This window comes from Lolium rigidum, chromosome 2 (genome assembly GCF_022539505.1).
Source record: "Lolium rigidum isolate FL_2022 chromosome 2, APGP_CSIRO_Lrig_0.1, whole genome shotgun sequence".
In the NCBI taxonomy this organism is placed as follows: domain Eukaryota; kingdom Viridiplantae; phylum Streptophyta; class Magnoliopsida; order Poales; family Poaceae; genus Lolium; species Lolium rigidum.
In genome coordinates this window covers 267,645,371-267,717,016 of record NC_061509.1, presented here as the reverse complement: position 1 = coordinate 267,717,016, position 71,646 = coordinate 267,645,371, and the positions used below count along the sequence as shown (strand labels likewise).

General features: G+C 43.2%; 4 protein-coding genes across 5 annotated transcripts; 1 reads left to right on the top strand and 3 right to left on the bottom strand.

Annotated features, from left to right (window-relative positions):
- The first annotated feature begins 30,180 nt into the window (after nucleotides 1-30,180).
- Nucleotides 30,181-36,630, top strand: LOC124693405 (putative disease resistance protein RGA3). The gene is made up of 3 exons (XM_047226881.1): nucleotides 30,181-30,493; nucleotides 32,191-33,318; nucleotides 34,187-36,630. The coding sequence occupies exons 1-3, from the start codon at nucleotides 30,209-30,211 to the stop codon at nucleotides 36,509-36,511; spliced, it is 3,738 nt and encodes a 1,245-aa protein (XP_047082837.1). The 5' UTR covers nucleotides 30,181-30,208; the 3' UTR covers nucleotides 36,512-36,630.
- Nucleotides 36,631-48,240: 11,610 nt separating this feature from the next.
- Nucleotides 48,241-51,298, bottom strand: LOC124688742 (F-box/FBD/LRR-repeat protein At5g56420-like). Of its 2 annotated transcripts, XM_047222380.1 has the most exons (5): nucleotides 50,998-51,298; nucleotides 50,025-50,889; nucleotides 49,544-49,696; nucleotides 49,274-49,460; nucleotides 48,241-48,515 (listed from the first exon to the last, which is right to left on the bottom strand). In XM_047222380.1, exons 2-5 carry the CDS (start codon nucleotides 50,865-50,867, stop codon nucleotides 48,430-48,432), a joined length of 1,269 nt encoding a protein of 422 aa, XP_047078336.1. In that variant the 5' UTR covers nucleotides 50,868-50,889; nucleotides 50,998-51,298; the 3' UTR covers nucleotides 48,241-48,429. The 2 variants fall into 2 exon arrangements, with proteins under 2 accessions (XP_047078336.1, XP_047078335.1); XM_047222379.1 differs by having other exon boundaries at nucleotides 50,025-51,298.
- Nucleotides 51,299-53,979: 2,681 nt separating this feature from the next.
- On the bottom strand, nucleotides 53,980-64,327 carry LOC124693404 (N-alpha-acetyltransferase 35, NatC auxiliary subunit-like). The gene is made up of 16 exons (XM_047226880.1): nucleotides 64,192-64,327; nucleotides 63,318-63,385; nucleotides 62,618-62,776; nucleotides 62,368-62,535; nucleotides 61,283-61,436; nucleotides 60,703-60,782; nucleotides 58,916-59,188; nucleotides 58,663-58,806; nucleotides 57,352-57,486; nucleotides 57,113-57,211; nucleotides 56,349-56,405; nucleotides 56,059-56,263; nucleotides 54,949-55,067; nucleotides 54,775-54,843; nucleotides 54,592-54,690; nucleotides 53,980-54,507 (listed from the first exon to the last, which is right to left on the bottom strand). The coding sequence occupies exons 1-16, from the start codon at nucleotides 64,310-64,312 to the stop codon at nucleotides 54,268-54,270; spliced, it is 2,190 nt and encodes a 729-aa protein (XP_047082836.1). The 5' UTR covers nucleotides 64,313-64,327; the 3' UTR covers nucleotides 53,980-54,267.
- Nucleotides 64,328-68,098: 3,771 nt separating this feature from the next.
- LOC124688741 lies at nucleotides 68,099-70,558 on the bottom strand. Its single transcript, XM_047222378.1, has 5 exons — nucleotides 69,721-70,558; nucleotides 69,540-69,628; nucleotides 69,339-69,450; nucleotides 68,491-68,543; nucleotides 68,099-68,354 (listed from the first exon to the last, which is right to left on the bottom strand). Exons 1-5 carry the CDS (start codon nucleotides 70,556-70,558, stop codon nucleotides 68,139-68,141), a joined length of 1,308 nt encoding a protein of 435 aa, XP_047078334.1. The 3' UTR covers nucleotides 68,099-68,138.
- Nucleotides 70,559-71,646: the final 1,088 nt, after the last annotated feature.

Below are 71,646 nucleotides of genomic sequence, written 5' to 3'. Positions count from 1 at the left end.
CTTTTCGGCTTCAGATGCCTTACGAGACTATTCCATCATCACAAGCGTTTGTCTCTTCGCATACTGAAGTTGCTGCCGAAGTTCATCCAATTCTTGCGACAAAGAATCTTCGACGGAGTTCGATGATCGGCAAGATTTTTCCTCGAGCAAGAAGGAGAAGGCAAAACATCGGGAGGAGCAGGAGACGGAATATAGTTATCAAACACCAACTGAAATTTAGCAAAAAAGTCGACATCAATCAACAAGCAAGATAGAGTTTTCATTGATCGTTCAGCATATTTACAAGGCATTACATGTTGAGCTAGTGGGATAGGTGTCGCCAAGCAGCTACTTCGGCGACATCATCAAAAGCAAAAGAAAAATGAAAGAAGAAGCTTTCGACTAGACCTCCGGCCTCGATGAGCTAGGAGTCGACGCTGGCTTGATCCCGAGATAGGCCAGGATTTTCTTCGCGTTGGGCTTAGCCGCCTTGATCAACGAACGCCATTTCGTTTGTTCGATCTGTTCGGTGGCGCCAACTCTCGTCCAGTCAACAGTTTGTTGGCTGTCCGCAACCAAGGCGATAGTGCTCTCAACAGCAACCTTCATGTTTTCCTGACGCATCTTCAGTCCAAGATCTTCTGACGAGTCAAATTCCTTGGCAAGGGCAAGGAAAGTCTTGGGCTCCTCTTTCCTGGGGAAGAAGTAGGGGAACAACTTCGAGAAACCCGCGTCAGCATGATCCATGCCTTCGCGAACTTCAGTTCCATGAAATTCCAGGAAAGAGAGTGCGTCCAGAAGAGGATCATCATCGGGATCTTCAAGCTCAAACTCTTGGTTTGTTTTAGCTGCCGAGGAAAATATATATTGGTTGACAGCAAGAAGGAAAAGTTAATCCTAGAAAAAGAAAAGATAGAAGGGTACGAAAAATTACCGACAAAGCGCCGGTTCTGTCCGATCAAACGCTTGGTGATCGCCTTTTCACGAGAAGCTTGGGAGGCTTTGTGGTCATTTAAAGCAGTTTCGGCATCAGCTAGCCTCTTTTCCAGCTCTTCGACACCAGCAGCCTTGGCTATGGCTTCCTTAGCCTCTGCTTTAGCTTGGCTGGCGTCAAGTTCAGCCTTCTTGCGAGCCATTTCACTCTGCTTCAGTTTCTGAGCAAGAGTCTCGACAAGCTTGTTGGCCTCAGCAAGTTTCTCTGCCATAATAATCAAGAAGCTGTCAAAAATACAAACAAAGCAGGAGCAGGAAGTCGTAAGGCAGGAGTCATAGAAAAAGTAGTACCTTCAGTCTTGCTAGCATATTCACGGTACCCAACAAATTGGGCACCAATGCGAAGAAGTTCTTTGACCATAGGCTGTCAAAGAAAGAAAAAGAAAGCAAATATGTCGATATGGGAAAAATACGAAGACATGCAAAAGGAAACAAGAGGAAATATAGACAGTGCTAAGCAGATTAAGAACTTACGTCATCCAAGAAAGAATTGGAGGAGCTACCCAATTCGAGGGTAGGCTCCACAACTGATTCTACCCTTGTCCTTTTTGGCGAAGGAACAAGAGGGCTAGAAGGTGGAGTGGGAGCGCCAACATTCAGTTGAGGAGGCGAGGATTTCTCTCCTTCAGCTGGCGTTTCCGAAACAACTAAAGTACGTGACGAACTCGTTCGAGCAGCCACGTCAAGAGTTGGTGGTTGTTCCTCATCATCACTACGAACAAAAAAGGACAACATAAAAAGCAAGACAGACAAAAAACTTCGAGTACAAGGATAAGAGGAAGTAAAGCCAACTTACGAGCTGATGAGGGATTCAAGGTATGGATCATAAGCCGCCTTCTGACGTGAAGGATCAACTTCTTCGGCTTTGGAGGTGCCGGAATCTTCGACACTATCCCTTTTCCTTTTGTGCCTTGGAGACACGGCAGAAGGAGGAGATTGTGCCGACATAGTGCCTTCGGAGGCAGCTTCCTTTTCGGATGAACCCGCAGATTTTCGAGAATCTACGGGCTCATTTATAAATGAGAGGGCATCTTGGTTGTCGTCGGTGATGATAGCCCTTTCATAAACTTCTCCATCCTCAGGAAGAGGAGGAAGGGAAGCCAAAGTAGGATGGTTCTGCAGAAAAATTTCGACAAGAAAAATTATAAAGATATCAATAAAATGTGACACAGGAAAAACTCAGAGCAAGACAAAAATTCGAGAAGATAAAATACCTGAGGGAGAGGATTGGCGGCACTGTATGGTTCCACGCGGCAAGAGGAGGGAATCGGATACTTCTTGCTCAGCGAGGAAATTCTTCGAATAAGCTTCTCCAAGTCCTTCACAGAAAGATCCTTGGAGAGCCTATTGGCGTCATTTGCACCAGCGTATGTCCAAAGGGGATTTTTGCGCGCCTGAAGAGGCTGCACTCTAATCCTAAGGAAGTAGGCGGTGATTTGGACACCAGACAGCTCCTTGCCTCGAGTATTTTGAAGTTGATGAATGCGGGACATAAGAGCTTCTGTCGCCATTTTTTCTTCTTCAGAAGCTTCAGCATCCCAAGAGCGGCGGCGCAGAATTTTGGCACTTCCATCAAAAGGGATTATGTTGTGCTCAACAGAATTGGCACTTTCTTCGTGTATGTAGAGCCACCTTTTGCGCCACCCTTGGACAGAGTCAGGGAATTTGACGTCGAAATATTCGACATCAGTACGGACGCAGATAACAACGCCACCTATGTTGTAAGTAGCGTTGTGGGAGCCGTTGCGGCGAAGACAGAAGATGCGCTTCCACAGAGCCCAGTTAGGAGGGACTCCGAGGAAGCATTCGCAGAGGGTGATGAAAATGGCGACATGGAGAATAGAATTGGGAGTCAGCTGGTGTAGCTGAATCCCGTAGACAAAGAGAAGGCCACGAAGGAAATCATGGATTGGGGTGGAAAGACCGCGGATGAGATGGTCGACGAAACTAACCCGGTACTCCATCGGCGGAGAAGGATAACTCTCTTCACTGGGAAAGCGGATGGCGCCTTCCTCCTTCGTCAGGCCCAGCCTTTTCAGCATATTGATGTCTTGGTTGGAGATTTTGGATCTCTCCCACTCGACGCCTTCAACGGCCATCTTGGACTCTGGAGTACTGTGGCGAGTGAGTCGTCCGCGTGGTGGCATCAACAGCACCGGAGGAGCGAAGCTTGTGCGCAGGTGAAGCTCAGAGGAAACTTGGGCGCAACAGAAAGTTTTGACAAAGGGGAACAGAGGTGCGGCGCAAGCGAATGTGCGAACGGAGGTGGAAGAAAGGTTTATATAGGAATTTGGCAGAGCAATACACCGTTGGATGAGGAAATCGTGCGGTGAAAAAAGATCCTGCAGATGAAGGGTAAAAAAGTAATTTTACTAGGATGGAACGAAACAGGCGTTACAGTACGTGCGCCAGGAAAAGCGGAGGACGTGTGTCCCCCACTTGCACGACGTGTCAACGTGGTGGAGACATTGGACCCACAAGGCAGAAAAATTGCGACTATTAACAGCAATGACATAACTACGCTTAAGGGAGAAAATTTCGACAAGAAAAGTAAAAGAAGATTGGCGACAGGAGAAGTTATTGAATACTTCGGGAGCCTCTGATCAAATACAAGTTTTTGCCCAAATGCTTGGGGGCTACTTTGAAAGAAATAAATTTCGAGGGTGACAATATAGAAATTGCGGGAGCCTATGATCAAACGCAAGCATTTGTTCATAGCCTCGGGGGCTACTCCCATCGAGAGCGCTGTTCGCGCACCCGAGAGATAAAAGAAGAAAATATCGAGAAAGAATGATAAAATAGCGACAAGGTACACTAGAATGTTGAGCCTACAACCAAGCACAAGTCCTTGGCTGTAGCCTCGGGGGCTACTCCCATCGGGAACGCTGTTCGCGTGCCCGATGAAAATTATCAAAAATAAAAAAAAAAGAGAAAGAAAGAAAGAAAAAGAATGAAGACGAAGTATATTTCGAGTTATAAAGATAACTCTACATATACTCCCATCGGGAGAGCAATATAAGTCAGAAATTGACTCGATGAAATGTGCTATTCCAACAGCCGAATAAGCACTCGACAATACATTCTCAGAACGCCAAAAGTTGCGACTAAATTCTGAATGCCGCAAAACACTGCGAAGGTAAGACCCCAGATCCGTTCTGTGCGGCGTGGCATCGCCAAAGACTGCGCTCTGCTACTTTTTTCCACATCAACAGATGTGAAGAAATATCCCAGCAGACGCGCTGTGGACTCGATAAAATTGACTGGGACTCGACAGAATGGTAAGACCTTAAGCGGCACTTGTCGAAGTTTACACCAGTATCACCGAGGTCATGTCCAGGGACGTGATCTTGAAGTAGGTTTTTGCGGATTGCCACTAGAGCAGTTAACTAGTACCTGATCCGTCAGATGAACTAGCCCCAATTACCGTTATCCCTGTACAATATAGAAAATCATGTAAAGAAGTATGGACAAGTTAAAGTTGTCGAGTAAAAATAAACAGGGGAGATTTTCCCTGACTCTACGATTCAAGCAAAATCTCGGGGCTATCGACATAGGCATCCCCAATGGGTCACGCCAATGATAGTACCCGGGGTTTATCGAAGGCCCAATACCCGAAGAATAAGAAGACTCGGAAGCCCAAAGATGCTGTTAAGGATAGCTAGAGTTGTAATGAGAAGTGTTGTATGTGATCTTGCGGGACGAGTTAGAAACCTTCCCGGACTCTGTAACTTGTACAATACGAATCCCTCGGCTCCGCCTCATATATAAGGGGGAGTCGAGGGACGAAAAAGATCATCGAATCATTGTTGAGCAAACCCTAGTTTTATTTCGTCGAGTATTATTCGGCTGATAACCTTCGAGATCTACTTGCCCTCTACATTACACGAAACCCTAGTCTACTATTCGTAGGCATTGACAAGTTAATACCTTGTCACCCACACCATAGGCTGGCGCGGCCAGGGCCCAGGCCACGTCGCCTGGTGGTGTGGCCACCTCGTGGCCCCACTTCCTTTCCCCTCAGGTGTTCTGGAAGCTTCGTCCAAAAATAGGACCCTGGGCGTTGATTTCGTCCAATTCCGAGAATATTTCCTTACTAGGATTTCTGAAACCAAAAACGAGCAGAAAACAAGAATCGGCTCTTCGGCATCTCGTTAATAGGTTAGTGCCTGGAAAATGCATAATAATGACATATAATGTGTATAAAACATGTGAGTATCATCATAAAAGTAGCATGGAACATAAGAAATTATAGATACGTTTGAGACGTATCAAGCATCCCCAAGCTTAGTTCCTACTCGTCCCGAGTAGGTAAACGATAACAAAGATAATTTCTTAAGTGACAATGCTACCAACATAATCTTGATCATACTATTGTAAGCACATGTAATGAATGCAGCGATCAAAACAATGGTAATGACATGAGTAAACAACCGAATCATAAAGCAAAGACTTTTCATGAATAGTACTTAAAGACAAGCATCAATAAGTCTTGCATAAGAGTTAACTCATAAAGCAATAATTCAAAGTAGAGGTATTGAAGCAACACAAAGGAAGATGAAGTTTCAGCGGTTTCTTTCAACTTGTAACATGTATATCTCATGGATATTGTCAATGTAAAGTAATATAACAAGTGCAATATGCAAGTATGTAGGAATCAATGCACAGTTCACACAAGTGTTTGCTTCTTGAGATGGAGAGAAATAGGTGAACTGACTCAACATAAAAGTGAAAGAAAGGTCCTTCAAAGAGGAAAGCATCGATTGCTATATTTGTGCTAGAGCTTTTATTTTGAAAACAAGAAACAATTTTGTCAACGGTAGTAATAAAGCATATGAGTTATGTAAATTATATCCTACAAGTTGCAAGTCTCATGCATAGTATACTAATAGTGCCCGCACCTTGTCCTAATTAGCTTGGACTACCGGATCATCGCAGTACATATGTTTTAACCAAGTGTCACAATGGGGTACCTCTATGCCGCCTGTACAAAGGTCTTGAAGGAGATATGCCCAAGAGGCAATAATAAAAGTGGTTATTATATATCTTTATGTTTATGATAAATGTTTATATATCATGCTATAATTGTATTAACCGAAACATTAGTACATGTGTGATATGTAGACAACAAAGAGTCCCTAGTATGCCTCTTAACTAGCTTGTTGATTAATGGATGATTAGTTTCATAATCATGAACATTGGATGTTATTAATAACAAGGTTATATCATTTTATGAATGATGTAATGGACACACCCAATTAAGCATAGCATAAGATCACGTCATTAAGTTATTTGCTATAAGCTTTCGATACATAGTTACCTAGTCCTTATGACCATGAGATCATGTAAATCACTTATGCCGGAAAGGTACTTTGATTACACCAAACGCCATCTGCGTAAATGGGTGGTTATAAAGGTGGGATTAAGTATCCGGAAAGTATGAGTTGAGGCATATGGATCAACGAGTGGGATTTGTCCATCCCGATGACGGATAGATATACTCCGGGCCCTCTCGGTGGAATGTCGTCTAATGTCTTGCAAGCATATGAATAAGTTCATAAGAGACCACATACCACGGTACGAGTAAAGAGTACTTGTCGGGAGACGAGGTTGAACAAGGTATAGAGTGATACCGATGATCAAACCTCGGACAAGTAAAATATCGCGTGACAAAGGGAATTGGTATCGTATGTGAATGGTTCATTCGATCACTAAAGTCATCGTTGAATATGTGGGAGCCATTATGGATCTCCGGATCCCGCTATTGGTTATTGGTCGGAGTGAGTACTCAACCATGTCCACATAGTTCACGAACCGTAGGGTGACACACTTAAAGTTGGATGTTGAAATGGTAGTACTTGAATATGGAATGGAGTTCGAATATTTGTTCGGAGTCCCGGATGAGATCCCGGACATCACGAGGAGTTCCGGAATGGTCCGGAGAATAAGATTCATATATAGGATGTCATTTTATGTGAATTAAAATGTCGCGAAAGGTTCTATGGAAGGTTCTAGAAGGTTCTAGAAAAGTCCGGAAGAAACCACCAAGGAAGGTGGAGTCCACATGGGACTCCACCTCCATGGCCGGCCAACCCTAGGTGGGGAGGAGTCCCAAGTGGACTCCCCTTAGGGGGCCGGCCCCCCCCCATATGGGAGGTGGAACTCCCACCTCTAGTGGGAGTCCTAGCTTGGCTAGGTTTCCCCTCCATATGGAAGGTTTTTGGATCGGGTCTTATTCGAAGACTTGGAGACTAACTCTTGGGGTTCCACCTATATAATGAGGGGCATAGGGGAGGGGGCCGGCCACCACAAAGCCACAAGTTGGCCGCACCCCCTTGAGGCCGGCCACCCCTCCCAAACCCTAGCCGCCCCCTCTCCTCCATATCTCCCGCGTAGCTTTAGCGAAGCTCCGCCGGAGTTCTCCACCGCCACCGACACCACGCCGTCGTGCTTGTCGGATTCAAGAGGAGCTACTACTTCCGCTGCCCGCTGGAACGGGGAGGTGGACGTCGTCTTCATCAACAACCGAACGTGTGACCGAGTACGGAGGTGCTGCCCGTTCGTGGCGCCGAAGCGATCGTGATCAAGATCTTCTACGCGCTTTTGCAAGCGGCAAGTGAACGTCTACCGCAGCAACAAGAGCCTCATCTTGTAGGCTTTGGAATCTCTTCAAGGGTGAGACTCGATACCCCCTCGTTGCTACCGTCTTCTAGATTGCATCTTGGCTTGGATTGCGTGTTCGCGGTAGGAAATTTTTTGTTTTCTTTGCAACGTTATCCTACAGTGGTATCAGAGCCGTGTCTATGCATAGATGGTTGCACGAGTAGAACACAATGGTTTTGTGGGCGTTGATGCTCTTGTTGTCTTTAGTTTGAGTACTTTGCATCTTTGTGGCATAGTGGGATGAAGCGGCTCGGACTAACTTTACATGACCGCGTTCATGAGACTTGTTCCTCGTTCGACATGCAACTTGTATTGCATAAGAGGCTTTGCGGGTGTCTGTCTCTCCTACTATAGTGAAGATTCAATTTACTCTTCTATTGACAACACTAGTATCATCGTTGTGGTTCATGTTCGTAGGTAGATTAGATCTCTCTCGAAAACCCTAAACCACGTAAAATATGCAAACCAAATTAGAGACGTCTAACTTGTTTTTGCAGGGGTTTGGTGATGTGATATGGCCATAATATGATGATGAATATGTATGAGATGATCATTATTGTATTGTGGCAACCGGCAGGAGCCTTATGGTTGTCTTTAAATTTCATGTTGAGTAGTATTTCAAAGTAGTTGTAATAGTTGCTACATGAGGTGAACAACCATGAAGACGGCGCCATGGACCTTGACGCTACGCCGACGATGATGGAGATCATGCCCGTTGATGATGGAGATCATGTCCGTGCTTTGGAGATGAAGATCGAAGGCGCAAAGACTAAAGGGCCATATCATATCACATATGAATTGCATGTGATGTTAATCCTTTATGCATCTTATTTTGCTTAGATCGCGATGGTAGCATTATAAGATGATCCCTCACATTAATATCAAGATAATAAAGTGTTCTCCCCTAGTATGCATCGTTGCCAAAGTTCGTCGTTTCGAAGCATCTCGTGATGATCGGATGTGATAGATTCAACGTTCATATACAACGGGTGTAAGCCATGTTGCACACGCGGAATACTTGGGTTTGCTTGACGAGCCTAGCATGTACGAGACATGGCCTCGGGACAACGGAAACCGAAAGGTTGAACACGAGTCATATGGATGATATGATCAACATGTTGATGTTCACCATTGAAGCTACATCATCTCACTTGATGATCGGTTTTGGTGTAGTGGATGTGGATTGTGTACCACTTAACAACTATGAGGGATGTTGTATTAAGTGGGAGTTCATTAGTAATTAGATTAAAACATGAACTAATTATCATAAACATAGTCTGAGTAGTATTTTGAATTAATTTGTAGTATTGGCATCCGTTTTTCTACCAAGCGCTAGTCTTGTTATTGAGATAGAAATACTGTTAAAATCTGACAAGAAACTTTACGGATTGGTACCGTATTGTTAAAGAATCAAGAAATGATTAAGTCCTATTGTAAACTTTTAGTAAACCTCACATTGTTGATTCAAAGAGCTATGGTTTCAATTAGTACCTAAAGATATCTTGTCTCCGTGAAACTTGAAGTTCAAATCTGTTTGAAAAGTAAGGAGCTGAAAATAGTTTTCAGAAATAAGCAAGGTATGAGATATATGTGATATCTAAGACCTTATTGCAAGATGATAGAATATAATTTGGTGAGACTACATAAACTCATAAGCTTTATGGGAATGTACGAAGGTTGAAGACGCCAGGCGTCCCAATCCTCCAAACTATTGGAGCACTAATGATATTCGCATATCCATGAAGTTATCATCCTTAGTATGCACCGTTGCTAAGACTCGTCGTTTCGAAGCATCACGTGATGATCGGGTGTTATAGATTCTATGTGTGCATACAACGGGTGCAAGCTAGATTTGCACATACGAATACTAAGGTTAAACTTTATGAGCCTAGCATGTACAGACATGGTCTCAGAAAGTTGTCATGAATTGATGGATAAAATTATGAGTGAAATTGTTCATCGTATTACAAAGTTACTAATAGTGAAATCTAGAACACTTGTCATATGATGATCAACTTCAAAATAAGAACCTCAAGGTTATTGGTATTAGACCAACAAACCTAGAAGTTATTGATGTTGAAGTGTTTTTCTGAATAATGAGGAAAGCTAAAAGAGAAACTGCAAAAGATATTTTGGCAGAAAGAAAGAAAAGACTAGAAAGTCTAGCTCAGGTGTATATAAATGATATACATGTTATGGTTGTATTCTTAGTTAGGTCACACTATGAAATTCTTGGGTATTAGTACTATATTGGTTGGTATGAAGTGTCATACAAAACAACGCAATACAAGAATACAATGGCCTAAGTGACTGATAAGGAATATGATAGGAATGCACGTCTGGAACAAAATAAAGTGTTATTATGTTCATCGTTGGCATTCTATCTAGCCCTTAGAATTTATAATAAAGAACTTAATAATTGTTATTTTGCTCTGGTCAAATGAAAACAATGAGTTGTTCAAATTATGACATTACTCCATGTATGATGGATAAGTTATTATAAATCTTAATGGTGAAACACACATACATAACACTGACGCTAAAATGCCATAAGGCAAATGATTTGAATTCCACTTATTTGTGGAACCGCCATTTAGGTCATGTTAGAAAGGAACGCATGAAGGAACTCCATGCAAATGGATTTTTGGAGTCATTTGATTTTTGAATCATTTGGCGCTTGCAAATCTTTTCTAAAGAGAATGATTAAAATACCGTTCATAGGCCAAGAGATTAACGGGCAACTAACTTAGTGGAAAAATACATGATGATGTATGTGGTTCACTGGGCATAGTTGTGTGCGGGAGATTCTTCTACTTCATGAAAACTTTCAACAATGAATTGAGTATATATATGTGGATATATTCAATAAGGAAGAAGTTTGAAACATTTGAATGGATTCAAATAAATTTCAGCATGAAGTGGAAATCATCGTAATAGAAAAATATCTATGATTGGATCATGGTGGAAATATTTGAATTACGAGTTTTAGCGAACATCTAAGAGAGTTATGAAATTGTTCTACAACTCACATTTCTTGGAGTATCATAATGATGATATAGTATTCAAGATATGTATCCAAACCTTGTTGGATTAATGATGAGATAAAAATATTATGACGCCATTATATTTTTGTGGATTATGCTTTAGTGACTACCGCTTTTACACTAAATAGAGCATCATCATGATCCGTTGAAATGACACCATACGAGTTATGGCATAGGTAAGAAACCTGATAGTCTTTTCTTAAATTTTGGTATGCATAGCATAAGTAAATAAGTTTACAACCAAAATCGGATGAATGTCTTTGTTGGTTATCCCAGAGATTTGATTGGGAATTCTTCCCACGAAACAAAGACAAAAGTGTTTGTCAATGTTTGTTATTTCCGAGAAATTGTTTCTAGTAAAGTATTTGAGTGGGAGGACAATATAATTTGATAAGGTTTATGAACCTGAGCATAATGATCAGAGTAGCGCAGCATCAGAATTGGTTTCAGAAGCGGCCACAACGATCATGGCTCCCATGACTACAAAGTGTTTTAGTCATGAAAATCGAAGTACATATTGAACCTTGTAGGTATGGTTTACTTTGTGATCAAATAAATGATTTGTGGACAAAGGATTGATTTTGAACAATGATAAACCAACTACAAACAAAGAAGTTATGATGGGCCCTGACTCCGTTAAAATGGCCATGCGCCATGAAATCCATAATAGATGAATACTTTTTGAAAGAAAATGGATCTATGGACTTGGATGAAATATCATTGAAGAAGCTCGACTTGTTGAAAAATTGTTTACAACAAAGTTCAAAGAGTTGACTACGATAAGATTAGATCTTCCGTAGCAATGCTTATAGTCTATGATCTATGGATTATTCTAGTAATCACTACATATTTCTTTTATGAGATATGCTAGTAGGATGGCAAAATACATTACTTATCAGAAGTATGTATTAAAGGTGTATACAAGATACAACCAAGAGTTTTGCTGGTCTGTGGAATACTAGATAGGTATACGAACTTCAATTGGATGAAGTAAGTATCGCGGAGTAGGAATCTTCACCAGATGAAATAGTCAAAGAGTTTTTGATTTCATCAGAGACGATGAAGAGGCTTGCATTTGCAAGAAATTAAGTGGGAGCGCTAAGACATATTTATAATACTTTATGTAGGTGACATATAGTTGGTTATAAATGATATAATTATATACTTGATTAAAAGGATTCATTGAGAAATTAACTTCAATGAAAGGATATGGACTGAAACAAATTTAGTGTCAAGATCTATGAAGATAGATTGAAACACATAAATAAGTTTAAGTCAAAGTACATAGAATAGATATTGAAATGGTTCAATATAGAAATATTAAGAAAATATTCTTGTCATGTTAAAGTTTTAACAAGACTTGAGTGTATACGACACTCAATGAGTAAAAACACATGAGTGATTATAGATCACGAATAATATGTACACAATCAGATATCATGTGCTATAAAGTGTTATGAGCATATACCAGAATGATTCATATGATGATCATTGGACGACGAGTAAGAATATCCTTGAGTACTTTAGAAGAACTAAGGATATATATATTTTTTGTATGAAGAAATGACAAACAAATCGCTGTAAAGGTGTTACACCGATATTGGTTTTGTCACATATAAAATATAATTTCAATCTCAAATTAGACTAAGTGTTGTTTAAAAGGTAGCACAATGAGCTAGAAGTTGTCTATGCTAGATTTAGAAAAGTTCTAAATATTGTGATGGATTCTACAAAAGAAGGCAGAGTATGTCATTGTTTTGACAATAATAAAGGATGTTAAGTCAAGAGGTTCTTTGAGAACTTGGTGTAGTTCCGACAGAGTCAGAACTTTGAAGCTATATTGTGTGTGACAATATTAGTGACATATTTCAGACCACGGAATTAAGGTTCCACCAGAAGACCAAACATATTTAATGCCGACTCATTTGGAAATGAGTGATGCGTTGAGACGCAAATGAATTACAAAATACATACGTTTCTGAGCATGTCAGATCCGTTGACTAAAACCTCTCCTGTGAGCAATACATGATAAAGCACCAGAAGACCAAGGTGTTATATCTTTACAAATGTAAACTAGATTATTGACTCTAGTGCAAGTGGGAGACTGAAGGAGATATGCCCAAGAGGCAATAATAAAAGTGGTTATTATATATCTTTATGTTTATGATAAATGTTTATATATCATGCTATAATTGTATTAACCGAAACATTAGTACATGTGTGATATGTAGACAACAAAGAGTCCCTAGTATGCCTCTTAACTAGCTTGTTGATTAATGGATGATTAGTTTCATAATCATGAACATTGGATGTTATTAATAACAAGGTTATATCATTGTATGAATGATGTAATGGACACACCCAATTAAGCATAGCATAAGATCACGTCATTAAGTTATTTGCTATAAGCTTTCGATACATAGTTACCTAGTCCTTATGACCATGAGATCATGTAAATCACTTATGCCAGGAAAGGTACTTTGATTACACCAAACGCCACTGCGTAAATGGGTGGTTATAAAGGTGGGATTAAGTATCCGGAAAGTATGAGTTGAGGCATATGGATCAACAGTGGGATTTGTCCATCCCGATGACGGATAGATATACTCCGGGCCCTCTCGGTGGAATGTCGTCTAATGTCTTGCAAGCATATGAATAAGTTCATAAGAGACCACATACCACGGTACGAGTAAAGAGTACTTGTCGGGAGACGAGGTTGAACAAGGTATAGAGTGATACCGATGATCAAACCTCGGACAAGTAAAATATCGCGTGACAAAGGGAATTGGTATCGTATGTGAATGGTTCATTCGATCACTAAAGTCATCGTTGAATATGTGGGAGCCATTATGGATCTCCGGATCCCGCTATTGGTTATTGGTCGGAGTGAGTACTCAACCATGTCCACATAGTTCACGAACCGTAGGGTGACACACTTAAAGTTGGATGTTGAAATGGTAGTACTTGAATATGGAATGGAGTTCGAATATTTGTTCGGAGTCCCGAATGAGATCCGGACATCACGAGGAGTTCGGAATGGTCCGGAGAATAAGATTCATATATAGGATGTCATTTTATGTGAATTAAAATGTCGCGGAAGGTTCTATGGAAGGTTCTAAAAGGTTCTAGAAAAGTCCGGAAGAAACCACCAAGGAAGGTGGAGTCCACATGGGACTCCACCTCCATGGCCGGCCAACCCTAGGTGGGGAGGAGTCCCAAGTGGACTCCCCCTTAGGGGGCCGGCCACCCCCCCATATGGGAGGTGGAACTCCCACCTCTAGTGGGAGTCCTAGCTTGGCTAAGTTTCCCCTCCATATGGAAGGTTTTTGGATCGGGTCTTATTCGAAGACTTGGAGACTAACTCTTGGGGTTCCACCTATATAATGAGGGGCATAGGGGAGGGGGCCGGCCACCACAAAGCCACAAGTTGGCCGCACCCCTTGAGGCCGGCCACCCCCTCCCAAACCCTAGCCGCCCCCTCTCCTCCATATCTCCCGCGTAGCTTTAGCGAAGCTCCGCCGGAGTTCTCCACCGCCACCGACACCACGCCGTCGTGCTGTCGGATTCAAGAGGAGCTACTACTTCCGCTGCCCGCTGGAACGGGGAGGTGGACGTCGTCTTCATCAACAACCGAACGTGTGACCGAGTACGGAGGTGCTGCCCGTTCGTGGCGCCGGAAGCAATCGTGATCAAGATCTTCTACGCGCTTTTGCAAGCGGCAAGTGAACGTCTACCGCAGCAACAAGAACCTCATCTTGTAGGCTTTGGAATCTCTTCAAGGGTGAGACTCGATACCCCCTCGTTGCTACCGTCTTCTAGATTGCATCTTGGCTTGGATTGCGTGTTCGCGGTAGGAAAATTTTTGTTTTCTATGCAACGTTATCCTACAGGTCTAAGGAGAATGCTCGCATTGGATTTCTCGCTTTTGGTTATTCTCAACTTAGACATCCATACCGGGACAACATAGACAACAGATAATGGACTCCTCTTTAATGCATAAGCATGTAGCAACAATTAATGTTCTCATATGAGATTGAGGATATATGTCCAAAACTGAAACTTCCACCATGATTCATGGCTTTAGTTAGCGGCCCAATGTTCTTCTCTAACAATATGCATGCTTTAACCATAAAGTGGTAGATCTCTCTTACTTCAGACAAGACGAACATGCATAGCAACTCACATGATATTCAACAAAGAAATAGTTGATGGCGTCCCCAGGAACATGGTTATCGCACAACAAGCAACTTAATAAGAGATAAAGTGCATAAGTACATATTCAATATCACAATAGTTTTTAAGCTATTTTGTCCCATGAGCTATATATTGTAAAGGTAAAGAATGGAAATTTTAAAGGTAGCACTCAAGCAATTTACTTTGGAATGGCGGAGAAATACCATGTGGTAGGTAGGTATGGTGGACACAAATGGCATAGTGGTTGGTTCAAGGATTTTGGATGCATGAGAAGTATTCCCTCTCGATACAAGGTTTAGGCTAGCAAGGTTATTTGAAACAAACACAAGGATGAAGCGGTACAGCAAAACTCATGATAAGGGGTGGCCCGATCTTCTCAGTAAGCAACGGTGGTGATGATGATCACGGGATGATAGCAGCGGAGGAACACGACGATGTAGTGGATGATAACTTGTATGACGCAACGAGATCTCTCGATTGGTCCACTGTCGCCAATGCAACAGCTCTCAACCCTGCAAGATATTCGCAACTCCACACACTTGCGCACGTAGCCGCCGACCACGAAGCGGTAAGTTGCAACCGTCTAATTCCCAATGGAACAACAGATCACACAAGACTTTTTCGGGATCTACACAATATCAAGCAATATGGTGTAGGGATTCAATAGTTTTGCATAAGCAAACAACTAAGAACTAGGGTTTATCTTAAACGTGGTCTAAAGCAACTAGGGGGGCGTCCTGGGCACTTATATAGGCATCTGGGACAAGTTATGGTCGAAAAGATACAAAGAAAACCGACCCAGAATAGATCTGGTCGAGACAGACTCGGACTCGTCCGGTCTGGAATCCGGTTGACCGGGCTGTGGGCCGGGTCGTCCGGTCTGGGGTCCGGTTCAACCAGGCGGCAACCGGATCGGCCGGTCTGTGGTCCGGTCAACCGGGCGGCAACCGGGAAGTTGCGAGGTTTTCCGGTTTTCACCCGGTACGATAAATCCCGTCCGGTTGGCGCCCGGTCGACCGGGCCAGGGACCGGGTCGGCCGGTCTGGCGGCCGGTCGGACCGGGTGCTGGACCGGCCTGGACTTCTTCTTCTCCTCTCGCGCATGCCTCCCGCTCCTCCCTCGCGCGTTCATGAGATATCTTCATGTCCAGCTCCATGTCCAGCTTCACGTCCATCTTGACGTCCGTCTTCATGTCCAGCTGCTCCTCTCCTCCTCGTGCGATGCTTGTCTCCTCTTGATACCCGATGATACATAAATCATAGGACTTAGGCGAGTATAAAGTTCTCATCAATCAAAGTATCGTTTAGAAACAAATTCACCTGTTGTTTAAGTAGCTTCGCACGAGCTCTTGTTATCGGTCCAATCCTTACTTCATCGGACTTGAGCTTCACAGCAGGTTCATCTTCAGCTTGTAATGACGGAGGTAGTAGTGAGGTAGGGATGTCCTCATCATCTCCCCCCCCCTTCAAAAGGCGTCGACCCCGACGCTCCAAGGTCTTCTCCGTCATATGGTGTCAAATCAGCAACATTGAAAGAATTACTGACACCAAACTCATCAATTGGAAGATCTATTGAGTATGCATTATCATTGATCTTGGCCAGCACTTTGTAAGGACCAGCACCACGAGGCTTCAACTTAGACTTCCTCAGCTTCGGGAACCTATCCTTGCGAAAATGTACCCAGACCATATCACCAGGCTTGAACAACATCTCCTTACGCTTCTTGTTCATCCTTGCAGCATTGCTCTTGCCTTTCTTTTCTATCAACTCTTTAGTCTTCACATGGATCTTACGCACAAAATCTGCCCTCTTGGATGCCTCCATATTAACTCTCTCATGTATGGGCAAAGGCAACAAGTCAAGTGGAGTAATGGGTTTGAAACCATACACCACCTCAAAAGGACATAGCTCCGTGGTAGAATGTACCGCCCTGTTATAAGCAAACTCCACATGCGGCAAACAATCTTCCCACTCCTTCAGGTTCTTCTTGATCATGGATCTCAATAGTTGTGACAATGTTCTATTCACCACCTCAGTTTGACCATCAGTTTGGGGATGACAAGTAGTACTGAACAGTAGCTTCGTCCCTAGCTTTCCCCACAGCGTCTTCCAGAAGTAGCTCATAAACTTCACGTCACGATCAGAAACAATTGTCTTCGGAACTCCATGTAGTCGCACAGCCTCCCTGAAAAACAGGTTAGCAACATGCGACGCATCGTCGCTTTTGTGGCAGGCAATAAAGTGTGACATTTTAGAAAATCTGTCCACTACCACAAATATAGAATCATGGCCTCTTTTAGTACGCGGCAAACCCAACACAAAATCCATACTAATATCTTCCCAAGGTGTAGTAGGTGCCGGTAAAGGAGTATACAAACCGTGAGGCTTCAGCTTGGACTTGGACTTGTTGCAAGTAATGCATCTCTTCACATACCTGTCCACATCCCGCCTCATCTTTGGCCAATAAAAGTGGTCAGCAAGCATGAGTAGCGTCTTCTCACGCCCAAAGTGACCCATCAAACCTCCAGCATGTGATTCCTGCAATAAGAGCAAACGCACAGACGATTCTGGAACACATAGTTTGTTAGCTCTAAACAAGAACCCATCGTGTATGTGATATTTGTCCCATGCTTTACCAAGAGCACATAAGCGATATGGTTCAGCAAAATCATGATCAGTAGCATACAAATCACATAGCACTTCTAATCCAGGAATTTTAACATCAAGGTGAGTTAATAGCATATTCTTCCTAGATAGAGCATCAGCAACAATATTATCTTTTCCCTTCTTATGTTTAATAATGTATGGAAAAGATTCAATGAACTCAACCCACTTAGCAAGACGCTTATGCAAAGTAGACTGAGCTTTCAGGTATTTCAAAGCTTCATGATCAGAATGTATGATAAATTCTTTTGGCCACAAGTAATGTTGCCAAACCTCAAGAACTCTAATTAAAGCATACAACTCTTTATCATAGATAGGATAGTTCAACTTAGCACCAGATAGTTTCTCGGAAAAATATGCAATTGGGCGACCCTCTTGCATCAACACACCACCAATTCCAATACCACTAGCATCACATTCAATCTCAAATTGCTTATTGAAATCAGGAAGTGCAAGCAACGGTGCAGAAGTTAACAATCGTTTTAGTTCATCAAAAGCATGATCTTGGGCTGTGCCCCACTCAAAGACAACACCCTTTTTAGTCAAGTCATTCAAAGGTGCAGCAATAGTACTAAAGTTGGGCACAAATCTTCTATAAAACCCAGCTAGACCATGAAAACTTCTTACTTGACTCACATTCATGGGAGTAGGCCAATTTTGAATAGCTTCAATTTTAGACACATCTACTTCTACTCCATGCTTAGAGACAACATAACCCGAAATATGACCTTATCTTTGCAAAATGTGCACTTCTCAAGATTACCATAGAGTTTATTATCACGCAACACTTGCAAAACATGTCGAATATGTATAATATGATCAGATTCATTGCGGCTGTAGATTAATATGTCATCAAAGTACACAACCACAAACTTGCCAATAAATTCACGCAAAACATGGTTCATCAGTCTCATGAAAGTGCTAGGTGCATTAGTTAAACCAAAAGGCATTACTAATCACTCATATAAACCAAATTTTGTTTTAAAGGCTGTTTTCCACTCATCCCCTTCTTTCATCCTAATTTGATGATAACCACTACGCAAATCAATTTTAGAGAACATAGCAGCACCACTCAATTCATCTAGCATATCCTCTAAACGGGGAATAGGGTGACGATATCGAATAGTGATATTGTTTATAGCTCTACAATCTACGCACATACGCCATGTACCATCTTTCTTAGGAACTAGAATAACGAGAACAGACACAAGGACTAAGGCTTATGCGGATATAACTTTTGTCGAGTAGCGCTTGTACTTGCTTACGTATCTCCTTCGTTTCTTCGGGGTTCGTTCTATATGGTGCCCGATTGGGTAGCGAAGCTCCGGGAATCAAGTCGATTTGATGCTCAATACCTCGCAATGGTGGAAGTCCTGCGGGTACCTCATCCGGAAACACGTCGCCAAATTCCTGCAAAACATTAGAAACACCAAGAGGAAGAGGGGTCATGTCATTAGAAACCAAAACCGTACCCCTGTACAAGAGCACAAGAGGCATGGCTGTAGGATCCTCACTAAATTCTCTCATGTCTTCTTTGGTGGCTAATGAGACTAAGGAATTTACTCTCTCACTTTTCGTTATATCACTCACAACATTACAATTCTCTCGCTTATCAATGGATGCATCTTCCAAGTTCACTTCAACTTTCTGACGAGACTCATTGACAATTTGTTGTGGTGTCATAGGCTGTAAATTGATTTTCTTGCCCTTGAACTCCAAGTGATATGTATTGGCACGGCCATTGTGTTGTACAGAACGGTCATAGAGCCAAGGCCGACCCAATAGTAGGTGACATACCGTCATAGGAACGACATCAAAGTCAATGCAATCCTTTTACGGTCCAATAGCAAATTCAACACGCACCATGTGGTTTACTTTCATCTCACCATTGTCGCTCAACCACTGAATATAGTATGGATGCGGGTGCGGTAGATACTTCAACTTCAGCTTGGTGCACAACTCTTTGCTTGCTAAATTGCGGCAACTCCCGCCATCAATAATGACCTTGCAAGCCTTGTCAGGACCAACTAAAGCTTTTGTGTGGAACAAGTTGCAGCGCTGAGTAGATGCACTAGGCAACACATTAAGAGCACGCTGCGACACAACAATGGTGCGAGCATCAGACGGATATGCATCTTCACCATCAGTGTCATAGTCATCATCTTCTGGAGCATTAGGATCAACATCATCTCCAGTCTCATACTCATTGTCCTCATTGATAATCATGACTTTGCGGTTAGGACAATCTCTCTTGAAGTGACCTTTGCCACCACATGTGTGACAAAGCATATCACGGTTACGCGCTGTAGACACATTAGAGCCACTCGTACTTGCAGCAGATTCGGACTTCTTTGTGTTAGACACATTGGAGACTGGCTTACTAGACTGAGTAGAGTAAGGGGCGGAGCGCGTCGAAGGCGCCGGCGCCGTAGATGGGGCCGCGCGGGGTGTGTAACGCCCAGCTCCTGTAACTCGTCCTTTGATCTTTGCTTCGTCAGCCAACTGTGATTCAGCTTCTCTTGCATGATGTAACAATTGATTCATATTGGTGTAACTGTAGTGACGAACAATACCTTTGATATCATACTTCAAACCATGCAGAAAACGCTGCATTGTTATCTCAAGAGACTCACGGACACGGCCACGCTGAATAAGCATCTCCATCTCCATGTAGTATTCATCGACAGTCTTCACACCTTGTCTCAATAGAGTCAGCTTATCATATATATTCCGCAAGTAATTTGTAGGCACAAAGCGAGAAGTCATCGCCTCCTTCATGGCACGCCATGTTTGTATAGGTTGCTCACCATCCTCGTCTCGGTTACGAACAAAAGCATCCCACCAACGCAATGCATAGCCATCAAATTCAGAAGAAGCAAGCTTGATCTTTCTATCTTCAGTGTAGTGCGGATGTAGATTCCATAACTTCTCAATCTTGAGCTCCCAAGTGAGGTATTCTTCAACATCAGCACCTCCTTCAAACTTGGGGATAGAAAATTTGGGCTTACCCAATCCATCTTCCTCATCTTGTCCACGACCATTGCGGCCAAGTGGAGCCCAATTGCGAGCACGATCGCCACGAGGTGCACCACGAGCATTGTGGGCGTCATCTTGAAGCTCAGGATCTTCATCATCGTCTTGTTGTTGTCGTGCAGCCAAATTCTGAACAAGTAAGTGCAAGTCATTAAGACTGCGTTGTATATCCGTCGTTTGATCTTGCATCCTTGTGACGGTCACATTTGTAGCATTCAGCTGCTGGAAGATCTCTTGGACCGTCCCTTTAAGCTCATCATCCTGAGCGTGGAATTCACGTCGCATCTCATTACGAAGAGCCTCATACTCCCTCCATGTCATCAAATCCGCGGAGTTCTTGTTCTCCTGGTTAACAATTTTCTCATCACTAGCAGACATGGTTAGTAGGTTAGTGCACTTAAATCAAGAATATATGGTGGTACTCTCACAACTCACTCAAAAACTGATAAGAAAAGGAGATCTTACCGTTCCAAAGTAAATTAGTGTTGCTTACCACTTGTAGTAACAACTAGTGCACGGATGTAGCGAAGCGAATATCAAGGGTATAAGAACAAATCACACGACAAATCAGGATATATGTGGGGCTGTAGGTAGGCTACCTATTTGCACCAATAACAAGCTCTAGCGCTGACCGTAGACAACCAATGATACTCACACAAGGCGATGCAATAGGGCAATGCAACTATATGTGGGAAAGGTTGCAAAGCACACGAGAGACGCTAGCAAAGCTCAATGAGACAGGCACAAGATTGCTCAACTACAGGTGCAGTAAAGTAAACTAAGGCCTTCACTTGATTCAACTAGCACTTCACTTCTTTTTGGATTTTTCTTTTTGTAGAACACACGCAGCTATGTAGCTCTTTTTGCTTCTTTTCAATTTTCTGTATTTTTTTTTGACTCAACTCCTTGATAACACGGCCAACAAAATATGCAAAGCACCAAACCCTAATGAGCAGCCTGACGAGCGGTAAAACTAGTCTCTTCTGGGGAAGTTCCTAGTCACGTATATCGATAGGCTGTGGCTATGGTTGGGAAAAGCACACTGTACGCTATGTGGACTCGGAGAAACAAAAACGAAAACTAGATGATAAAAACAAGATGATAGAGTAAACTCAAACCCTAAAACTAGATGGAAGACAAAGATACGCAAAAACAACTACGAGAAGCAACTAAAACTCGAAATTAGTGCAATCTAAGGCTATGGCAAACCCTAACCCTAAATTTTTTTTTGGCTTTTTCTGGATAGGAAAACACTCACAACTCAACTATGGGGTGGATTGTGGATGGCTTACCGAGGAAAACTGGAAATCTGATACCAAGATGATAAGGGGTGGCCCGATCTTCTCGGTAAGCAACGGTGGTGATGATGATCACGGGATGATAGCAGCGGAGGAACACGACGATGTAGTGGATGATAACTTGTATGACGCAACGAGATCTCTCGATTGGTCCACTGTCGCCAATGCAACGGCTCTCAACCACCGCAAGATATTCGCAACTCCACACACTTGCGCACGTAGCCGCCGACCACGAAGCGGTAAGTTGCAACCGTCTAATTCCCAATGGAACAGCAGATCACACAAGACTTTTTCAGGATCTACACAATATCAAGCAATATGGTGTAGGGATTCAATAGTTTTGCATAAGCAAACAATTAAGAACTAGGGTTTATCTTAAACGTGGTCTAAAGCAACTAGGGGGCGTCCTGGGCACTTATATAGGCGTCCGGGACAAGTTCAGGTCGAAAAGATACAAAGAAAACCGACCCAGAATAGATCTGGTCGAGACAGACTCGGACTCGTCCGGTCTGGAATCCGGTTGACCGGGCTGTGGGCCGGGTCGTCCGGTCTGGGGTCCGGTTCAACCGGGCGGCAACCGGATCGGCCGGTCTGTGGTCCGGTCAACCGGGCGGCAACCGGGAAATTGCGAGGTTTTCCGGTTTTCACCCGGTACGATAAATCCTGTCCGGTTGGCGCCCGGTCGACCGGGCCAGGGACCGGGTCGGCCGGTCTGGCGGCCGGTCGGACCGGGTGCTGGACCGGCCTGGACTTCTTCTTCTCCTCTCGCGCATGCCTCCCGCTCCTCCCTCGCGCGTTCATGAGATATCTTCATGTCCAGCTCCATGTCCAGCTTCACGTCCATCTTGACGTCCGTCTTCATGTCCAGCTGCTCCTCTCCTCCTCGTGCGATGCTTGTCTCCTCTTGATACTCGATGATACATAAATCATAGGACTTAGGCAGTATAAAGTTCTCATCAATCAAAGTATCGTTTAGAAACAAATTCACCTGTTGTTTAAGTAGCTTCGCACGAGCTCTTGTTATCGGTCCAATCCTTACTTCATCGGACTTGAGCTTCACAGCAGGTTCATCTTCAGCTTGTAATGACGGAGGTAGTAGTGAGGTAGGGATGTCCTCATCAACTCACATAAAAGACATATTGTAAACATTATAAGACTCTATACCGTCTTCCTTGTTGTTCATACTCAATACTAGAAATTATCTAGACCTTAGAGAAACCAAACATGCAAATCAGATTTTAGCATGCTCTATGTATTTCTTCATTAATGGGTGCAAAGTATATGATGCAAGAGCTTAAACATGAGCACAACAATTGCCAAGTATCACATTATCCAAGATGTTATACCAATTACCACATATATCATTTTCCAATTCCAACCATATAACAATTTAACGAAGAAGAAACTTTCGCCATGAATACTATGAGTAAAGCTAAGGACATATTTGTCCATATGCAACAGCGGAGCGTGTCTCTCTCCCACACAATGAATGCTAGGATCCATTTTATTCAAACAAAACAAAAACGAAAACAAACAGACGCTCCAAGCAAAGTACATAAGATGTGACGGAATAAAAATATAGTTTCAGGGGAGGAACCTGATAATATTGTCGATGAAGAAGGGGATGCCTTGGGCATCCCCAAGCTTAGACGCTTGAGTCTTCTTGATATATGCGGGGGTGAACCACCGGGGCATCCCCAAGCTTAGAGCTTTCACTCTCCTTGATCATAGTGTATCATCCTCCTCTCTTGATCCTTGAAAACTTCCTCCACACCAAACTCAAAGCAACTCATTAGAGGGTTAGTGCACAATTAAAATTCACATATTCAGAGGTGACACAATCATTCTTTATACTTCTGGACATTGCACAAAGCTACTGAAAGTCAATGGAATCGAAAAAATCCATCAAGCATGACAAAACAGGCAATGCAAAATAAAAGGCAGAATCTGTCAAAACAGAACAGTTCGTAAAGACGAATTTTTATCAGGCACCAGACTTGCTCAGATGAAAAAACTTAAAACTAGTGAAAGTTGCGTACATATCTGAGGATCACTCACGTAAATTGGCATAATTTTCTGAGTTACCTACAGAGAATTAGACCCAGATTCGTGACAGCAAAGAATACTGTTTCTGCGCAGTAATCCAAATCTAGTATCATACTTCTACTAGAGACTTTACTTGGCACAACAATGCAATAAAACTAAGATAAGGAGAGGTTGCTACAGTAGTAAACAACTTCCAAGACTCAAATATAAAACAAAATTACTGTAGTAAAAACATGGGTTGTCTCCCATAAACGCTTTTCTTTAACGCCTTTCAGCTAGGCGCAGAAAGTGTATATCAAGTATTATCAAGAGACGAAGCATTGACATTCTTACCAGGGGTTTTGCTACCCTTCTTACCCTTTGATTTAGGGAATATATGATGGCATCCAGGTATGGAGGAGCCTAGAGTGCCTTTTTCCACATCTATGATTGCTCCGAAGAGCTTTAGCAGGGATCTTCCAAGCGTGATTTGTCCTGTTCCTACACATTTAATAACGAGATAATCAGTGGATACCGTCCTTCCAAGAAAGGTTGTGAAAACACCTTCAGCTATTCCCTTGGGAATTATAACAGAGTTATCAACGAGAGTTATTCTTTCTCCCCCTTTGGTAAGTCCCCAGAGTGTCAAAGATTTATAAATACTTTCAGGCATAAGGCAAAATTCAGTCATAATATCACAACGAGCATCAAAAAATTTACCATCAATAGTAACTTTAAGAGTGGGGTCCCACATTGAGGGTTCAGAGTTTATTGGAACATAATTAAAATGCTCACGGATTAGACCATACCCTTCTTTTAAGCAAGATACATTTGTCTCAAGAGTGTTCAATCTATTATAAATACTAACAAGGGATGGATCATAATTATTAGTGGAACTAGATGATGCAACCAATTTCTTTATGGCATTAAAAGCTCTATCTCCGTCGCAATGAAGGAAATCTCCTCCCACTACAGCATCTAAGGCATATCTATAACGAAGAATAAGCCCAAAATAAAAATTACTAAGAAGCAAACTTAGCGTCATTTTAGGTTCAGTTTTACTATAAAAAATCAAAAATTCTAGACCAAGCTTCTTTAAAACTCTCTTCACCTCCTTGTTTAAAAGTGAAGATTGATTCCTCAGGTGATAGAGTAACTACAGGACTAGTCATGATAATAGAAATAAAATAAATACGAGTAACTAATTTTTTTGTGTTTTTGATTTAGAGTGCAAGACAGTAAATAAAGTAAAACTAGCAACTATTTTTTTTGTATTTTGATATAATGCAGCAAACAAAGTAGTAAATAAAATAAAGCAAGACAAAAACAAAGTAAAGAGATTGCGATGTGAAGACTCCCCTTGCAGCGTGTCTTGATCTCCCCGGCAACGGCGCCAGAAAATATGCTTGATGGCGTGTAACACACACGTTCGTTGGGAACCCCAAGAGGAAGGTATGTTGCACACAGAAGCAAGTTTTCCCTCAGAAAGAAACCAAGGTTTATCGAACCAGTAGGAGCCAAGAAGCACGTTGAAGGTTGTTGGTGACGGAGTGTAGTGCGGCGCAACACCAGGGATTCCGGCGCCAACGTGGAACCTGCACAACACAACCAAAGTACTTTGCCCCAACGAAACAGTGAGGTTGTCAATCTCACCGGCTTGCTGTAACAAAGGATTAGATGTATAGTGTGGATGATGATTGTTTGCAGAAAATAGTAGAACAGTATTGCAGTAGATTGTATTCGATGTAAAAGAATGGACCAGGGTCCACAGTTCACTAGAGGTGTCTCTCCCATAAGAAATAGCATATTGGGTAAACAAATTACAGTTGGGCAATTGACAAATAGAGAGGGCATGACAATGCACATACATGACATGATGAGTATTGTGAGATTCAATTGGGCATTACGACAAAGTACATAGACCGCTATCCAGCATGCATCTATGCCTAAAAAGTCCACTTTCGGGTTATCATCCGAACCCCTTCCGGTATTAAGTTGCAAGCAACGAGACAATTGCATTAAGTATGGTGCGTAATGTAATCAATAACTATATCCTCGAACATAGCATCAATGTTTTATCCCTAGTAGCAACAGCACATCCACAACCTTAGAACTTTCTGTCACTGTCCCAGATTTAATGGAGGCATGAACCCACTATCGAGCATAAATACTCCCTCTTGGAGTTACTAGCAAAAACTTGGCCAGAGCCTCTACTAACAACGGAGAGCATGCAAGATCATAAACAACACATAGATTGATAATCAACATAACATAGTATTCTCTATTCATCGGATCCCAACAAACACACATGTAGCATTACAGATAGATGATCTTGATCATGATAGGAAGCTCACAAGATCAGACAATGATAGCACAACGGGGAGAAGACAACCATCTAGCTACTGCTATGGACCCATAGTCCAGGGGTGAACTACTCACACATCAATCCGGAGGCGACCATGGCGGTGTAGAGTCCTCCGGGAGATGATTCCCCTCTCTGGCAGGGTGCCGGAGGTGATCTCCAGAATCCCCCGAGATGGGATTGGCGGCGGCGTCTCAGTATGTTTTCTCATATCGTGGCTCTCGGTACTGGGGGTTTCGCGACGAAGGCTATTTGTAGGCGGAAGGGTAGGTCAGGGGGCCGCCCGAGTGGCCCACACCACAGGACGGCGCGGCCAGGGCCTGGGCCGCGCCGCCTGGTGGTGTGGCCACCTCGTGGCCCCACTTCGTTGACTCTTCGGTCTTCTGGAAGCTTCGTCCAAAAATAGGACCCTGGGCGTTGATTTCGTCCAATTCCGAGAATATTTCCTTACTAGGATTTCTGAAACCAAAAACAGCAGAAAACATCAACTGGCTCTTCGGCATCTCGTTAATAGGTTAGTCCCGGAAAATGCATAATAATGACATATAATGTGTATAAAACATGTGAGTATCATCATAAAAGTAGCATGGAACATAAGAAATTATAGATACGTTTGAGACGTATCAACGTCTACTGTGATGCCTCCAAGATTGGTCTTGGATGTGTGTTGATGCAAGAAGGCAAGGTGATATTATACCTGTCAAGGCAACTGAAGCAACATGAGCAAAACTATCCTACCCATGACTTGGAGTTAGCCGCCGTAGTCTTAGCCTTGAAAGTATGGCGTCATTACCTCATGGGTAATCGATGCGAGATCTACTCGGATCACAAGAGCCTGAAGTATATTTTCACCCAGAAAGAGCTGAATATGAGGCAGAGAAGATGGATTGAGTTGATCAAGGATTATGACATGGAAATTCACTATCACCCCGGCAAGACCAATGTGGTAGCAGATGCCCTGAGTAGACAGCCAAGTCAGCTGAACTCCATGATCGCAGTAGAACAGCCTAGTTTGTATCAAGAGTTTGAACAGTTTAGACTAGAGCTAGTTAGTGAAGGATTCCTAGCAAGCATTGAACTTCAGCCCACTTTGATGAGTCAGATCAAGGAAGCCCAGAAGGGAAATGCTAGCATTGATGGAATCAAGAGTCAAATAGCTGCAGGAAAGGCACCGGGATTTACCGAAGATGAAGGAGTTCTCTGGTACAACGGACGCCTATGCGTGCCGTCAGATTCAGAGTTGAAACAAGTCATCTTGAAGGAAGACCATGACACCCTATACTCCATTCATCCCGGAGGAACCAAGATGTACCAAGACTTGAAGGAACAATTTTGGTGGCATGGAATGAAGAGAGAAATCGGAAGCTACATCGCCAAGTGTGATATCTGTCAGAGAGTCAAGGCAGAACATCAGCGACCCGCATGATTACTGCAGCCATTACTGATTCCTGAATGGAAGTGGGATTCTGTAGGAATGGACTTCATCACCGGATTGCCCAAATCAAGTAGAGGAAATGATTCTATTTGGGTAGTGGTGGATAGATTATGAAGAGGAGCAACAGTATCAGGATGACGGACAGCAGGACACCTACGATAACTAGGATCATCTTCTAACGTCAAGCGTTGCCTGTGTGGATTAGATGGACTTCTACTTCGCTTCCACTATGTGTTGTGTTTATTGATCATTAGATCAACTATTATTGTAAGGGTGGATCATGTCATCTATTGTTGTAAGATGACTATGGTTTGTAATGAATGATGACTCTATGATATCAACTGTTATGTCTCGCAAAAACAATCTTCCTGGGATTACGATGTATCGCATAATAGGCATCTGGACTTAAAAATCCGGGTGTTGACACCAGCTCGCTGAGGATCTCGCGCCGCCGTAGTTGGTCGAGGACTATTTTGTCTTGGAGCACTCTCGGGTTGCGGTGTACTTGATCCTTGTATTGTTGTCCCCATGATTCCAACTTCTGCCATGGTCATGTTATACAATGCTTCCCTGGGATCTCCCGCTGGTGGTTTGGATGCTAACATGAAAGCATGTGTCGCCAGATATCCTGCTTCGGCGTTTTTGGGATGATGTGCCCTCTTGTGTCTATTGACATAAAGGACATGTCGATGTTTTGGATCAGGTTCTCTCTTTCATACTCAGGTATGTTTGCCAGTCGAGATCTTCCTCTTGCATGGGCGTCTTTATGATTGTCTCCCGACATTCCTGATTGTCGGCTTAGTTCCGCCCTACGCGCACTTGACGCAGAAGCTACGGCTTTCCTTGCTTCGAGTACTCTTCTCTGTGTTTCTAACTCTCGTCCGGCGCGAGCGAGTTTATATTTGTATGCTTGCAGTACTTCTGGTGTAGCCGTGGTAGTCATTGGCTCCGTGCCATCTATAGCCCTCTGAGCTCTATCCCAAGCTGCTTGCGACAGTTGTACCTTCTCTCGCGGTGTGGGGCCGACGTATTTGGGGCCTGTTCCGCGCGTGAGATCTGCAAGGTCGATGTATGGGTTGCCCAAGTCATCGAAATCTTCCGCCGCTTCGTCCTCTTGTCGGCTTGATTCCCCGATTGCGTAGACTTGATGGTATATTGCAGTTGTGTTTTCATCATTTTCAGGATCGGTGACACCGTCGTAACGATCGGCAAAGACGTCCCGAATAGAAGTACATATGTCGATGAAGTCGAAGTTGTCGACGCTCTCCGAGTTGCTGCTCAGATCGGAGCCCGTGAACGACCCGAAAGACATGCCGCCGAGCAGATCGGCGAGTTCTCCACCGATGGCGGGCTTGATGAAGCTTGGCGGCGAAACCTCCTCATCGCCTAACTCGATTGATGATGATGATGATTTTGAGAAATCGGAATCGGCCGCTAACGATCCCGAAAAAATTGGTGCCGCTAGGCGATGCGATCCTTCTTTCCCGACACGGAAGTGGAAACTCTCGAACGTCATCTCCATCGACTCCTCCAGATCGGCATATGCATGCAAACGGGCGGGAGGGCGAGGAACAAAATCGACGAGATCAGGTTTGGCATGTTTACCTCCATCCATCACGTTTCTTGTTGTCGACGATGTTGATGATGCCATCGAGATCACCTCCTCGTAGCCTCTAATTCCCACAAACGGCGCCAATTAACAAGGGATTAACTTGTCAATGTGTGCATATTGTAGACTTGGGTTTTCGTAGAAAGTAGAGGGCAAGTAGATCTCGAAGGTTAAGCCGAAAAAGGTGCTCGACTATGAAAAACTAGGGTTATGTTGACACTGGATTCGATCCTTTCTTTCACCCCCGTCTCCCCTTTATATAGGAAGTGGAGCCGAGGCTTTCCGTGTCGTACAAGTTACAAACTCCGGGAGACTATCGAAGTCCTTCCCGTACAATTACATGACTCTTTATTCCTAATCTAGCTTTATCTTCCATATCGGTATTTACTGGGCTTCCGAACCTTGAAAGCTTCGGGTCGTAGGCCTCCAAATATCCTCGGGTACCTTATTCGGCAGGCCCATTGGGTATGCCTATGTCACCGTGGGTGATGCCTATGTTCATCGATCTAACGCAGAACGATAGCGACAACCGGTAGGATAGTCAGACCAATGGTTTGAAGGTAGAGGTGTTCGAAATGCGTCGGGCTGCTAGAAATGTCCTAACACTAACACTGCAAAATAACAGAGGCGCCCCATTCCATGCATCAAAAATCAGGCAAGCAAACGCTTCCAATATATGGCCTGTCTTCAGAAATTGGTGATTCTGTTCAGCCACGCATGTTTTATGTGGCCTCTGTTACTTCTCAGTACTGTTTGGCTGTGGGTGGCTGGTACTTCAAGTCACTGACACATGGACCCCGCATAGCCAAGGTCAACCCAGCACCAAATTCCCTTTTCTCTTCTACTCCTACGCTGCTGCTGTCCCCGTAAGACCCACCCAAACCAGGAGCGTACCACCCACTCGCAGCAGCAATGGCCGCAGCCGTCGTCGTCGGGGGCATGGTCGCCTCGGGTGTCATCAAGGTGGTGATCAAAGAGATCGGTTCTGCCATTAAAGGCAAGTTCAAGCTGCACAAGAACTTGAGGAAGGATATGGAGAAGATGAAGATAACACTTGAGTCGGTGGAAGCCGTACTCAGCGAGGCCGAAAGGCGTTCTATCACGGACAAACCTACGCGCCTGTGGCTGAAGCGGCTCAAGGACGCCTTGTATGAGATCTCAGACATGCTTGATGACTTCGAAGCTGACAGCAACCTGGTATGAACTACATCTTATGCTACAGTATATATATGCCGCACTGATGGAACTTTCATCTCTTTGTTTGCGAAAAATATGGAACTTTTGTGGCTCGGTATAACTTCGCTCCCGGCTCGGCGGCCATGCTCCATAAAAGACGGCGGAGCCACTGGGGAATCGATCTCCATGTATACTGCATAAAATAAATAGGAAATCATGGGGGATAAGATGAGGCGTTTGGAATCGAAAAAGCATGCCTGGAAACAGCTTTGTCGCCGGCCATGTCTTCACTGCCTTGTTCTAGATTTTGCCTGAATTTCATGCATCTAATTCCAGGCGAAAAGAAAGCAAAAAAAAAAAAATCAAACCCTTGTCTTCGAGTCCTGATATACATATAGATCAACCTGAGAATGGTTGGGGGGCTCAACTGTATCCAAAGTTTCAAACTGAAACCATTTGACAGGCAAACCAAACCAAACTGACCCACCGAATTGTGCACCCAAACCAAACAAACAAGGAACACGTGATATCTCCACCTGTAGTCCTGTACCAAAGTAGACTGAAGGCAAGAACCGTGGTTTCAGCTTGTGGTTTGACCGTTTGAGATCAGTTACCCACTGTCCCACTCGTGCACCCGAAAGCTCTCAATTACTAGCTGAGCAGGGCCTAACCCACTTCGTCCTCCTTGCTCAGCATGCTTAGTGGCTCATCAAATAGCGCAAGCTCGCCGAGAATTAAGCGGGAGGGCGGTGGTACCATCGTAGTGGCGCCGAAGAGCGAGGTCGAGAGGTAGTGCCTGTTCAGATTCGTCAGGAAACTGCAGCGTGCTGGCGCTGGTACCGTCAACGAGCGGACGAGTTAAAGCTGACAGTACCATTGTACCAGCCTTTTAAAATCGATACATGCAAACCTGGCACTACTAATTCATACACGGCACATCATGCAAGGAGGACCTCATCGTCGCCGCGGATGGCACTGAAATGAACTGAGTGGAGGAACTCGTTCCCGCGCATTAAGCCCTGTCCTCGCTGAGCTCGTGCACCCACTCTCCACCTGATGCAGCAGCGCAGCGCCGACCGCCTCCCTCCGGCAGTACCAGCTCCACCAGGCTGCCACCGATCGATCAGACCACCGTCCCAGCAATGCATTTTGCGCAGGGCCGATGCGACAGCCTTGTCTGCGGTTCCCCTCACTGCGATCCTCACCCACCCGCACCGGCTCCTGAGACTGGCCATGGATCAGACTCGAGTCCGGCTCCCCAAAGCTGAGGAAGAGAAGCAAAGACGACACATCCGAGTTGCTTCCGCCGACAATGGCGAAGGGTTGGCCGGGTGGCCTTTTCTTCGCTTCGCTGGTGTAGGACGCCAGGAGGCAGGAACTCTCCTTCGTGCGAGGAACCAATATAACAAGCTGGTTCTACACCATGGTTTTTATCTGTTGGGAACCAAATTTCTTAGACCCACACCTAACTGTTTCCACCATAAACCCAAACCAAACCCATCTGTTAACTTGCTTGGCCTATATCAACGTGAACCAATTAAACCCATATCAAGAAACCAACCCATTAAACCCGGTTAAATGCATGTATTTGCCACCATATACAAGTTCTAGTAGGAAACCCAGGCTAAAAGCTAACAGTCATTTGTTTAACCATAAAACTGTATTTGGTTTGCTTGTCTTCTGTGGTACTGACATATTAAGTTATATCTTTTGTGCAGTTGGAAGGTGTCGTCAAGAAGTTTAAGATGCCAAGTAAGATGAAAGAGATGCAGCAGAGGCTACAGAAGATATCAGAAGACCACACGAAATATAGTGTTCCGGCAGATGCTCGCAGCGACAAGCAGCCCGTTCATGATATCCGGGAAACACTAGCAGATGCAGAAGAAACAGATCCCATTGGGAGGACTGATGACAAACAGAAGATCATGGGTCGTCTATCTAAGGGCATCCCTGCAAAGACCACCTTCCTTTCCATATGGGGCTTTGGAGGCATCGGAAAGACCACCTTGGCAAGATTGGTTTACAAGGATCCCCAGTTCGAAGAGTACTCTAAGGTGTGGGTCTATGTGTCCCAGAAACTTGACTTGAAAAAAATTGGAAATTCTGTAATATCACAATTATCAGAAAAGGAAGAGCATAGCAAGATAGACGAGCTGAAGATCATTCATGATCGTCTTGGAAAGCTACTTGCTGGTAATAAGAAGATTCTGATCATTTTGGATGACCTGTGGGAGAGGCGTACTTCTGAACTTGAAAAATTGAAGGTTATGCTAAAGCAGGCTGAGGGGAGCAAGGTGATGGTTGTGGTAACCACACGTGAAGAAAGCATAGCAAAAGAAATTGGTAGTGTTGATCCATACTGCTTAGCTCCTTTGACATATGAAATGTGCTGGGATATTATTAAACAAAAATGCAACTTTGAAGCTCATCCTTGCAAAGAGCGTTTGGAGACGATTGGAAAGGAAATTGCAAAAAAGTGTGGAGGTGTGCCTTTAGCTGCTCAATCACTTGGACACATGTTAAAATCGAAGCCATATGATGTGTGGGATTCAGTCAGGTCCAATCATATCTGGAATCTACCTCATGCCAGAAATACATCGTCTACACATGAAGTTCTTGCATCCTTGTTGTTGAGCTACAACTTCATAGATAATCCATCCTTGAAGTTATGCTTTGCTTATTGTGCAATCTTTCCAAAAGGCTACAATATAATTAAACATGATCTAATTCATCAATGGATTGCTCTTGGATTCATGGAGCCATATAATGATATATTATCTACCTGGCAACTCGGTGAGAGTTATGTTAGGCAGCTACTGGAGATGTCATTTCTTCAACACTACAAGGTGAGTTAACTAATCCATACATCCACAAGAAACTGTCGCATTATTTTAATCTATGTATTGCACTACAACTCACATATGACGTGGATTTATTTATGGAGATGTTAAGAATTTTTTTGGAAACAGTTATATGATGTATGGTTGAACAACCACTTTGCTACTTCTGTTTTCAAATGACCGATGTTTAAAAAATGTACATGTTGCATAGACTCTCTGATCATTTTTTAACTGAAGAACTCCACACCCCCTAGACATTTGCTCTTTGGATTTCTTGAACTCCTCACCTTTAAAACCAGTTATTCAACCCTCTACCCCTCACGCCTAGTATTTGCAAACCAAAGGAAATTCAATTCGGCTCCCGGGTGCGTATGCTCCCTCTACCAAAAAATCATATTTTGAAATATCGAAAAATTTGAAAAAAAAATTGTACATGTACATCTCCATAATATACGCGTGTTCGTCAAATTTCACGAAAAACCAATATTTTGTGTGGTCTATATAAAAAAGAGAAAGTTTATCTTGTGAAAAGCATTATTTTTAGCACTGAATTTTGTGTTTTTTACACATGTCACATGATAAGTCGATTTTTTATGAAACGACTTTATGAGCACGTAGCACGTGAAGATATACGTACGAACTTTTATTTTCTGTTTTTTTTTTATTTAAAATGTATGTAAGATGCATTTCGAAATATAGGGAGCATATGCACCCATGTTCCAAAACACCGCTCCCCTTTCAAATAACTTTCTAAACGTTTTCAATGGTTCATTAACAACCAACATGTCTTTTAACCGTGAATCTGTGCAAGCTGCTGTGTGGATCTATTTTTCAAGTTTCAAAATTCTTACTCGGTCCAATTAATCATGTGCAGACCGTTGCCGAACGTTCCTACGCAAGGGAAGATGCTACATTATTCACCATGCATGACCTGGTGCATGACCTCGCAAGATCAGTTATGGCTGACGAATTTTACTTGAAGGGGCCCAACTGCCGCTATGCATATCTTACAGATTGTACCAAGCCATTGAAGTCATCAGCTACTTCACCTGCAAAGATAAAGGCGCTGCATATTGTGGACCATCCTGATGGTAGATTGAAAGAAAATCAGTTCCATGCTAATGCATATTCACAAGCTAGGCACCTCCATGTCTTAATCTTAGATGTAAGCCCGTACTCTTTAAGGGTGTTGCCAGATTCTATTGGTAAGCTTAAGCAGTTGAGGTATCTTAGTGTTCCACATATCAATGGTGGAACGGATCTGAGGTGTATCGCCCAACTCACAAAATTGAATTATCTCAACCTTTGTGGCTCTACACATCTCTTGGGATTGCCTGAGTCAATTAGTGAAATGAAAGGTCTGATGCATCTTGACTTATCGCATTGCCGAAATCTAAAAAAACTGCCATTGTCATTTGGCACACTAAGAGAGCTGGTATATCTGGACTTATCACACTGTGGTGGTGTTTTAGGAATAACGGAAGCTTTGGGTGGCCTTACCAAGCTCCAGCATTTGGAATTATCGGAGTGTGAAAATCTGAGAGGGCTACCAGAAGTCATCAGCAGTCTCACTGAACTCCGGTATTTGAATCTAACAAGATGCGTGCATTATATCTTTGACCGCTCATCAGCAAATCAAACAGAAAGTTTCATTCATTGTATATGCACACTTCCCAATATGCAGCAGCTGGACTTGTCTCACAATGAATATCATCTTAGAATACCAGGAAGTGCCCAGCGCCTCAGGAAGCTGGACCTCCGTGGGTGCAATAACGTTAGTGGGCTTCCAAAATATGCGGCTAAAATGAATGGAATCATCGCGGAGCAGCTGCACCGTTTACCACTTTTTTCTGTATATGCATATGGCACTGAATGTTGGAGCAACCTATACTTGCTTGAGCCTACAAATCCTGACAGGCTGCATATCGAGATGCTTGAAAATGTGCAGTGCACAGAAGAGGCAAACAGTATAAATCTCAGTAAAAAACAGAAAATTAGAAAATTGACATTAGAGTGGACCAGCGATGCTAACAGATGTGTGGAAGACATGGAGTTGCTGAGGGAGCTAGTGCCACCAACCAGTTTAATGGAGTTTATGATAGATGGTTACAGTAGTATAGATTTTCCGGGGTGGCTCATGAATATTAGCAATTACCTCCCTAATCTTGGCAGAATAGTGATGTGGGATTTGCCCAAGTGCACCCATCTACCACCCCTTGCCCAACTACCAAACCTCCGAGTGCTTACTCTGAAGGGGATGGAAAACCTGGAAGAATGGAACACAACAGACTCTACTTCGAGTGGGCCTATGTTCCCTTCGCTTCAAAAAGTGAAAATATGCTATTGCCCTAAGTTGAGGATAAAACCACAACTTCCTAGAGCTGCATCTTGGAAAATAAGCGGAAGTGGTAATTTGCTCACGTCATGGGGGGAGATCGCAGCACACATTGGTGCTTCCTCATCTTCTTCTCCAGTATGTACTCATCTGTTAGTTCAGTACACTGATGTGCCTATGTTACAGTGGAGTTTGCTTCACCAAGTACCTGCCCTATGTCATCTGAGAATCGAATTTTGCAGTGATTTGACGATCTCACCACAGCTCACCCGGGCCCTCTACTCCCTCAAATCACTGAAATTGGCATTCCAGGAAGGACCCATGGAATGGGTAGGCGAGCTCAAGTCTCTTCAGCATCTGGAAATACAGTACTACTGGAAGCTACAGGAATTATCCGATAACCTGAGACAACTCACACAACTACAATCATTAACTCTGGAAGAATGTAGTAGTTTGACATCACTGCCTCTATGGTTAGGAGAACTTGCCTCTCTCAAGGAACTTACGGTCAGGAGCTGCAATGCCATTATGATTCTGCCAGAGAGTCTCACCAGTCTCCAAGAGTTAACTCTCTATGATTGCGATGAAATCATGACTGTGCCTGAGAGTCTCACAAGTCTCCAACGGTTATCTATTAATAAGTGTCCAAAACTAGAGCAGTGGTGTGAAGAGAACTACAGCCGCTGGAATATATGTGAAGACTACTGTGCATCCCCAGATCTCCAGGAAAATGACGAGGAGAGATACGACGCCCTAGAACTTGTTCGGACCCTCTCCGCTCCTCCAGTGCTCTCCCAGAGCGAATTTTTACCAGATTGGACCACATGCTCCAGTGTAATGATGGAAAGGACCAGCTCATGGTGAAATTGGAAAATGTACCATGGTGGCAAGGTAGCCAAGTGCCACGTGACACATGCCACCGTGGACCCAGGCGGCAAGCCCTGCCGCCATTATCCCAGTCGGCACGTTGGCGAGAGTTGACAGCTGCTAACAGCGACGGGGCCGAGTGGGCCTGCCACCTCCCACCGCTTGAGCATGCGGCCACGGTCTTATCTATTCCTTTTTTGTCATGAGGATACATCAATGCAGGAGCGTGGAGTGGAGAGGATCCGAACAGGTTCCTATTACCTGATGCAATCTCCTTAGAAGCGATGCTGTTGGATTATGATCTGCCTTTCTGTTTGCTGCAATATTTTTCATTTTTCACTATCTCATGTTTCCGCTTCCGGGTATTACTATACTTTCTCTTGGTGCCTTGGGTGTGTTGTATCCTGCTTACTTGCAAGACAAGGTGTGAGCTAATCGCTTCACCAACTCAGGTTTTCTCTATTAAATGTGAAAGCTTGAACCGGGAGCACCGACTGTCTATTCCTAGTTTCAACAAACAGCATTTACTGTCATCTGTTTCTTTTTTTTTTGAGAAACACAGTACAAACGCAGACGCTCACATACACGCGCATACACTCACCCCTATGAACGCACACACGCACACCCCTACCCCTATGAGCACCTCCGGAAGACTGAGCCGGCGGATTGGATCTTGAAATTGACGAAGTCACCACAGGCGCCTCGCTGTCGACGGGAACGTCGCCTCCCACTGAATGAATTTACTGTCATCTGTTTCTTGCCACTGATAAGTGATAAGTTGTGGCCAAGCATTCAAGATATATATCAGTCGCCAATGCACTGATTGCAGTTGTTATCCTGAACCCAATGTCTGAAAAGTTGTAAGGTTTCAGCTTCTATGCTATCCCGAACTCAATGTCTCACAAGTGGAGGTTTCAGCATCCCTTCGTCACCAATACTGTCGGTACGAAGAAACACATGGACTGAAGGAAGCACGTGCGTTGGTACTATCGTTACTAAGTTAGAAACACCATGTAGTTGCGCCAGAAACCACAGATGGAGCCCGCGCTACATGGTGGCCTTTTTTGAAAAATCGAAAATGGCATTTGTAATTTTAAAAAAATCGGAAACATAATTCTTGGTGCAGACATTGTTGACCACAGCCACTGTGAAAAATCTCGATTCAAAAATCGTTGTATTCTACGCTACACAAAAATGACAAGTTTTCATTTTTTTCAAATTGTGTACTGTTCATCACACCCAGCTCCACACATTTGTCATTTTTGCTGAGACAAAAATACAACGAATTTCTGACTGATATTTTGTACACTAGTAGACTTCATTATTATCTACATCAAGAATTGTTGTCCCGATTTTTTTGAAAACTTCGAAATGCTGTTTTCGATTTTTTTCTAAAAACAAGCAACATGTAGCCCGGGAGCCATTAGGCCACTCTCGTAGTTGCGCTAGCAACATTAACTGATCCAGCCCTAATGGGCCTGACCAATTAAGCACTGCATCCGAGATGGCGATGCTGTTACATTGATCATTAGATGTACTCTATGTCACCTCGCCCCGTAAAAAAACTGATTTCTAGTAGTAAAAAGTTTTCATGACTAAAAAAATCTATTATATCTGTTGGGCGGCATTCTATCTAGCAGTCTGTCTTCCTATTCTGGCCCATGTGGTCCATTAGCCTAAGTGATATGGGATGGTATATAAGTGAGGTTGGTCTGTTAGAAACCCTAAAACATAACATAGCAGTTGCTGACTAGCTGGCCAACTTGTTGGCTGCAAAGAAGAACTCATGCCAAATGAGATCAAGCTCGATGGGGTTGGAAGTTATTTGAGTTGGTCCAAGAGGGGGATGTTGATTCTAAGGACAAAGTCGATGGAAGGGTACATGTTAGGAAAGGTTCTTGAGCCTGAAGAAAAGAAGGGGCAGGAGTGGAAGAAATGGAATGCTACATATTCACTAGTTCTCGCTTGGTTGCTAAATTCTTTGACGCATACTGTTGCAACATCAGAGGAAGCTCTTTCCACATCAACAGAGTTATGGGATGCCCTGTCAAAGATGTAGTCGGGCAAGGAAAATGTCATGTTGGTCTCTCAAATTGAAGACACAACACACGATTTGACTCAAGGTGAAAAATCAGTAATGACATACGCGGGAGAGCGGGAGAGTTGAGACGTGCATGGGCAGATCTGGATCACCTGGTGAAAGAACATTTCCCGCCCTTTTGGGTTTTGTGTGTTTGACGTCAACACTATGTATATTTTTATGTGTGTTGATGTAGACAGGTACAAGCCATCAAAAATTATGTTGGATCGGTGTATTGGTTTAGCTGTTCTGAAGTTCCGCGGTTTTACGTATCCGGCGGAAGTTCCGGCCTAATCCGGCGGAAGTTCCGGCCGGACTTTTCAGCGAAGCTTCTCGGCGACGTCCGTGCTCGGGTTTTCTCTTCGGGACCGGAAGTTCCGGTGGAGTTGGCCGGAAGTTCCGGTCAGCGGAACTTCCGCCCAACTTCCGGGCAAGTTCGGAATTCCGTGTTTGTCGCTCGGTATAGTCCGAGTAAGGTTTTCGCAAGTTTCGGAACTTGGCGGAACTTGGCCGGAACTTCCGGCCACCGGAAGTTCCGCCCAAGTTCCGCCCCTTCTTTTGCTTTGCAGGAATTTTATCAAGGGCGGAAGTTCCGGCCCGAATGGCCGGTACTTCCGGTGGAAGCCGAAACTTCCGGCCATCTCGGCGGAACTTCCGGTGTAAGTGGAATTCGTCCCCAACGGTCGGATCCGAAAGCTCCACCCATATAAATAGCTTTCTTCTCCAAAGGGACAGAGTTGCTCAATCATTGCAAGAAAAATCTGCCAAGCTTCACCACCATTAGAGCCACCTCAAGAACACAAGATTTGCAAGATCTCCTTCCTCCCCCAACCAAAGCTCTTGATCTTTGGGGATTCGAAGGAGAAGACACCGATCTATATCCTCACCGAAGCGTTCTTCATTTCCCCTCTCTTGTTTGAGGGATCTCATGCTAGTGTTCCTATTTGGTTCCCTAGTTGATTTGTGTTGATGTATTGTTGTTGATTGTTGTGTTGTAACAGATTTGGGAGCCTCCAATTTGGTTGTGGATGTGTGCCCCAAGAACCTTGTAAAGGCCCGGTTTCCGCCTCGAGGAAATCCCTTAGTGGAAGTGGGCTAGGCCTTCGTGGCGTTGCTCACCGGAGATTTGAGTGAAGCCTTCGTGGCTGTTGGTTTGGCTTTCGTAGCAACCACACTCCTCCAAACGTAGACGTACCTTCTTGCAAAGGAAGGAAACTACGGGAATCATCTCCGTGTCATCGCGTGCTCCACTCTCGGTTACCTCTATCCTATTCTATCTCTTATATTGCCTAGCTATATCTTGCTTAGTTGTTAGCCTTGTCATGTAGGTAAATTCACTTAGTTGCATATCTAGAGAATTTACCTTTTGTGTCAAGCCTAAATTGAAAAAGAACTAAAAATTGGTTAGCACCTATTCACCCCCCCCTCTAGGTGCGGCATACGATCCTTTCACCTGGCCCCCTTGGTGCTGCCCCATTCAGAATATGCGGCAGCAGTGAAGAAGTGGATTGAGGCAAAAAGGGTGATGAAATTTTTGGAGAGACTGAATCTTGCATTTGAGGGCAGGAGGGCTGCGCTGATGCATCTTCCTCAAATGCCTATACTGGAAGAGGCAATTGCAGCTATGGCACAAGAAGAAACTAGGCTAAAACAAATGGAGAAAGTGGAGGTTTTACCTAAACCAGCTTACTATGTGTCAAATAGGCAAGAGACACGTGATTGCCACAATTGTGGAATAAAATGGCATCTAAGTCATAATTGTTTTGCTCCACGGCGTGGCCATGGAAGGGGGTATGGCCAAGGAAATTTCATGGGAGTTAGAGGTAGGAATGCAGGGTATGCCAACCATCAAGTGAGTGCTAGAGCAAACATGTCAGCCATGAATGAAAGGCAAGGACAGCCTAGTTCAAGCCAGAGTGAAGTGAGGATGGGAGAGCAGCAAACCGATGCAAGTTTTGGGCATTTGGCTCACTTTGTCTACTCGGATGAAGGTAAGACTGAAAGTGCCTCTATAGCTATGCATAGACTAAATTCAGAATGGATACTAGACTCTGGAGCCTCCAAACATGTTGTTGGTAGCATCGGAGAGTTCGAATCATATGGGCCAGGCACTCCAATGCATCAAGAAACAATTCAGATTGCTGGTACAGCTCAACCAATCAAAGGAACTGGAGTTGTTCAGTGCACGAGAAATATTAAGCTATCATCAGTCCTACATGTTCCTGCATTTTCTGTGAATTTACTCTCTCTAAGTCGTGTAATCGTTGATAGATATGTATTCTTTATACAGGAGAGGCTGAGTGGAAGGAAGATTGGAACCTACGCCTTTGATACATGGACCGTGATGAATCATGGAAGCTAGAAGGTTCAGCACTAGTTGCAGCACTGCTGGAGAAGGAGAAAATTGCTATGATGCATCATTGTAGAATGGGGCATGTTGCTTTTGATAAAATGACTAAAGTCTTTCCGGGTGTAATGAGTGAAGTTGATAAGAACAATCTTAAGTGTGAAGCATGTGAGAATGCTAAACATAGTAGAAACACCTATGTGAGTAAGGGGCTAAGTATATCCTCGTTTATGCTTGTGCATTCTGATGTGTGGACATGTCCTATTTCCTCTATGAGTGGGATGAAGTATTTTGTGGCATTCATTGACTGTTATTTTCGAATGACTTGGGTGTACCTTATGAAGCATAAGGATGAAGTGCTTTCTTGCTTCCAGAATTCCTATGCATATGTTAAAACCCAGTTCAAGGTGCAGGTCCAAATTCCCAGATCAGATAATGGGACATAATATATTAACAAGAAGTTTGGCGGATTCCTATCTAATCATGGTATTCTACATCAGACACCATATCTAGACATCCACCTAAAAATGGAGTGCAAGAGAGAAAGATCCACCACATTTTAGAAGTGGCTCGATCATTGATGTATACCATGAATGTCCCCTCAATTCCTCTAGAGTGAGGCAGTGATGACTGCTACGTTTCTTATCAATCGCATGCCCTCAAGAATACTAGATATGAAATCTCCTTGCGAACTATTGCTAGGAGAGAACAAGTTTGTGGTTCCGCCAAAGGTGTTTGACTCCTCGGTGACAAAACTTGACCCTAGAGCTATTAAGTGCATCTTCAAATCTTTAGATAGGAATTCCAGAAAATCCAAATAAAATAAAATACTAATAATGGGCATAGGAATTATGTTTTCCACCCAATTTTATTTTTGTAAATCATTCTCTTTATAAGAACATACGGAGAAAACATTTAAATCATTTCCATCTCAATATTCAAGGATGTCATGTTATCCTCATCTCATTTATTTTATTTTCTTTTGGAAATGAATAAAATACATCATAAATATGGAATGCAATAAAATTCCAATAACACCACAAATAAATATTTTCCAAACCATTTTTTTTTTGGAAATGTCATATTATTTCCTCTCTTGGGAAAGTCATATTATTCACTCTATAAATAAGACAGTAAGGTTTGGACAAATGTTTTAAATACCACTTAGATCCAAGTGATAAAGCACAACACACAAATCGAATTTGTATAAAATTTCCTCAACCAAGATTTATAATTTTCGATAGTCATATCAATCCACTCTTATATGATGTTTTGAGCATGGCTGAGAAAAGTTTAAACAAGTCCGGAAAAGTTTCAATTTCTTCGAAAATTTCAACAAAGACAAGAAGTTCAATGAACATATTTTATTATATTTACATTCCAAAATTTTGGAAAATTTTGGGATGTTACAATTGGCTATCCTGATGGACAACAAGAATATAAATGTTGGAGTCCCTCTAAGCGACACACATTTGTAAGTCTTGATGTTACTTTCTAGGAATATAACCCCTTTTATGGTGAAAAAAGGGAAATTTGAGTGCTATATTTGAAGGGCTTGACCAGCCACTGAATATTGTTGGTCAAGAGGGGGAGAGTGCAAGTGGCAGAAGTGCAAGTAACAACAGCTGTCCTCATGTGGAGCAACAACAACCTCAATAGCCTATGATAGTTGAGTCTATACCACTTGTTGTACCAGAATTGTCACATGTTAGAAGCTGGCCAAAGCCAAATGAAGAGCAGGATCTTCGTTTTGACTCACGGAGACCAAGGATTGAAGAACAGGGGGAGCCACAGCCGTAGGGGAAATTACAGGTTGTTAAGGCTGATGTGCCTGAAGAAAGGTCAACAAGCAATATAATGGAATCGTCGGATTTGCCTATTGCTTTAAGGATGGGGACAAGAGCAGCTACCTTCAAAGAAATCGATAGATATGGCTTGGTACACAACATCAATAACTATTTATCTTATGAAGCTTTATCCCCGCCATACAAGGCATTTGTAGCGTCTCTCCAGTTCATTATAATTCCAACAGATAGATTGGAGGGCAGCCAAGCGGGATCAGAAGTGGTTTGCAGCTTTGAACGAAAAATTGGAGGCATTGAGGAAGAACAAGACTTGGGAATTGACTACTTTTCCTAGAGAAAAGAATGCAGTCCGTTGTAAATGGGTATATATAGAGAGGTACAAAGCGAGATTGGTAGCTAGAGGGTACAGTCAAACGTACGGAATTGACTATGATGAAGCATTTGCACATGTGGAAATCTCATGTGCAACAAACTATGGATGGCCCTTACACCAGTTGGATGTGAAAAATGCCGAAGTGTTAGCCACTCTTCCTCTTCTACAATATCTATAGTACCTAATTTTTAAAAAAAAAGATAAGACAAGTGTTTGGCTAGGCAACAGTCGACTGGTGCGTTTGGTTGCGTCGCTAGCCTGGGCAAAGTCCAGCTACATAGCTCGGCTCAGCTGACTTTGCCATGCCTGTACGGTTCGCAATCATACCAAGCAACTAACAAAGCCAGTTTCCATCACAGGGCCAAAAGAGAGAAAGTGGCTGCTGGCGCTTCTGGAAACTGAAACCTGCACGATACAGGACAGTGCTTCAGGTGTCCTCAACTAATATAGACACGACAATAGCTTGGCAAACAGCATCATGATGTATTGGAACTAACCTATATTGTTTTTTTCTCAAAATGTCCTCGTCCAGCATTCTTTGTTACACAGGGATCAAGTCGAGATAAAGATATGTCTGACCATTCAGATGCCTCGGTGCTCAGCAGGGTTTCAGTCTAACAACAGGCTAGGAAAAATAGAAAAGCCAAAGGCACGAACTGTTATTTTAATAAATTATTAAACCTTGAAGAAAAGCAGAGGACATGGTTTTGCATAGATGGTACAGGTTTATGGGCACAACCCACACTGGTAATGTGTGGTAATGGTAACCATTGTATTGTCAATTTATCACCAGTAATTACAGAGTAAATATAATATCCGAGCCTTTCTGGTCTCCACTAACGTGTCACCCAATTTTACGAAGCATTACGAATATACAATATAAAAATGGTTTTGTAAAGGGTGACATTCACTAAATTAATGTGTAGTCACAGCAGACATGATAGATGAAGCAGTAAGATTGCAGAAACATACAAATAATGAAGAATGACAAAAGAACTTACCGTCTGATCGAGAACATGGGTCAATGATGATAATGTGGTCATGAAGTACTGAGGATATTGCAATTTTGCAAATTCACTTGTCAAACATTTCTAAATTCAGTGTGCACAGCTTGCACACAAATGATTGTCCTTTGTTTTTTCGGCTCCTATTGCGCTCACGAGTTTCTATATGATACATCACATTAAGTAAGATATAATAGAATAAGTAATATCGTGCTTCAAAAAAAAGTAAGATATAATAGAATAATGTACATGAAAAAACATTTAATAATACAGAACCATCATTATATATACATGATATGCCTCAGTGTTACCCAGCTGCAGAGTGAACATCTCAAGAATTGGAGAGTGTTGGAGAATGCACACTAGGTCAGTAGCCGTGACCACTCATTGAGGAGCAGTGTCTTTAAGTTGCCAAATACAGGGTGCCATTTTAGATCTCATCTGTAGATAAACTGGACAAATTGAAAATTTTATAAGAAACCACAGGAGAAAAGTTTCATCACGGGTTACAGCAGGATGCAAGGAGCTCTGAGACTCTAGAAGACAAAATAGTTTAGGTTAATAGGATTTCAGGTAGATACTTTAAATTTCAAACTGGACAAACATCAAACAACAAAAAAGAACTTTGAGACTCGAGAAAACGAAATAACTTAAGTTAGTAGGAAGTAATTGTTGAAGCTACACCTTGCAGCTCCCTCTTCTTCTACTCTTCTACCTCTCTCAATTTTCTTGTCCTCCCATGAACACAAACGCACACACAAGAGCACACAGGAAAACACACACACTACACCAAGGAAAAACAGGGACTTTGTCGAGATTCTATTCCTTGGCACTCATAACGGCTACTTCCTTGAGAGAAGATAGCAAGCAACAATGCTGGGAGAAACGAAGAACCTGACCTGCTTACGAGAAAAAAGAGGAAGGAGACTTAACTACCGTGCATGCAGGGGCAAAAGGGGAAGGTGATCAATTCTTTCTCTCCTGGCTATCTCTCGCTAATCTCTCCTTAATAAACGTGCCCAAAGTTATACGCCCTAAGCTGTGGTACGGAGGGAGTACATAGTTTTCTCTGCGCGTAGGCCTCGAATGAAACTTGATTACAATGCATTAAATAAGGCCACACACTTGCTAAACCACCTGACCTATTCCTAAGCCAAACGGGCATGATCTGCCTGCAGCTACATCTATATGCAAGGAATCAGACACGTGCACCTCTTCTTTGACTAACTTGATCACTCCTAGAGCTAGTCTTCCGCTAACACACACGAGCTTATCCATTTAGCTAGCATATGCATGCACTTATCTCAAACTAAACCAGACCATCAGCTTGTAAACACACCTGATCGCATCTGTAATGTGTGCATACTGCTGCAGCTTTCCAGCCGGTGACTCAATTATACGCACAACAAATTAAACATGATCTAATCACCTAGAGCTAGCACTAATAACAAGATTAGTTCCAACAGTAATTTCAAACATAAGTAAGAAGATGCAAAACTACACTTCACGTCCTACCCTAGATATATAACAGTTTATCCAATTGACCACTATGTTAATGTTATTAAATCGTTGATTTGACTTTTAAGACCCAATGGTGAATATAAAAGTACCAAACTATGGTAGTGAGAAAAACTATATGCAGGTTTAACAATGGATAGAGATATCACAATAGAAACTAGATGGCAAACACCAAGAAGAGTGAAAAGGCAGTAAATGCAACCATACCATTTCAATTTTGTAACCAGCTATCAACTCCAAATTCGCAGTATTGGGCAAACCATGGAGCAGCACCCCCTCGTCAACAGGATAAGCATGACAAGTTGACAACTGCACTCATCATCCACAAAATGCAGACCGATAAATTGACAGTAATCATCACATTTAGCGCCAAGCCCAACATAAGCTGTTACAAGAGATGGCATGTATTCAAGGGAAGGGGTCAAGCCACTATAACCATCAAGTTGCGGGGAGATAAGACCTGGGGCAAATATCCGAATGTGGAAATCCGGAGGGAACGAACAAAGGTCGGTAATGCACATACGCTTTAGTGATTTGGATGACATCCTGCGTGCATCAATTCTGCAACGTTGCATATTTAGATCCTCTAACACCAGGCAGCGCGAGAAATTCAGAGCAGAGCATTCTAGGTTAACTCGTTCAAGGCGCATGGTCTTTAAGTGCCGGGAGAAGAGAGGCACATCAAGTCTGGGGTCCTCCACGTCATAACCAGCACTGACTTGGAGCTCCTTAACATGGCAGTTTAGAGCATACTCGATCAGCAGCATGGTGTTCGTGTATGTGCTCCCCATCTCATTGTCAAGAGTGGCATCGATCTCACACTTGTCAAGAGGTGAGTTCCCTCAGATGTGGATGATGAGCTTCGCCAACTGCTCGAAACGCCCCCTTCTAGGGAACCGAGACATCACGTCAACGTGGAAGTCCAGGTTGGCGGTGCGCCTCCAATGGTCACGCCACCGGGTTTCGAGCACGCAGGTCTGCAGGGCATCACCCGGCGGCAGAAATGACAGTACATGCCGGAGGAGGTCGTCTGTGATCATTGCCGCTCGCGCCATCCTTCTTGGGCATTCCGTTGAACAGCTGGTGGGTGGGTGCTGTGTGAGCGGAGAGAAAATCAGCAGAAACGGGAGGAAAGAGGAGACATCCGTCGCCGGGTGTAGCATTACCAAGGCCGAAGGGAAATTAGAAGAGAAGAATGCAGCATCATCTCCTCACCTAGGACACGCCGGAGCTCCAGGCGCCGGCAGCCGCTGGGAAGACGGAGGAGCAGACGAATCGTATCGTGTACACCATCTAGAGAGGACTCGGAGTGAATGGGCTTTGGGCGTTTTGATCGTGTGGGGCCTGTGGATTTGTAGGAGTGGTTTAGCCTCTCTTTTTTCTTAGTTTAACGACTTAAATCATAATATTCAAAAAATAAATCTCATTAGTTCCTCGTCAGATTTTAGTTATAGTGGAGTTTTATCACCCAATGGTGAATTGTTTTTAACCACAATTCAAGTCTGACTTTCTTCCCAAGATCAAATCATCCATGGTGTCAATATTAGGCGCTAAGGTGGACACATGTGTTTCCGTATACATAGTGATAATTTTGGTCAAAGTCAAACTTTGTAAATTTTTCCAAGTAATGTAAAAAACGCAACATATCCAATGTCAATTTGATATTATTAGAACCATTTTCTTTCATACTATATGCATTTGTTCTTGTAGATGCTGACATATTTTTTCTATATTCTTCGGTCAAACTCTACAATACATGATCTTTACCAAGACTAATATTCAATGTATTCAGAAACATGGGAGTGTATATATACATATTTGGTCAAATTTAGTAAGGTTTGACTTTTGGCAAAATTTATAAGCCTTGTATTTTGGAACGGAGGTGCTAACTTCTGTCCTTTTCAGAGTCAAATGTTAAAGGCTACGTGGTCGCTTTTTTTTCAATGAACCTCATGGATGATCTCATTTAAAATCTAGGATGCTTCTGATTTTGCATAAAAGCGTTTTGAGTCAAATTCACCAATTAGGAAGTTGTTGTAACATCTCAACTCTTACCATCTTCACTTTAGTCGGTAAGTAGAGCTCGAGTTGTTCATTCTAATGAGGGTTAAGAAATTTATATGGAATGAGTCAACAAACAAGGGGCCATCATGAGTTACAAATTTCAAGCCATGCAAAGCCAGAATGCAATCGCCATAAAGGCTACTGCACAAAATAAAATAAAGACTACTAGCCAAACAAGATCTCGGTGTAGATGATTCTCAACTTGTGATCATCACCTCAATGTTATTATGTTAGTATTGATTTATGAAGAGGAAACTTATGTCGAGCTCAGCAGACCATGTACACAAAACGTTTTGCAAACTAGTGCGATCAAGCTGACAAACAGATTATTGAACACTGCAAAGGAGAAAAGGAGAAGGTGCATACACAAGGCGTCTGACTCCTGGTCCAACATTTCATCCAGAAGGTCAGAAAAACTCAAAAACTGAGACTCCTGCACAAGGAACTCATGATGACAAAAGGGGGCACACAGAATCAAATTCCCATTACTGACAACAGAACATAGTAATATTCTGACCAACCATGACACTACGACTTCAACCCACTGGAAACCATTATAATGAGTCACCACCAAACAACCAATCGACCCGGATTTTCAGCACGTTTCTAGAAGATAGGAAGCTGGAAACCAAATGCGGCGATAACAGACAACAGGACCACCATTGTAGACTTATTCGGACAAACATAGAAGGCTTTAGACCAATGTCACAAGGGGGGACGCATCTCAGGTGCCATCAATGGTAGAAACTGCAGCGACTGGTGCCGCAGTAGAGGGAAGCTGCGACTGCCGAGCCTTCTGAAAACTAAAGCCTGCACAAAACATGGCAATGGAATAAGTTTAGTTCTGACATCCAAAATGCCCTCGACTAATATAGATGGGAGAATAGATTGGCTAGCAGTTTGACATAGAGGAACTATCATGCAAGTCGACTAAATTTCTATTAAAAAAAATCAAATTGGCCTTGGCCAAATTTCTTTGTTAACACAAGTTTAGCCTTGTGAGAGCAATATGTATGACCATTCAGACGCCACAAGACTCGAGGGATTTTACTTCCAATAGTACTGTGGTATGAATGCAATCTATGTCCCCCATCAATCTATATTCATCAAACTGACAACAGGCTAGTAACAACAGGGAAAACAACGAGGCACCTGACTCTACCACCCATCAGTTTAAGATTGTTAGTAAAGTGGAATATGAACAAGAGCAAAGAAAAAATAGAATTTCAAGACACGAAGAGTTGCTATTTCCATCAGTACTTTAACAGTAAAAAAGCACAGGAACAAGCCCAAAATGATTTTGCATGGATGGAACAGACACGACGGCAATGTGTGGTAACTATCATATTATCAGCAGAAAATACAGAGCAATTAAATTACCTGAAACTTAACAACCATTTTGAAGTCCATCAGCATGTGATCAACGTACTAATGGATAGTGTATGCCAAATATTGAAGGATTTTTAAGGGGTGCCATAAACTCTAATTTGTTGTGTAATTACAGAAGACATGATAGAACAAGTATAGCAGAAGGATATATATCATGAAGAATGACAAAGGTAACTCACGATTTGAGCAAGAAAATAGGTCCTTGATGCTAATTTTCCCACGAGGTATGCCACATGTACTCAAGATCTTCAAAATATTGCGAATCCTCTCATCAACCTTTCTACATTCAATGTTGACAAGCTCAAGGTGTGCACACACAAATGATTGTTCCACCGTTTCTTGGGACTCTGTTACTCTAATGAGTATCTATGGTACAAAACATTAAGATAAATAGAATATACATTATAATTTCCTTACAAATACGACATCTTTATATATAGTGGATATACCTTAGGTTTACCAAGCTGAAGAGTGAGCACCTCAAGGATTGGAGTGTGTTTGAGAATGCAAACTAGATCACTAGCCATAAAACACTCATTGAGTAACAGAGTCTTTAGTTTGTCAAATATGGGGAACCATTCTGAACACCACAAGTGGCTAAACTGGACAAATTGTAAATGAAAAAGAAATGAACCGTGAGACTTTAGATGACAAAATAGTTAAGTTAAGTTAGTACTTAGTAGGATATTTTGTCAGATAATTCTAATTTCAAAAGTAACTAAGAAAAGACAAAAAAAAAAAAACTTAAGCCCCGCAAATATCACATTTTATCCAACCAGGGTATACTATGTTGTTAATTCATTGATTTGAGAGCTGTTGGTATAGACATAAAAATACCAAAACTGTGGTAATGAAAATAGACATACTACAAGGGGAACTGTGGGTGGAATATGACAGTAAGAGTAAAAGAGGCAGTAAGTGCAAATATACCATTCCATTTTCAGATACAAACTCCAAATTGACAGCATTGGTCAACCCATTGAGAACACCCTCGGAAACAGGACAATCATAACAACCACACTCATCACTCTCGCGACAGAAATCGAAGCAGTTATCATGAAGCCCAACATAAGCTGCTACCAAGAATGGCATGTACTCGATGAAAGGAGGAAAGCCATCAAACCCATCAAGTTGCAGTGAGATAAGGTTGGGAGCAAAAATCCGAGTGTGGACATCCTCAGCGAAGCAACAAGAGCCGGTAATGCACAGACGCTTCAGCGATTTGGATGATATCCGGTGTGCATAAATTATGCAATGTCGCATCTTTAGATCCTCTAATACCGGGCAGCGCGAGAAATTCAGAGCAGAGCATTGTAGCTTAACCCATTCGAGGTGTATGGTCTTTAAGTGCTGAGAGATGAGAGGCTTGTGGAGCTTCCGTTGACCCTCCCCGAAGTAATCAACAGTGACTAGGAGTTCCCTAACTTGGCACTCTAGAGCATACGCGATCAAAAGCTCGGTGTTTCTGTATGTGCCCTTCTCATCATCATCGCGACAGACATCGATGTTGCACTCGTCGAGAGGTGAGCTTCCACGGAGGTGGATGAATAGCTTCACCAACTGTTTGAGACGCTCGCAGCTCAGGGAACTTGACCTGTTGTCAACGATGAAATCCTGGGTGGCAGTGTGCCTCCAATGGTTGCGCCACCTGGTGTCTAGCACGCAGGTCTGCAGGGCATCTTCCAGCGGAAGAAATGACAGCACATGCCGGAGGAGGTCGTCGGTGAGGTCGCCGAAGCGATCCTTGCCGCCTGCCGTGGCCTTCTTGGACATTCCGTCGAACAGGTGGCAGGTGCTGCGTGGGCGGGGGGGAAATCAGCGGAGACGCGAGGAAAGATGGGGAATCCGTCGCTGAATGTAGCGCCACCAAATCGAACAGGGGAAAGAGAAGAGGCGAATGCACCCGTGGACACGCCGGAGCTCCAGGCGCCGGCAGCCGCGGGGAAGAAGGAGAACGAGACAACTCGTCAAGTCCCAATCCTCCTCAATTTACACCACAACGGGAGAGCACGGGAATCTCCGACGTGCTCGAGCTCGGGAGTGCGGAACTCGCATGCAGTCGGTACGAGGCGGCGCGGCGGGATCAACCCACCATCGATTTCGGAAGCCTCGCCGCACTCGAATCCCGACGGCGGCGCGGTGGTGGGAGGCGGGAGGAGGCGGCGATTGAAGTGGCGCAGGCGGTGGGGGGAGAAAGCCGGAGAGAGAGAGGGGGAGGATACAGGGGAATGTATCCTGTGCACCCAAGCAACTCATGCACCCATGCATCTAGCTCTGATTGAGAACTTTAAAAGTTTCAAAAAATTCTGACAGAAAGTTCGGGAATAGATAGTACTAGTATCTAACATGTAACAAAATTTCAAGTCTAAATTTGAAACACAGCTTCAAAATAAAAAATGACAAATTTGTTATGAATAGTGATAATGGGCTAAACTGAAAGCCCAACTTGTATTTGGCACTATTCATGGTCAGGTTTGTTTATTTTGTTTCTTGATCTCTATTATGAATTATGATTTGAAAATTGGTGACATGTTAGATCTGAGTACTATCTGTACACATAACCTTGGCTTTGATTTTTTTAAAACATTTAAAATAGTTAACCGGGGCTGGGTGCATGGGGTGCATGAGTTGCTTGGGTGCATAGGATACTTTCCCGAGGATACAGATACAGATACAGACGCCTGAAAAATGTAGAGCTCCGAACGGGCATATACACAGATTTTTTTCAGATTCACGGGGAGAATAGCTCCCTGTTTTTTGTTTTTTGTTTTTTTAAAGCCCTGTTTCATTTTATAGAACCAAAGTTACAAAAGACGATCAATTAAGGGGTAGTGTTTTGGAACATAGGAGCATATGCTTCCTTTATTTTCATATGCATCTAATACATATTTTAAAATTTCAAAAAAAAAGCTGAAGTAAAAAAATTCACACGTACATCTTCACGTGCTACACGCTCACAAAGTCATTTCAGCTAAAATCGACTTATCATGTGGTCTGCGTAAAAATACAAAATTCAGTGCTAAGAATAAGAGTATTCATAAGATAATTTTTATCCTTTTTACATAGACCACAGAAAAAACTATTTTTCATGAATCATGAAACTTGGTGAACTCACATATATTATGGAGATGTAAATGTGGAAGTTTTTGTAAATTTTTATTGACACTTCTAAATATTTTTTTTTACTAGAGGGAGCATATCGTGAGCCGAATTGAATTTCTAATCAAGTTAACCAGAGCCAAAACTAGGAATGCCCCTCGGCTAGGAGTGTAAACGGATCGAATCGATCGGATTTTGTTCATACTATATCCTTTACCATATATTTTTTCTCGGATTCGAATCGGTGCGGATATTGATCGGTTTCGGATTCGAATGCGGATATACCGGACTGCGGATTCGAATCGGAAATAAAACGGACTCGGACCGGAAACAAAAAATAGTCGAATTTATGCTCTCATCGGTAGATAGTTATAGTTCTTGCAAATATTTAAGATATATTTAAACTTTTAATCTTGTATAGTTAAGAAAAAAGAGACACAATACACTAAAACTCAAGCATTGATAGAAACTTAGAGCTACATGGTTGCTAAATGAATTTGGTAACTCATTAACCACTAACTTTTCAAGATTGTCCTTGACTTTTGACTCAAAAATCGGATTATCCGGTTTAAAATCTTCGTATTATCCTACTTAAATTTCGGATAATTCATATCCGCATGTTATTTAGTATACCATATCTTACACCGTATCCGAAGAACCACTTCGGAATTGGATATCCTTATCAGCCGGATTCTTTAAAATCAAATATGGATATCTTAAAACGGATTCGGCGGTGATTTCGGTGCGAAAATTATCCTATCCATTTACACTCATACCTCAAACATAGCACCGATTATTACAAAGCGATGGTCACCACTTTTATAACCAGCACTCGCAAAAACTGAGCCACATCTAAAATAAAACCAAACATTTAGTCTTCAACATTCACTGAAACCTTAGCTTCTTCTCAACACCCCAGAGAGCAGAGATCACATCACAACATGGACAGTCATCATCCGGACGTACACACATCTTCTCTACCAGTAGGTTTATCCACAGAAACTTAATTTGGCTCCCAGGTGCATATGCTCCCTCTACAAAAAAAATTATATTTTGAAGTGTTGAAAAATTTTAACAAAAAATTATATATGTACCCTCCATAATATATGTGTGTTCATTAAGTTTCGTGAAAACCCGATGATTTTTGTGGTCTATGTAAAAGAGAGAAAATAATTCTTGTGAAAAATCTTATTTTAGCACCAAATTTTGTCTGTTTTACACACGCCACACGAAAAGTTGATTTTTCATGAAATAACTTTGTGACACTTGAAGATTTATATGCAAATATTTTATTTTAAACTTTTTAACATTTCAAAATGTATCTAAGCTGCATTTTAAAATAAATATGCATATGCTCCTATGTGCCACTCCTATGTGCCAAAACATCACTCCCGTTTATCCACAAATTTCCTGCATTCTAAATCCATATTTATGGGAACTGGCTCGCTTTTGTCATAACACTCGTAGGGTTGCAGATGGCCACGAGCAAAGTACACTTTGTAAAAGTACACTGTATAGACATGGTTATTCGCTCTGTAGTCTGTATAACCGTCGCAATGCCAGCATCAGTGTATCAAGAGGAAACTAGCGTCGTTACTTCACTACACTGTTTACACAAAAGGTCTTGCCATGCCTTAACCTCTAACACGAAGTATAAAAGTACAAGATCCAGGCACCGGAGAAGGTTAGCCCTGGTCTGGATTCATCTTGCCTTTACATGGCCTCAACACAGAACCATGGCTCAAGGAAAGTGTTGTAGTGAGAACTGCAAAAACAGTAATTCCAATGGATCCAATTTGCAGGAGAACCTCTCGCCTGAATTACAGATCATTTGTATAGTGTGCTATTCCAGAACAATAATATCAAAATTTGCTTGAAAAAATAAAAGCCAGGGCCATGAGCTTTTCTCCCGGCATTTGCTATATTCTTCGTGTTGTGTCTACAAAATTGTTACATCGCACAACCTAAGAGGGGCTTTGCATGAACCAATGGACAATGGGGAATAACGGACCTGAACTGTGCCACCACACAAAAAAACAGTGTCAGAATCTTTTTACCCTGCCTTGAGAAGAAACTATGATCTCTTTACAACTGCAACCGCAAAGTGGGGGTGGTGCGTGAACTCAAACGAAACCCTCAACGATGGATCGCCAGCACCGACGTGGTTGATAATGTTTAGGGCTATCCGGTTGTGCTCCGCAACCTGTTCTATCTGGCGGATTTCTGCAAGCTTTTCTAGGTCACCTGCGAAGCTGCCTTTCAAGGAGGGGATTATCTTCTGGATTTCCTTGAAAAAATTATATTTCATTACATCCTGTGACAACAATATTTCATGGTTAGGTCGAAATAAGCAGAGGGAAAAGCTAGTGAAATAAGGATTTCATGACTGAGTACTAACTGCCATGTGTGCCTGGGCAGCCGCTTCTTTAAAACTGTAGTAGGTAATGCCCTCGGGAATTCGTGCTTTCTGGAGAAGATCAAAATGCTGCATGAATCTCTGGGAAGAGAGGATCAAGATTTGTCAGATGTCTAAGCCATATTTAGAAGGATGTAAGAATTCACAACACTAAATTTGGCCCACCTCTTGTTCACTATTAAAGATACTTGGTAACTGGAATGACTTGCTTTCGTTCCTCAGGGCAGCCAGCAACTGCATTACCAAGAAAAATATTGTTTAGATGCAAAGAGGAACATTAGTATTAAAATATATGCTCTGGATTTTATGGAGATGAGGTATTGTAGTAGCCATGTGTACCATTGAGAGTCCTTCTGATAGTAAAACATAGCACTGAAGCAATAAACATGAAGCTGGAAATGCTGCATCTCGTCCGGAGTCCTTTGAATGATCCTTCTTCTTTTTCCCTTTTCTACGTGCTGAACCAGAAATAGGAATATTCCCCCAAAAAAATAACGGTAAGTACAAATTAGACAACAATCTATTAATTGAGACATATTGAAAAAAAACGGCATGCCATTTTATAAAAATGAAGTGAAGATAAAATTAAAATACTCCCTCCAGCCCTAAATACTTGTCGCAGATTTTGGCAAAATGTATGCTAAAATATGTCTAGATTCACTGAACGTGCAACATTTAGGGCCAGAGGAGTAATTTTATTCACACTGATGTTACCATGAATAACTAGTATATGCATACTATCACTAAATAGACCCCCAAAATAGGATGTTTTGACTTCATGCACTTACGTATATCATTCTGTTTATTTTCTTTTCAGCTTCTGGATAGCAATGTATGATTATTTAGCTAAACTGTCTCCCGTCAGAATTTTGCAATCTATCCTCCCGCAGTTTTGTTATTTTTCTTAATTCTCACTAGTTTTCCAAATGGATCCTAAAAGGAAGACGACATGAAGCAGCAAGAGATAACATGCAACTCGAACCATCAAGGTGTTGACATATCTCCTAAGAGGCTAAGACATTCAGAATAATGTATGGTCCTTTTTATAATACTCCCTCCGTTTTTGTATACAAGACCACTATCTTATTTTTCAGATACCAAGAAAGCAAAGGCAACTAATAAATAGCAGGATTAATCCTTTGGAAAACCTCTCGCATTTTGGGCTAACTGAACATGTTGCATGTGGTCTCTTTTCTCTATGGCTGCATGCAGTGCTCACACCAATAAACATCATCGTACGAGGTAAAAATCTAATCATTTTTTCTCGGGAAGAGATATTGGCCTTGTATATGTAGAAAATATATTTTGGGCAGTGGCCTTGTAAACACATACAGAGGGAGTATCAAAAACTCTGCTAGATTTTTTAAATCTACAAGCACATTATCTAATTGCAAATCTAATCAAAATATTAAGAATCTAAGATAATACTGAATAGACATAGTAACTTACCGTTTTCGTTGCTAGCAAGGATTCGTAACTGCATCTTCTCTATCAGCTTTATAAACGCAACATGCATGTACCAGTACACCATACAGTATTCACTCGGAGAATACAGGTCAAGCTCAAAACCCAATATGAGAAACCGAGAAGCAATCCAGTATGTCTGTTCTTGAGACCAAACAAGTAGTTGCTTTGATACTCTCATGCAGATGTTCTGCGCCATCAACGAAAACAATTTTAAGCATGCAGATTATATTACAACTAGTTATTATTACAGCGCACAGTTACATCAGAGATACCTCATGGGCCAAGACATTTCTGGTTTCACCAAACTCTCTTTTCAATGCAAGCTCCAACTGCAATATGTACAGGCAGAAAGCATTATAGTGCAAGAACTAGACATGAGCAAGGGTCAAGCTATCATAATCATAAGCCCTAAATCTTTACTATTAAGGTAAAACCCGTGATGGTGTCACTTAAAACTATTTACATGAGAAATGCCACCGTGCTGGCATCAAAGATGGTAGTTCCATGAAAGACGTGGCTCAAACAGCTTACTGCTGGGCGCTGGCATTACCTTGGTGAGAACTTGTTTTCTTGTTGCGGCCTTAGTTTAATTAATCAGCACACTGCACTGTTATACTCCCTCCGTTTATAAATAGATGTCTGAGATTTGTCTATTTATGGACAGAGGTAGTATAATAATTATGTTTCTAGCAAAGAAGATAAGAATACAAGATTTCATGGATAGTAAAGGATGCCATTAATTTGCTCCTTTTGCCAGAATTTCTTGGTTTCAAAGGTGAACCGTTCAGGTAACCAAGTTGCTCATTAACTGGCTAGGCTAGGGAATTGTGAGTTCAGTGAGCGTGTGTGGATTGGACAGTGCCCTCCCTGTGTGATGATGCTGATCTATAGCAGGTGTTATCCAAACTTTATACATTGATTTAATACAAGCCCAAGTGTATTTTCCAAGGTTAAAAAGAGAAGCAAGAAGACAGCATTAATGCGTACCAATGCAAACACCAAAAGAGATAAAGTAAAAAATACTTGCATAACAAACCTGTATGGAAATGGTACTCCAATCCTGCAAGCTCTTCCCAAGCTTGCGCCGTTGCCATGCAGTGTTTGTACAGAGAATTTTGAGCAAATTGAAAACCAACTACAAGGGCATTAACACACTTAATCAAAGATACACAAGAAACTCCAGATGGATATTTTGTATGACACTGTGACTACATGAGGAATAACCATGGAATGATTATGACGTGAAGGCTAAAAAAGGAATAATTGGCGGCTGACCTGACCTAGCTGCACTACAAATTCATTTGTCTGGAATTCCTTATCTCCTACAATGTCCGGCAATGATAAAGCCCTTGAAATCACATCACAAATCAAGTCTCTCCCATAAAGCTTGCCATCTTGAATCAATAAAGTCTGCTTCAATGAATTTTTGCATCATTGTTAATGTATATAAGAGGGAAACGGTGAATGAAGTATAACATAACTCAATGAATTTAAATTGAACAGGAAGATGAGGAAATTTATATAATTTTACAAGAGTAAACCTATGGAACAAAAGATGGGCCAGCTATCGGGAATAAACAAAAGCCTTATTGAAGTAAGAAAATCGCAGAGCTATTTCTATACCACCGAGGGATCAATCTGTAAAGGAAAAAAATGTTCTGAGGTAGCAATCTACTACAAAATATGATAGGGCCATAAGACAGAAAGAAAGATGGATGGGTATGTGCAAAAAGTAGCTAAGCAACATGTCTGTTAAAAATAAGTAAAAGTAGTTGGTGGCTATGCAAATCGGCAGCCAAGAGCATATGCTCCCAAGATGAAACAAATGATGTTCTTAATATATATAAAAACTGACAAAAAAATACACATGTACATGTCCATGCCCTATACGTACATGTAAATTTCCATGGAAAAAAGATAAGTTTTGTGGCCTGTGCGAAAAAAAAAAATTTGTGCTTCCAAAATTGCATTTTCAGAGCACCCGGTTTTGTTTTTTTCGCTGAGGGCACAACATATGTCCTTTCTTCATGAAATTTTGCACATAGATGAGAGCCGGACATGTATATAGTCAATTATTGATTTTTCTAAAAACAAATAATGACTTTACAGTTCATCCGAGCATATGCTCCAAGGAGCCAAAACACCGCTCACGTCTTTTGCTATGATAACTTCTACAACTGTTTAGACTCGTGACACTCAGAAAGTCGAACTTAACATATCATACTAAATGAGATACCAAATCAGGAGTACTGTTAGCTGCATAACTACAACATTTTACATACTCCACAACCAAAGAAAGAAATGGCTTAAAACCTAATTTGTGCAGCCATCTAATGAATAGTTCATATACATATATACAAGGGAAAAACAAATGTCATACATAGATGATAGAAAGTACAAAACCTTTTCAATATCCACATAGCAGACAGACATTAGTCATGATTGTATGTAGCAGAAATTTCTATCAAGGAGATACTGTACCAATAGCGCAAACTACAAGCAGCTACTAAGACAATAATGGCAGATGAGTCATACTCACACACCTATGATACAGAAGGTCATTGAAGAATATTAAGTGTAACCCACCTGAAGAAATGCTCTAGGAACCAAATCGGGTATGGATTTTTGGAACTGTGCAATGAATTGAAGCACATTCTCAAGCACAGGATCAAGCGATAAAGCACAAATGATATCTAGATCATGCAGAAGCTTCTCAAAGTACCTAATTGCCTGTCACAATGTAGTTACAAGAATGATTATGAAGTTGAGAAGGAGCATATAGAAATAATTCTGTAATATAAAAGTTTAAATTGTAATTAGGTCACCACTGTGAACTTACATCGCCCCAGGCAAGTATTTCAACAGCACGTGGTGGTGCTGGACTCAGAAGTCTGCTGTTTAAGCTGACATCAAAGCCAATAGGGCAGCAACCTGATGCAGTGGTGCAGCTTGCATCACCTTGATGCAATGTAATGTCAGACTGAGACTTAAGGAACTCTTGAGACTTCAGCATCAAGCTAAGCTCAGTCAAGCATGATGTAATATGCTTGCGAGCCAAATCCAATCCTCTTCCATTTGGTCTCCTCATGCACGTAACAACATGGTGGAAATGCTGTATAACCACGAAAAGATGAAAACAGTCAGAAACCAATGAAAGCGAGGCGACGCCTTATTCATAGACAGCCATCTATAGGAGCGGCCCAGCCCAGATATGCCTAACCCTACCACGAGTCCACTATGCAACATTGCAACCGCTCCTGTTTCACTTTCCACTCGTCCCTACCTCTTCCCAACGAAGCAGCCTGCAGCCGCCTCCCCTGCAGCCAGTCGGAGGCGACCCAACCGGCGGCGACCCCTCCCAGTTCCCACCTACCCCTATCATCCGCGACGAAGAAGCCGCCCCCCTCTTGGTCTTGGCACCTCAGAGGAGATCTGGCGGAGAAGGAGCTGGCCGCCTGAGGAGAGAGCTCCTCTCTCTCACTCAATCTATTCGATTCTGTGACCGGTCTGTTCTCCTCTCTCGTTCCCCTATATTTCCCTCTCTCTGGCCCCCAATTTCCCTCCCATCCCGCCGAATTTCTGTGTTCCCGCTCGCTTGCTCGTTTTCCTGCTCGAGCTTGTCCATGGCGTCTAAATTCGGCCAGAGCGACGCCTTCTCGCCTTGACGACGCCTCAAAGCACCAAATCGGACGCCTTAGACAAGAATCTAAGGCGAGCACGACGCCTTGACGTTGCCGGGCGCTCTGACTCCACACGTCACCTAGGCGAAGACTAAGCGACGCCTTAAAAACCATGTGTATGAGGTTTCCTCATTCACACAATGACATGTAGAAATGCTACACAGCCATACAGAAGTGTGACTACATTTAGAAATCGATGGAAACCCCTCTTATGCATCAATTTCAGAAATGACCACCCAGGATTAATATTAGTTGTCTTTATTTGCACCGTTCCCTATTAAGTACTCCGTTCCAAATTAGTTCCCACCCACGATTAATCTTAGTGGTCTTTATTTGCACATGCATATCCATACCAAAGCTGCAACAACTAATTTGGAACGGAGGGAGTACAACATAACATTTGGTTTAAGTAACAATACAACAATTGCAATCAACGCATATAATGGGTAAAGTGGTGTATATGCAATTATGCACAACAAACATCTTAGTGGTCTTCATTTGCACATGCGTATCTAGACCAAAGCTGCGACAACTAATTTGGAACGGAGGGAGTACAACATAACATTTGGTTTAAGTAACAATACAACAATTGCAATCAATGCATATAATGGGTAAAGTGGTGTATATGCAGTTATGCACAACAAACTCTCTGCCCCCTCCCCCTCCCCCTCTCACAGAAAATTTTAAGTAGAAAATTGAGGGTTGCTACTCAATTCATTGCCATTTCAGTTCCACCTCATTGTCTCACTGACAGTTGTCCAGGATTTTATTTAGATATCATCGGTTCTAACTTGACTTGACATTGCTTAATTTGAACTACTGTGTTATCACAATGACAGAGCATAAACATAGAGAACCAACATCACCATAAACATGTGAACTCTCTGCATTGAAAAATTGACCGAACAATTTAGTAAAGAATTTAAAAGGAAACATGGGTTAAGACCTTACGAAAACGTAATCTGCATAACAACGCTCTGCAGTAATCCTCTTCCAGAGCAGGATTATCCTGCAGGGATTCAAGACCTGCAGTAAGTAACCTAGTTAATAACACAAAACCTCAAACTGTACAGGTCCAAATAAGATATGCTAAGCATTTACCAAGTAGTTCATTAAATTCACTTTTATTCCAATGCTCAGCATCCAATTTTCTTTTATTATTTTTTATTGCAATATAAAGACTAAAGTACATGTATTTTAAGATGAAGGACCTACTTAGCTTCACAAACTTCATATACAAAATAAATTTGATGCAGACTAATCAGCGGTTTCCATAGTTTCCAAACTGAACGAAAACTAGTTGTAATAAAAAAAAACAAGCGTATATGCCTCGTGTATATTAGTAAAAGACTACAATTTGTCCTGTTATTAGCAAACTTAATGTATCAGCAGCCTCAACTGTACTGCTGAAACTAAACGGACGAACATGCCCTCAGTAAACTAATAAGAAGGAACACATTTTACACAATACAAAATAACAAACATTTAACTGTATCAAACGATACATGTATTGAGAATGCAAGTACCTTCTAGTGTCTTTTTCTTGGACAATGCTTGGGATTTACATGCACGCAACTGACGAGATATTGTCTCTTCAACCGAGTTCAGAACTGACAAGCACTTGTCATCACCTTCATCTTTCAAAGCCAGTCCAAAAGACATTGTAAAGAGGTCTTCTTCCTACAAAAGTAGGATTATACCTTATGTGATGATAAGTGAAAATATTGGGCCTCAGACAAAAAAAAATATTTAAATTTGTCTGATAATAGCAAGACCAAACAGTATTGACATTTCATGTGCATGCCACATCCTATGAGGTATCTAAGCACAGCCCAATCAACACAGAACCCTAAAGAGCAAGCAGAGCTACCCATATGGGTTGAGCAAAAGCACAGGAAAACCAAAACCAGAACAGGAGACCGAACCAAACATGCTGAATTGCCAGTTAATTCAGTGTCTGTTTTTCATTTCAGTTGGCAGTTGATGAAAACTAAATTCAAGTTCAGTGAATTTTGTTTTTATAGGCTCTCACTAACCTAATTCACTGAACCAACCAAACTACCCGACTCACAGCCTAATAAAGGCGGTTGTATTCATTCCTGGTGAAGTTCACCATGACAGATCTCTGGAATGTAAAGAAAAAATATGGTATAGATAATCAATGAAAATGAGGGTTTCTTTAAGGTTATACCACCACTCTCAGATTGCAATCTCCATTTTAGGTGTAGTAGAAGAAAGAGCACAAATGCATTTCTCCAGAAATATTTATACATATAAGATGAAAAATTATGCATTACATATTCAGCCCATAAGAGGTAGTCTGACATGAGACAATGTGTGCTGCATAGGATTCTCCGCATTTCAGTAGAAACAATACGTATCAACTCGTATCTGAAACATAATACTCCCTCCGGTTCAAAATAATTGCCTAAAAACAGATGTATATATACACTAAAACATGCTAGATACATCCATTTCTGGACAATTGTTTTGAACCGGAGGGAGTAGCATAAACCCACATGCCCAGCTAAGTTATGTCAAGATTCAGAGTCTAAGACAGATAAATGAAATAAGGGGGAAATGACAATAAGATTTTCCAACTGAAAAATACCTCGTGAGTTCGGGCAGTCGAAACGACAGAAATGAGAGCATTACACGTAGCACGCAAAATCCTGCAGAAGCTATTTAGAACAGCATGCGATGCAATCCTCTCAATTTTGACAAGGTAGATACATGTGAAGACGGTTTGTGCTAGAGTGTGACCCTTGTGCCATGTTGCCTGAAAAATAAAGCATGCCGGTAAAGTAGTTTAGGTAAATTAAACACCTAAATACATTTGATGCAAGATTGCAGTGAAGTACCTCACATGAGAAAAGATGATCGATGACATCAAGGGTGCGTTGAATGTCAAGTGTTTTGTCGAAACTAAGAGGAACTGGGGCAATGCCATCTTCTATGGCTTCCTCGATGGAATAATAGCCGCTTCTCTCCATCCCAGAATCCATTTTAGGATCCATTATCTGTATTAAGGAGTAGACACTGAGAATTGAGAACTATAATCAAGTAATAAAATTGGCGTCCAACGTTTTAAATGGTAAATGCTCCACTCAGCAGGCATATAAGACCACGATATCCTGAAGTAATACAAATATATATAATCACAATTTTGAGAATTGTCTTGGTCATCATGCATTTGAAAGTTTACAGACCCGTGAACAGTTGCCGTGAGACTCATCATTCATGAGTAATTCCAAGCTTAAGGCATATATCCAAAATCCAAATCAAAGTACTTAAGTGCGAGTCTCATTTAACAACCTTGCATATCTACAATTCAATAAAGCAACTAATATATTCAAGTTTCATGTAACTAACACTAAAAGCATCTATCGGCTAGTTATTAATTACTATGTCTTGCATGTCAACTGAATAGGAAGAACTGGTTGCGTAAAATAATTCAGTGCGCACAAAATCCTCATTTCGAAACTCGCTCTGCAGTGTACACAATAGAAAGAAAAGCGTCTAAACACACCAAAAGAGCAGGGGGAACAGTGCGGTCCTTACTTCCAATGCAGACATTGCGGCAAACAAACTGAAGTTCTCCCCATGTACAAGATCCCCATCTTGGAGATCTACAAGCATTAAAGAAGAATTAGAAGGACAACAGCCGACAGAAAATGAACCAACCACCAGATCTCAGCTCGATTATCAGGCATCATATGACAGCCTTAGATACGTTTACATTGTCGCAGACTCCTTTCGGAAGGCCCCAAACCAGTGATGGCACCGTCAAGCACAGGGCTAACTGAGCCAGGGAGTCCAAAATAATATCCATAATAAGTCACATTGGTTGGTTTCCTACCAGACCCTAACTGACCCTTTAGCTTCTGTCAATGGGATTCTCTCTTTTGAATTATCAGGATACTGATCCATGCATCAGGACTAGGAGGTCAATCAGAAAATTAGAAGATAATGGCCCCACGAACTATGCCCAAGTAACCTCAAAACAGGCACTATAGCACAGATCCAATACAGATGCAAGCAAGACAACTCCCAAGCCCAACCGTATTGATGATTTACCACCTAAACTCATGCAAACAGAAACCTACTCCCGAGCCCTTGACAATCGGTTCTATCACGAACGGAGAAACCCATTATCTGAATCGTTCCATTTGTACGCCTCAACTCAACAGCATTACATGCTCTCCATCAGAAAGACAGTAACAGCAGCAGGAACACAGGTCCACTACTTATCCGTGCGCGTCCTACAACAGTGCAAACACGCATCTCGCGTTACTGAACCTAACAACGTGCACTCGCCCAGACACAACACCCGAGGCCAAACACGCATGATCCAGTACACGTTAGTTAGCAGGGTTGACAGCTTGGCGCGACAGCAAACAGGGCCTGGGGCGGGAAACGCGGGCATCGAGCTTACCAGCGCAGGCGGCGGCGACGAGCTGCGAGGCGTCGGCCCAGACGCCCTGGTCGCTGGACGGGGGTATGGACGGCGGCGGCGGTGGCGGCGGGGGGCCCGCGGACGAGGAGCTCGCCTCCATCGGATCTGGCGAGGGGAATAATGAGCGGTGAACGCCGGAGCCGCACGGACGGCGATCGGGGCAGGGGTAGGGCTCCCTTACCAGCAGGAGGAAGGGAGGGAGGAACGAATCGCCGGCGTCCGGTGGGGTCTTCGTCGCCGCCGACGGAAGGGGAGAGGGGAGTGGGAGGCGGCTTTGGCGGCGGCGGGGCGGGGCGGGTCGAAGGAAGGGGTTTCGGCAACGGGTTGTGCCGCGAGGCGAGGCGCACGCGCGTGCTGCGAAGAGTGAAGAATCTGTGGGCTCACTTGTTAGATTTCGTTGCTCTGCGGCAGTGAAAACCTTTTCCCCCAAGATTCACTCCGTAGTTGGTATATCCATTCATTTACTATTTATTTATCTAAGACCATCTCCACCGGCACCCCAAATAGGCGCCGGCAGGGGCGCCGGCACAGCATCCTCCATTTGGGGGAGCTGCTCCTACACCGGTGCCCCCCATCACCTCTTGGCACGTGGACGGTGCCGGTGCCGGTACCGGCGGAGACATGAACGTGGAGAGATGAACATGGACGGTGCCGGTGCCGGCGGAGACATGAACATGGAGGGTGCCGGGGGAGACGCCAATGCAGCTCACGACGCCATCACCTCTTGGCCGATGCGCTCGCGGTACATCTCGTGCCACGCCCGCGCCAAGGGGTCCATCTTCTCCATGTCGCCCATCAAGATCTTCGATTCTTGGAGACATTTTGGCCAACGATAGCTGCGTCGCTTCGTTGGGGGCCTTCATGGCAGCGGCGTGAGCTTCCATATTCGCCGCCTCCACCCTCTCCCTCTCCAACTCGATCTTGGTGTCTTGCTTATCGAGGATGGTCTTCCACACGACGACGGTTCTATCGGCGTGCTTCCTTGTTCTCCACCGAGAATGAGGTGATCATCTTCTCGATGGAGGCGTCCATGGCTGCCAATATCGGCGCCGCATTCCTGTCGGCCTTGGCCTTCTTGTTGCCAATGGGGCGCCCGGTGGAGGCGCCGGCTGGATCGACCGGCCCATCTCCCCGTCCTTCAAGAGAGTGTGGACAGTGTCGTCCCATTTCTTGCAACCTTGGAGCTTGTTGTAGCAGTGCATAAAGGGGAAGTCTTTGTCCTCGTGTTGGTGCTTGTACATTTCGAGGGTAGACAACATCTACAATATATGATGCAAAGCAATGGAAAACAAGTTGGATCATCAATTCATATGCAACAACATGGATCATCAATTCATATGCAACAACATTGATCATCAATTCATATGTAACAACATGGATCATCAATTCATATGCAACAACATGGATCATCATAAGATAGGCGTAGATCATACCCAATCCACCATCGTCTTGCCGCTCTCCTTCCGTGCCTTGATTTCGAAAAAGAACTACTAATGCTTAACTTGTCGAGGAATCTTTCATCAGTGGTTGTGAATGACTGACTTTTTCAATCCTTTCGACTTTGGTTCCGGAGGAGCAAGTTAGAAAGGTTGAGAAATAGAATTATCTGATTTGATTCGTTTCCAATAGTTATGAGATGATCATCTTAGGGTGATCCTTTTGTCAACGGACGGTGCTCCTATTTCACTCGTAGTCTCTGAAGGATGAGAACCCACTATGTGGTTATAAAAAGATTCACTCTGCCGACGATTATAAGTCAACGAGTCTCGGGAACAAACTATTCATTTACTCCGGATTTATCATGTAACACAATATGTTCCACGTAACATGCTCTTGTAACATTGCACCCTTTGAAAGTTTATAACAATATAATCGCATGGTGCCGTATTACAATGTTTTTTCTTTATATAAACAAAAATATATTAATATAAGATGATAGCAAGGACACCTCATCTCCGTAACACCTTAACATCCACGGGCAATTTCAAACATCCGGATGCACGGTATGACTTTAGTCTAAATATGCGCCCGTAGATTAGGCACCACCCACACACACTGCAATGGTTGCTTCAACCCATAGAATGACGGGTGGTACACCTTGGCATCCATATCGTAGAATGCCGCTTGTTTCCCATCCTCGGAATACCTTGGAAAGTAGATCTTGTTTCCATGCCCAGTTTCGGGCAACACCATGGAGTATGAGGTCCTGTAGTCTAGAAACAATGTCGAGCCACCAATGTCCTGCACCTCCGTCCAAGCCATCTCCTCCTCGTTAAGCTTGAACACACGTGGTGGCTCGTTAGCATTGCGCACGAACACAGAGACAAGATCCCCTCCCACTTCAACCAGGTAGCAAAACTCCCTCCCCTCGTGGTCGTCACCAAAGAATTCCATCTCCATTTGAATTGGTTTAGGGTGCGTTTGGTTTCACGCCAGGATCCGCCTTACCAAAATAATGGCACGCGGGCAACCATCTATTCCTATTTGGTTTGGCTCCAAATATTTGGCAAGCCCAAGCTAGTCTGTGCCTCCCAATACATTTTCACGCCAATTCGTGGGCGTGCCGATGGCGGCCGAATCGTTCACCAAAATTTTGGCTGCCAAATATTTGGAAGGGCGTCGTTGGGGCTGAATCCAAACGTACCCTTAGGCTTCTCCAAGATCTTCCATGTGTCGCTTGTCGGGTCAAGCGTACCGAGACTGCCCATTCTACTAATGCAATAGAACTTGCCATGGAAAAAGACGGGGTTGGCATATGCGACTGTGAATGGGGCTCCTTCATAGTATTCGAAATGTTGTTCTGTCCAATCGTCCTCGTTCTGCCGACACGTGAGCACGCCAACCGCTTTGCCATCGTGCCTACTGCAGACACCGAAGAAGACGCAGTCTGGAGATGTCGGGTCAACCGAGGACCATGACATACCCATGAAGTGGTACTTCCTCTCGAGCATGGCGACTTCCATGATGTCTCTGGTGAACGGGTTTATGATGTAGATGTCATCGATGTCAACAGCTGTCGACACGGCCACCCAGCCATCTTTGGAGGACCGGAATATATGCCGGTCATGTTGGCCTTCGATTTCGGACATCTCGAATGTTTCAACCCTTATGGTGTACTCCTGGCAGCGTAGAGGGTCGAACAGCTTGCACACCCCGTCTCGGCCGGAGCAGTGCATGAGCCAAGGCCACACCTTGGCTTGCTCAACCGGGTTGGACACCATGCTCCATGACTTGCACACGGCCGGAAACCGGAGACCATCCACCAGTGATACCTTGGAGACCACCATCTCCAACAATTTTAACGGCAGCTCATGCCATGGCCGCGTATTACGAGATGATGACACATCCTCTTCCAAACTAAGGATGGACTCACAATCCTTTTCAGCTTCAGACCCAAGTCGATCACTGCATAACAACAATTCTGTTTCTTTCACCATCGTTGGTGATGGAGGAACGGCCCAGAAGACAATTAACAAGCAGCAACAAAAATTTGAGCGATTTATTTGCCTTGGTTGATCCAGATTTCTGACATGGTAAAGTCATCTCATATAAGGTGACATGTATTCCATTACAAACAAGCTAACAAAGCACCATATGATAAAAATGATGAGTAAAACTGGTAATTATCCCGTTTGTTCCTCAATCCCTTAGCCTGATAACAAACAGGGCGGGGGAGAGCTGAGACCTTGCAATAAACAATCTGTTGTTGTCAGTTGTCATACAGAACAAGAAACATACGGCTATCCAAACAACTGGTTATTATTACAGGAGAAAATAACTCAAAAATTACAACACTGCAAAGACCGGATCGAGAAATCTCGAGCCTAGACGTCCGTCTATCTGATGTGGGATTCTATTGCCATGCAATTGACAGCCAAAAGAGAAGTGTGGAAAACTAATCAATCGCCAAATCTGTCTCACTGGGTCTACGTTTTCATCTTTCTCTTCCTCTTGCTCTTCTTAGACTTGGCCTTGGTAGGCTGGGTCTTCTTGTAGTCAGGCGCTTTGTACTCAGGTATGTCGCGGAGCCCCAGCTTCGAGAGGACCATGCAGTACGAGTCCCAGTCAGTTCGCCGTAGGTACTTGAGATATTTCTTCCTCCTTTGAACCATATCCTGAAGACCCTTCCTAGAATGCTTGTCCTGCATCACCACAACAATAAAGTCCACAGGTCACTTGACCGAACTGAATGAAGTACATACGATTCCAAAAGTGGTGTTTAGTTAAAAGAGCAAATACGACATGATATGGATAAGGGAAATGAAACATTGCACATACCTTTTTGTGTAAAACAGATGACAGATGCTTGATTTTTAGTGTTAATTGCGCTACTGAAAAACAAAGACATGCATACTATCAGTAACATGCACCATGTGCATAGTGCAGATGCAAGCAAAGAGTATGAAATGCTCTACATACAAAATATATATCAGAACTGCTCAAGAGCTCGAGAATAGAGGGCGAAAATACATGAGAGCTCAAAGGTATTTAGTTGCAGGAATACATGTACAAGCTGCTTCTAACAATGTTAAGCATAACAAAACAAGATTGCCAGCAAGCCTAGAAGAAATGCTCAAAACCTCGAGAATAGAGTGACAAATCTTTCGAGTGACAGGTCTAATGATATCTGATTAGTAGGGCAAAACTTGCACTAACCAAAGTATAGAGGAACCAGAATTTGAAAACATATATTCTATCAGCCAGACCTCTTTTCTCACTAATCAGTTACTAGCTACAGAAGAATATGGGGAAGAATAACTGTTACTGTACAAAAATATAATGCTGAAGTTCACTGAACCATGTCTACAGTTGAAGTTAACTGAACCATTTCTCAGTTGTATTACAGTTGACAAAACTACTAGGTTATCAAGTGAAGATCCTGAAAAGTCTTTACTGCGACAATTAGGCTAGCCTATATCAGCTACTCAAGCAAATTTGGCATTCTTTTCCGAACACAAAAGTGATCCAATATTAAACATTCACTACTTATCAACATTAGACTAGTTATTATGGAAGAGAGACACAGCATTGAAACACGGTATTGGCAAGTCAGCATATTCTACTTGTGTTGAGATGTGTATCACAGTTTTCTGGTATTATGCAAGTATAAAGGGTAAGATACTTACTTTGGACTCTTGCAGAACCACAGTCGTTCTCGGACATCTTGAACTCGTCCCTCACCTTCTGAAGCTCCAATTTCATCTTCTCTTCGCCTGACATGTGGTCGGGATGGAAATACTGGAGAGGCAACGAACGATAATCAGGCAATGCACCCTCGGAGCAGAGACAAGAGATGAAATACTAGGAAAAAAAGGGGATAATCTCACCCTCTCTAGCAACTCCTCCTGGGGTGGTTGACTCAGGTACTCCGGTATCGGGTTCCCAGTAAGGTTTGCAATCGAAAACATTCCACCCACTGCTCCCGGTCAAGCACAAGACAATACAAGCTCAGTTGAGAATTATATGGAAAGAAAGGAAAAGAATCAGTGCTAGGCCAGATGAGATTACTGCTTCTGATGGCCCTCTGCTTATCGGTTTTCTCGATGTTCCTCATGCTCTGCTTCAAAGCATCGAACTGGCCACCCAACCGCGTGTCCTTGTCCTTGGCGGCCAGCTTGGCTATCCGGCCTTGCAGCTCCTGGAGCGAGAACCACTCCTTGCCGTCCTTCCCCGCGCCCGGCGGCCGCAGCTCCTGGAGCTCCTTCCCGAGGGCTTCGTAGGTGTAGGTCTTGTAGAGCATGACGGCAGCGTCCGGATCGTCCGCCTCTGTCCCGGCTCTCTCCTTGGCGAAGATGCCATTTGAGGTCGGTGAGAGGAACTCCTTGGGCTGCTGCTTCTGCTGCTGCCGCGGGTCGATCTTCCGGAGGCCCTCGCGGAGGGCGGTGAAGTCGAAGGCGACCGGCTTGGCGCCGTCGGCGTTGGGGGGACGGGCCGCCGGGGGGCCGCTGCTCCTGAGCAGGTCCTGGAACGACGGGGTGCCCCCGCCGCCGCTGGAGAAGGGGGGCGGCGTCGACGGGGCGCCGCCGGGGTTCCGGGACGCGGCGCGGAAGGACTCGAGGCTGCGCCGGATGTCGTCGAGCGACACGGCGGGTTGCGCGGTGGGACGGGGCGGGTTGGTCGGGATCCGCCGCGGTGGGGGCGGCGCCGGGGACGACCGCAGGCGCTCGCGGAGGTCGCTGAAGAGCGAGGGCCTCTGCGGGGGCTCACCGCTGTGGGAGGCGTCGGGGTCGTCGGAGTGCGGCGGTGGAGGAGGAGGGAAGGGGGGGTTGGAGGAGGAGGACGAGGAGAAGGGGCGGGGAAGGTGGAGGAGGGGCCTCTTGCTCGGGTTGATCCGGCGGAGCGCCATGGCGGCGGCGGCGGGAGGTGGGGTTCACTGCTCCCGTCCTCCTCGCTGGACGTGGTGTAGGGTTTTGGGGAAGAGAAAGGGAAAGGAGGATGAGTGCAGTGGTCGAGCAGTAGAATGCACGTGCGATGGGCTCAAATTGGCCCAACATAGCCAACAATATTTCCATCAGTGGGCTAAATCAGATTCAAGCTCGTCGCAAAAAAAAACTATCAATCAGCTTTGCGACAACTTTTCCCCCTAATTTAAATTTTCACATCCCACCAACGTAATAATTGAAACACATCTCAAAGAAAGAAAAAACATAGTTGAAACAACCAGCTTCGAGCATTCCTTCTTACCCACCATTTTCCCTGCAACCAAACCATTCCTGTTTGTTTCAGAGCATCTCTAGTCGCGTCCCCCAAACGTTCGGGGGACGGCGGATAAGAAATGGAGAAAAACGCATTTCAGTCGTGTCCCCTAAAGCTAAATAGCGCCTCATTTTATGTTCGGCGTCCCCGGTAGAGACTCTGGACACAAAAATAGCGTCCGGACGCATGCATGCAGCCTCTACTCCCCACATGTCATTCTCTTTTCCCATACTTTCTCTCACCTACTTTTTTCACATGTGGTGGTTTCCTCTACTAAAATGCATGCATCCGGACGCTGTTTGAGGGGCGCGGCTGGGAAGGGTCTCTTTTTTGTACAGATTTTTAGTCTCTTTTTATCTGGCACGGTCACAAACGTGCTCCAAATCATTTGTGCCGGACTTTTTTGAGGGACGCGACTGGATGCTCTCACGTCCGGTGATCACAGATCAGTACTCAAAAAAAGTATCGGTGCTTTTCCCTATAGTGTTGTATTTAGATCATTCTGTACTCGGAGCGATCAATGCAAACGAGTGATGCGCACGAGGAGGTGAAGGCAGAAAGAGGGGGTATATTACCAAGCACGAAGCTGCGTGTTTTCTCGTTATTAGAAGAAAAAAAATGTCGTCATTGCTGATGATGTACTGATTGGTAAACGATCGTGAGCAGCTTTGGTCCAGGATTTGCTCGTTTAACCGCTGTCGTCATTGTTGAGTTGAGGAGGAGGGTGGGTTCAAATTA

Excerpts from the sequence above, each read along its gene's own strand:
- LOC124693405 (XM_047226881.1), top strand. The coding sequence starts at position 30,209 with ATGGCCGCAGCCGTCGTCGTCGGGGGCATGGTCGCCTCGGGTGTCATC. Across the intron at positions 30,494-32,190 it reads TCGAAGCTGACAGCAACCTG|TTGGAAGGTGTCGTCAAGAA; the intron begins GTATGAACTACA and ends TCTTTTGTGCAG. Across the intron at positions 33,319-34,186 it reads CATTTCTTCAACACTACAAG|ACCGTTGCCGAACGTTCCTA; the intron begins GTGAGTTAACTA and ends AATCATGTGCAG.
- LOC124688742 (XM_047222379.1), bottom strand. The coding sequence starts at position 50,867 with ATGTCCAAGAAGGCCACGGCAGGCGGCAAGGATCGCTTCGGCGACCTC. Across the intron at positions 49,461-49,543 it reads TTCAGCTTGGTAAACCTAAG|ATACTCATTAGAGTAACAGA; the intron begins GTATATCCACTA and ends TTTGTACCATAG. Across the intron at positions 48,516-49,273 it reads CCTATTTTCTTGCTCAAATC|GCTTTAGTTTTCAGAAGGCT; the intron begins GTGAGTTACCTT and ends TGTTTTGTGCAG.
- LOC124693404 (XM_047226880.1), bottom strand. The coding sequence starts at position 64,312 with ATGGAGGCGAGCTCCTCGTCCGCGGGCCCCCCGCCGCCACCGCCGCCG. Across the intron at positions 62,536-62,617 it reads ATCATCTTTTCTCATGTGAG|GCAACATGGCACAAGGGTCA; the intron begins GTACTTCACTGC and ends TTTATTTTTCAG. Across the intron at positions 60,783-61,282 it reads CAAGAAAAAGACACTAGAAG|GTCTTGAATCCCTGCAGGAT; the intron begins GTACTTGCATTC and ends TACTTACTGCAG.
- LOC124688741 (XM_047222378.1), bottom strand. The coding sequence starts at position 70,558 with ATGGCGCTCCGCCGGATCAACCCGAGCAAGAGGCCCCTCCTCCACCTT. Across the intron at positions 69,629-69,720 it reads GCAGAGGGCCATCAGAAGCA|TGGGTGGAATGTTTTCGATT; the intron begins GTAATCTCATCT and ends GACCGGGAGCAG. Across the intron at positions 68,355-68,490 it reads CATCTGTTTTACACAAAAAG|GACAAGCATTCTAGGAAGGG; the intron begins GTATGTGCAATG and ends GTGGTGATGCAG.